At 43.6% G+C, this 72089-nt stretch overlaps 1 protein-coding gene across 2 annotated transcripts; it reads right to left on the reverse strand.

Moving 5' to 3' along the window:
• Positions 1 to 870: 870 nt before the first annotated feature.
• Positions 871 to 52280, reverse strand: RBBP6 (RB binding protein 6, ubiquitin ligase). 2 transcript variants are annotated; one of them, XM_056537168.1, is made up of 17 exons: positions 51554 to 52280; positions 42146 to 42245; positions 40127 to 40163; positions 26844 to 26888; positions 19805 to 19893; positions 19597 to 19693; positions 18153 to 18292; positions 17632 to 17804; positions 11734 to 11837; positions 10092 to 10546; positions 9248 to 9350; positions 9103 to 9163; positions 8392 to 8455; positions 7549 to 7917; positions 6606 to 6707; positions 4520 to 6274; positions 871 to 3142 (listed from the first exon to the last, which is right to left on the reverse strand). In XM_056537168.1, exons 1-17 carry the CDS (start codon positions 51717 to 51719, stop codon positions 1387 to 1389), a joined length of 5616 nt encoding a protein of 1871 aa, XP_056393143.1. In that variant the 5' UTR covers positions 51720 to 52280; the 3' UTR covers positions 871 to 1386. The 2 variants fall into 2 exon arrangements, with proteins under 2 accessions (XP_056393143.1, XP_056393144.1); XM_056537169.1 differs by lacking the exon at positions 6606 to 6707.
• Positions 52281 to 72089: the final 19809 nt, after the last annotated feature.

Genomic DNA, 72089 nt, shown 5'->3' on the forward strand with positions numbered 1-72089 from the left:
TGTGCACTTCTCACGTCTCTGAGCCTGCAGCGCTTCCATCTACAGGGTCACCTACAAGAAGTCTTGTAATACATTCTGTTACTCATTCATAACCTATGCTGGGGATACTAGTTAGTTCCCCAATATTATACTGATAACAGTAGTAGGGTGGGGTGCAGGGTTGCTGGTCCCATACAGTGCATATGTGCCATAAAGCAACCTTTTTGTAGTAAAAATGGCCAATTTCAATGGACACGCTAAATAAATCACAATGATGACATTTTTGCATAACCTGTTTACCGAAGGTTTGCGTTTACTTATTTCGTGCCGCATTCTAGTTTTCTTTCTATACATCCAAAGCATCGTTCACAATATACCTCTGGGTGCATTGTGGGTGCACATATGTGGCACAAAATATGTAAAGTCTGTGTAAAAATTAAATAATAATTTATATGGTTTGAAATTAGAGGTAAAAAAATTAGGCAAACAAGTTCCTCTATACTGAATGGGTTCAAGACACGGGTGGCATGGTTGAAAAAAAATAAAAATAAAATAAAATTTAAAAAGAATAAAAAATAAAATAAAAAAAATCATCACTTATTAATTAGCATGTATATTGAGGAAATTCTGTAATGAGTCTATAAATGCAGTGTTACCCCCAACCTGTGGCTGTAGAGATGTTGGAGCGTGACTGGAGTTGTAGTTTTGCGACAGCTCTAGAGCCGAAGGCTTGGTACCACTGATAGACCGTATGGATTTAGGGACATGTCAATTTGTTTAGGCCAGTGTTTCCCAACCAGGGTGCCTCCAGCTGTTGCAAAACTACAACTCCCAGCATGCCCGGACAGCCTTCGGCTGTCCGGGCATGCTGGGAGTTGTAGTTTTGCAACAGCTGGAGGCACCCTGGTTGGGAAACACTGGTTTAGGCTCAGACATTGGAACTGAGAGTAGTCCTTGCTTCCTAATAAACTGTATTACCATACGATTTAGGCAGCATTCAGGAAACTAGTGCCTATAGTTGTTTGCCATGGCAGGCAAGTGGTATAAGAGGGGGTCGGGTAAATTCCAAACAACTGTGGCGTCACAAATATTGCCGCTCAGGCTACGTTGGCACAGTCTGCCCTATCTATGGCCCTAACTCGCAGTACCCTACGTTTCCATTCTAATCCACGGCTAAAGGCCTAGTAGATAAATTAAAAAGAAACAAAAGTATTTGCAATGTGGTCACAACACAAAGGTTTCTGTACAAATATTTCCTTTATAAAGCTCTGATGTAAAAGTTGAAGAATCAATATATTAGGTGTGGCACAGTTTTCCGTTATTTACACAGTAAGATTGCTTTACATTACATGGAAAATACAAATGCATCCAGGAGATGGGAGGGCGAGCCCTTTGCCCCGTCGCACGTTACATGGTGGCCGGAGGTTTGGCTTTGGCCTCCTCCTTCTCAGTCTCTTTGTCTTTACTTTTCTTGGATTTCTTTTTTTTGTGTTTGTGTTTCTGGCCCTTCTCAGTCTCTGATTCGTTGCCTGTGTGCTTCTTATGTTTCTTGTGTTTCTTATGCTTCTTGTGTTTCTTCTTCTCCTTCTTCCGTTTTTTTCTGTCTGGGCTGCCTGTGGAGCTAACACTGCTGCTGCGGCTGCCAGAATCGCCCGGGCTGTGGCTACGGCTGCCGGCTGGACTGCTTTGGCCTGTGGCAGGCAAGTTACTACTAGCGATATCGGTAGCATCCATGTGGTCATCGTCCTTGTTTTTGGATTCCTGAGAGTCATCTTGTTTGACAGAGGCCTCGCTATCACTTTCATTATAATCAGGCACAAATGCGGCTTCATCAGTCTCTCTGGTTAAGTCCGTGGAGAGCCGTGTTGAACGGCTTTGAGGAACCTTGGTCTTCACAGAGTCCTTCTCAGATGGTTCCTTGTCTGTTTTTAGCCCTGGCGAGGAACGTTTAGAATGCGATGACCTTTTATCACTTGTGTCTTCTGAAAGTTTAGATTTAGATGGCAATTTCTCTTTCCCTCTTTCACTACTTCTATCGGATGACGCATGATCATTACTGGTTTGCCGCTTAGAGTCCGATGATTTTTGTTCGGCCCTTGACTTGCGCTCTAGACCGGGACTGTGGCTGCCACTCTTAGAATCTCTTGGAGCTTTCTTAGGTTCTCTAGAGTCATCTCTCGGTCTTACTTTTTGGGAGCTGGATGATGAATCTTTGTTCCTGAGAGGAGATTCCTTTCTCCGCTCATCTTTTTTCCGGGAGCTGCTGTGCTCCCGACTATCATAATCAGACTTTTTTTCCTTGCTCTCATTGTCTGGCTTCTTTTCTTTTACTTTGCTATCGTGCTCAGGTCTTCTTTCTCTCTCTCTGCTTTCATGCTCTTGTTTCCTATCCCGTTCTTTGCTGTCATGTTCTTGCCTCCTTTCCCGATCCTTGCTGTCATGTTCTGCCTTCCTGTCCCGGGAATCATGGTCTTGTCGCTTGTCTTGCTCGTTCTTTTTGTCTTTGTCTCTACTGTCGTGTTCAGCCTTTCGGTCTCGCTCGTGTTCTTTCTTCTCCCTCTCTCTGCTCTCATATTCTTGTTTTCTGTCTTTGCTGTCCCCATGTTCAGATTTCTTGTCACGAGTGGGAGTGAAGTCTTTGCTGGCGCTGCCATGTCCCGTTTCCTGTTTTTCAGATGACCGATCTTTCGAGGACTGAGGGTTGCGGTCAGAACTGCTATCATTTTGGGAACTTCCTTTTCTTTTATCAGAAGGTTCCTTTTCAGTTGCAGGGCTATCTTTATCTTTCGATCTGTTCTTGGTCTGCGAAACAGAGGTTTCCTTGGTGGATCTGGGATCTTGAGGTGTACCATCACTTCCCTGCTTGGGCTTATCTGAAGAAATAGTGTCTTTTTCTGGCAGAATGACAGTAGATGCTGGTTTGGATACAACACTCACAGGCTTTCCAGTATTGGATGTTCCCCGTGTCTCTTTAGACTCATCATCATCAGACTCAAATTCATCCTTGTCCCATTTTGACTGTGGAACCTGAATCATTATGATGACATCTTCTGGAAGTGCCGTACTATCATTGTTATACTCTTCCAGGGTCTTTATAACCGTTCTTTTAGTGTCTTGTTTCTCTTCTGCTTTCCGGACAGGACTTCCTCCTGTGGAGCTTGTGCTGTTGAACAAAAATGTAATTACTATAAGTGAAGAAAAATAAATCCTATGACAACCTTTAAACCATGATATCACCACCAAATAAACTGTGCCCACAAACAATGGCAGAAACAGAATCCAAACAAATAAGTCTTAAGGTCTATTCACACGTTCAGTATTCTGCGCAGATTTGAAGCTGTGTTCAGTTATTTAGTTTATATATATATATATATATATATATATATATATATATATATATATACACACACACACACAATGTAAACTAAATGACTGAAAACTGCTTCAAATCTTGCGCATCAAATCTGCGCAGAATACTGTGCTTGTAAATAGACAATTAAAGCATAGGGGATAAGATGTCTGATAGCGGGGGTCCCGCCGCTGGGGACCCCCGCAATATAGCATGCGGCACCCACCTGTTTCTTGTCCGGAAGCGGCCGTCACGCCCCCTCCCATAGACTTGCATTGAGGGGACAGGGCGTGACGTCACACGGGGGCGGAGTCATGACGTTACGAACTTCCGTTCCTGTGGACGGGACCCAGACCCTCCAGCGCTTCAGGTCAAGAAACAGGTGGGTGCTGCATGCTATATTGCGGGTGTCCCCAGCGGTGGGACCCCCGCGATCAGACATCTTATCCCCTATCCTTTGGAGATGTCTAGGGGTGGAGTTCCCCTTTAAGGGGTTAAACAATTCCTTCCTATATCATGTGTCAAAAAATATTTAAAGGAATACACCGGGATATGAAAACGTATCCCCTTATCTTTGCTGAAATGGCGTGTGTCGACCACCGCATGACACGGCGGCCGACATACCCCCTCAATACATCTCTATGGCAGAGCTGGAGACTGCCGAATGCAGCGCACCGGCTATCCCATAGAGATGTATTGAGGGGACGTGTTGGCCGGTAACCCACTAGCCAACTGTGTACACTCAGTATACTGCTTGTGGCACGAATAACACTTGGTAATGGGTAATCTGTGTAGATCACCTGAGCTATCTATTTCACATACACTAGAGGCTCTCATACACACAGTATTTACCAAGATGGACATACATTAATAGGAGCTGTATACACATTTTTACACTACCCACACCACTTCTAAGGTGTGGGCCAAACCTGATTGTTAACGTACTAAAGGAGACTGAGGAAACTACTAATAAAAAGGTACATTTGTAACACTCAGACATGTTTCACCACATACATTGCAGCTTTTTCAACACGAGAATTGCTATTAGTTGCCTCATTGAAAATGCCACAATAGATACATATGAGATATACATACTAGATAGATATGAAATAGATATTAAAAAGATAGATATGAGATAGATGAGATATAAATACTATATAGATAGATAAAAGATTCAAGAATGATTCATACCTGGTATAGTCAACCAAGGTGGACCCAGATCCATCAGGAGCAGGAATCTTCTTCCTTACTTTTCCCTTCACACGTTCCGTCTTTGGTTTGGCAGGGGGCGCTGGCTCAGTTTTGTCTTGTGCTTCTTCTGTTCCACCAACCGTTTCAGCATTTGCTATTTTCTTTCCAGTCTCCCGGTTGAGTTTAATCTTTTTTACAGCCGTTGTTGTCGATGTGGTAGTTTTTTCTTTCTCAGGAATCTTCTCGGGTTTGACAATCTCTGCCTCAGATTTCAGCTTAGGGGGAGCAGGTTTTGGAGCCTCTGTGGTCTCCACTTTTGCATTCTTAGCAGCTTTTTCTGGTTCCTTTTCTGTAGATTTGTCATCGTTTTTTCTTTTGCGTTTTTCAGGTTTGGACTCTGCTGTTTTGGGCTTTTCTGCAACTTTTTTGGGCTTTTCTTCCTTAACGGGTGGCTTCTCCAACTTTGGGTCTTTTGTGTGGTCCTTCTTATTCTTTTCATCTTTAGGCTGTTTATTTTCCTGACTGTCTTTTATTACCTTAAGATGGACTTTACGAGGCAACATGGTTTTATCGTCTTTTTGACTTGTGATGTGTTTCGAATTTTCGTTCTTCTGAGATTCCTCTTTGATCTTCTTTACTGGCGACTCAATACTCGCTGGTTTAACTTTCTCTCCATCTCCTGTTTTTTCAACCTTGACTACCTTGGAAGAAGTTTCTTTCTTGGGCTGGTTTACATCTGCTCTACGTTTTGTCTTATCGACTTTCACTCTTGGTTTTTCCCGTTTGTCCTTGTCAGAGAGAGGCTTAAGAGCAATGGACTCTGCATCCATGGGCTCATCTCTAACTGGAGTGGCATCATCTTTGCTGGTGGGCGCATACACGTGTTCATTTCTTTTACCGTCATCCCCATGCGGGGGTCTGTGTTTTCTAGATCCTTCAGTTGCAGTCTTGGAAATACCTTCACTTTCATCTTTCCGTCTCTTGCGGTGTTTTTTGTGTTTGTTTCCCCGTGAATCACCAGATTGGATAAAAGGCTCTCTTTCTTTTGATTTTCTAGGTTCCTTCATCACATGTGTATCACGTGGTAGCAGCTTTTCCTGATAACCACCACCACCACCAATAGGGCGCAGCCGGGGTAGTAAAGGTGGAGGATAATTGTCTCTATGGCCTCGATTATAAGGCGAGTGATCTCTCCGATTCTGAGGTGGAAGGAGAAATCTGTTGTCAGGGAAGTTTTCCCTACCGATAGGTGACCTCTGTCTTGGAATAGCATTCATTGGAGCTACTTTATAATACTTTTCATACCAGTCCCTGTAACTACGTTCCCACTCTCTATATACTTCCTTGTCATAAGCATCTCTAAGATCAGGCTGTCGACCATACATAGCTTTAACATCATAAGGTGGGAATTCCCGATACCGATTAGCGTAATCTCGTTCCCCTTCAATTTGTTGAAGTAGTCTCTTATTGGCAGGAGAAGGTGGTCTATATGGTGGGGATCTAGATCGAGAGTGGAATCTCCTATATGGTGATCTTGACCTGGACCGAGGATACCCATGAGACCGCGACCTGGAACGGTAAGTACGCCCTTTTCCATGGGCTTTCCTCTGGTAGGATGGAGATCTTGAAAAAGATCGAGAGCGGGATCGACTGAAAGACCGAGAATAAGAACGTGACCTAGAAGAGCCAGATCTTGACTTAGAGTAAGAATAGGAACTTTTAGAGTACGATGATCCAGAGTAAGGAGATTTGGACCTATCAAAGACAAACAAATGTAATAAATTAAGAGCATATATTTCCTGTGATAATTCACTGTGAAAATTTCATAGATGGCAATGTAGAAATGACATCACTAGAGCATGCATGTGTGGTATTTGCCCCAACCTGAAAAAGATCAGGAACGAGCATATGGAGTTGGGGTATGGATTATTGATGTTTTTACCAGTGATAGACAAAATCCTGAAAATGTACACATAAAATGCAAGGGATGACAAATTTTCAATACACCCCAAAAAAAAAAAAAAGAAGAAGAAAAAAAACAAAAAAAAAACTGATCATGCTTCAGAGTTTCTTATTCTTTTCTCACCTGGAGTAGGAACGCTTCCGCTCTTTTTGAATTTTCTTGTATTCCAGCAGTTCTTTCGCAAAATCATTTGCAAATTCTTCAAGTTTTGATTTCTTCTTCTCTCTGAAGGATAATGCAAATTTACAAAAAAAAAAAAGGGAAAAAAAGAAAGAAAAAAAGAAAAAAAAGAAAAAAAAAAAAAGAATGTCAACATGCAAGTTGCTGTCTTTATGAGATAAAAGAGAGCTATATGCATAGTTGCCTTAAGTGTTCGGTTTCAGGATCTTGTCTTATCACAGAATCAACTGGTAACTTAATACACAATGGGGCATATTTACTTTTGAAAATACACCAGAATTCTGGTGTAATTTGCATTTAAAAGAAAAAAAAAAAACTCGCTTACATAACCTACATGTTGCACTTTAGACATTTTTCTGCTGCATTCGACATATATGGATTAGATGCAACACACAACAAACCGTGCTAGAATTCTAGTGCAAGATTCTGGGGCAGTTCAAGGCAACCCAAGGTACATTTACGGTAGACAAAATCTGCCCTGAAAGGGTGAGGGTTATCCAGGATGATAAAGACAGAGCTCATTCCTTCAAACAGGTTGTGTGTGGTATTGCAGGTTAGTTTCAACGAAGTGAATGGAGCCAAGTTGTAACACCACACACAGCCAGAGAACAGTTGGGGTGCTGTTTCTGGAAAAAAATAGCTCTCTATGGCTGGACATCAACCCTTAGGTTAACCAATGTGAAAATAAAGAATTAAAAATTTCCCAATGGGAAGATCTAAAACCTTTTGCAGTAAATGTATCAAGTTAGTAAAAAAAAATAAAATGGAGGTGGACTTAGCTTTTAACCACAAAATGTATTAGTTTAACCAGTCTTTACACTTCGTGTTTTTTTGACAATTTTTAAAGCAAAAATTATTTGATTTGAAGTTTAAAAACCATACTTACTCCTCCTTTAGTCGTCTCTGTTCTCTATAGAACTCTTCTTTAGATAGAGGCGGAGCCAGGGACTGTGATGGGATAGCATTTGCATGTGCTGCCTGAACTGCTGGATTGACCCAGGGGGCAGACACTGTAGAAGGTGCTGATGGGAAGCCTGGGGGCGGAACGTTGTAGCCAGCAGCAGGAGGCTGTCCAGGTGGGAACTGTGGTGGAAACTGAGGTGGCGGCACACCAGGAGGCAACTGGAGACCATGGGGTGGCGGTGGAGGAAAGAGGGGTGTTGGTGGTGGAACATATACAGGACCCGAGGATGTCAAGGATGGTACTTGGTTTCTTGGTGGACGATCACTGTGGGGGTGACGGCCACGGCTATGTCTAGGCAGAAAAAATGAAGACTTTTAAAAATGGAAATCACAAGTCACGTGACTGAAAAGCTCTAGCAATATTTTTCTTATAATTTTTTTTTATGTATCCCCAGCCAGAAATTGTGTGGTTAAGAACAAAGCTGTACATTTTTAAGCAAATCAAGGAGAGGCCACTTATTGGTGCTGCGTCAAAACCCTCAGAACAGTGTTTCCTAAATAGGGTTCCTCCAGGTGTTGCAAAACTACAACTACCAGCATGCCTGGACAGTCAAAGGCTGTCCAGGCATGTTGGGAGTCTTAGTTTTGCCACATCTGGAGGCACCCTGGTTGGGAAACACTGCCTCAGAATGACAGGACGAGGACAGCAAGTAAATAGAATGGATTGAGAATAAAGCTGGTCATTCTGGGGAGGGGGGGCTGCAGAGCACTGCCAACCTTGCAGATGTCTGCTTTTCGTGTTAAATTATGGAATTCTAATACTAACCCATCCCATCCTAGGTGCGGCCTTGGTCCAGAAGGTCTGGGTATATTGGCTCTCATCAGTGGAGCTGTAAAATAAAAAATAAAAGCATATGGTAGGGATGAAAAACCGGGATAACAGCAGTAACATGCATACTTGCCCAGGAAATACAAGCAGGCATCCTTTATGTTCACAAAAAAACCCAAACTGCTAGCTTAATTTTGGAAGTCTGATTCATATGGCATCAAAAAATAGCTGGCACTAAAATACTAAGACACTTTGGCATATGTATTTTGCTACATACCATTCATTTAATGAGGATAGGGGGTACTACTATACTAAGAAAACCCCCCTCAAAGCAGGACTAATAGTGGTACTGAGAGGAATGCAGAAGGTGTTGTGATAATGGATCATTCTAGAAAACTTAGCCCCATTCCTCTACCTAGGGCAGTGTTTCCCAACCAGGGTGCCTCCAGCTGTTGCAAAACTACAACTCCCAGCATTCCCGGACAGCCATGCTGAAAGTTGTAGTTTAGCAACACCTGGAGGTGCCCTGGTTAGGAAACACTGACCTAGGGTATGATTTTTAATCTTTGAAACAACTCTTTATAATAAACACAGAACCTAACCCCATTCTATTACATCCACAATGGCTAGACCCACTAAAGTTTTTAGTTCCAAAGGGGGTCAGGGCACTTCCATATTAGGCAATATGCACAGGAGACCAGTACGTACTTGGAGGAGGGAGGCAGTGACTAGAAGGTGGCATCTGTCCAAGCACTGGAACATGGAAGCTCTAAACAAAAAAAGGAGAAAGCTTAGTGCTATTTTTGACATTTCAGGTTAAACAAAACCCAGTGCACTGAATAGAAAGACTCACTTTGTCACCCAGGAGGAGGTTGTTGGGCAATGGTAAGCTGCTGGACGTGACTGGAGCAGAAGGTGCAGACGTAGCACGAGAGCCTTCACTTCGCTTTTCATGACTAGATAAAGACAATTAGAAAAATACTTAATCACATGAATAAAACAGACTTCAAAGCTGAAGAAGCCACAATCTGGAGAATACTGGTCTAAGGGATATGCAAATTGGTGTCTTTTAGTATTAACTAGGAATTAATGACTGCCGATACATACATCTCTATACAGGGGGTGTTCTGTGCCACCCTGGCTGGGATCATTTTTTTTTTTTTTGAAAACTTTGTTTATTAAAGATTTTCATTTTATAAGTGGCAAATAGGTAATAAAAAATGTACAATCAACAACACGAGCAGATAAAAGCGAGTAAACATCACTCACCAAAATAGCAATCACTGTAGTACAGTTAGAAGAACATGACTGTCAAGCAAAAAAAACCTTGCAACAGAGCCCAATTGGGATAGATAAAGATAATCAAGTAACCAGAAAACAATCAAAGTATTATGTTAGAATGTAAAAGCGCTAACAATATCAGGTAAAGGCTAGTAATCGGCACTCTCAGAAGCGACCATCTCAGACGCCCAGCAAGAGCGACATGAGCCAATCAGAACATGGGTCATTCTGACGTCACTCGAGTATGAAAGCCTACCGATCATTCACTCAAACGGACTCACATGTATACACGGAAGAGAGAAAAAAAAAAAACAAAAAAAAAAAAAAAAGAAGTGTAAAAGAGAAAAAGGGAGAGGAAAAGGCTGGGATCATTTTATATACGTTTTTAATATGAACGCCCACTTGCAGACACTTACTGAAAGGACTCTGGCTTCTCTCGTTCTCTTTCTCGTTCTCTTTCTCGCTCTCTTTCGCGTTCTCTATCTCGTTCTCGCTCTCTTTCGCGTTCTCGGTCTCTTTCTCGCTCTCTTTCTCGTTCTCTATCCCTCTCTCGCTCCCTCTCCTTTTGGATAGGTACAGACAGTGCAGGCTCTGCAGGGGGCACCACAGGCTGAGGCTGTGAGTTGGCTTGTGCGGTGCTGGGTGCGGCAGAAGTGGTAGGAGCAGTGCTTTGTGGTGTAGAATTTGGAGCAGTAGTTACAGTAGTGGGTGCTATAAGAGGATCTTGCTGGCGAGACTGCACTGGACGTGATGGCTGTTGAGTGTTTCGTGCTGGTTGAGCTGCTTGCTGTTGTTGCCGCTGCTGGGAAGATGCCTGTTGCTTACGAATTCTCTTTGTATAACCAGTCTCATTCTTAAAGTTATTCACAGCCTAAAAATCAGTAAAACAGGGAATGAGTAATGGAAGAATATGTCATCAAACACAGCAAGGCTTAGCAAACAAAAAACATGATAATATCCTGACTGTTCCTAAGTGAATAATCCAACAATGAACACAACAGCCTCCAGTATTAGTGACCTGGCTGCACAGCGCACACAGTCAAATACAACATACTTATATAACGCTTGTGTGGATCACAGACGTCCGGTTACTTTACAAAGCCACATCATTTAACACATCGATTTTTGTTTCATTTTTATTTCAAAAATTTTAGGGGCATTATTTTTATGGGTTAGTACTTAAATACAAAATAATTACATGTATGTTTATGAAAGAGCACTGACCCCCAAAACCACCATATAAACCAACATACATTAAACCAAAACAATTTATGTAGTGTGTTTACTATAGTCACTATAGACAAGTACTGTACAGCGTGGTGTGTCTAACCTGAGCAACACTCTTTTAGGCTGCTCAGACTTTTCATTGATAGACCAACACTTTCTGATTGGTGGGAGTCCAATACCTGGAACCCCTGTCAGTAACCTGTTTGCCAGAGATGTGGCCACTGCATTTATAGTAAAAAAGGGACAGAATCATGCGGCTTCATATATTGTGTAGTGGCCATGCTAGGATCCTGCAGCTCAGCTCTCATTTACTTCAAGAGGAGCTGCAGTAACCCAGCATGACCACTACATAATGTATAGTGATGTCTGCTCACCACTCCACTTATTGTGTATGCAGGCAACAAGGTGCTGGCTGTTATGACATCCGCTGATCAGAAATTGATGGCCTATGACTTTCAATGAAAGTCACGGAAAACCCCTTTAAAGGGGTACTGTAGCGAAAAGTAACTAATCCCCTATCCACAGGATAGGGTATAAGTGTCTGATTGCAGAGGCCCGACTAGGCCCCGGCTCTCTGAGAGGAGCGCATGCTGGGGTTGTAACACGCTTCATTCATTTCTATGGGAGGGCTGGAGATGCCAGAGTACAGCATTCAGGTCTCTTCAGGGTTCCCAAATGAATGAATGGAGCGTGTGTCAACTCCACAGAGACCCCGTGGCCCGTGCAGGAGATCCAGTGGTAGGACCCCCCCACAATCAGACACACTCCACAGGATAGGGGATAAGTTACTGCAGCACCCCTTTAGTTATAATTTAGGTACTTCTGCCATACCTGACGTAGGAATTTATTGGCAATTAAGTTATCTGGAGAGACGTCCGACTGATGACAAGTAGGGCATGTGTGCTCCTCTGATTCCAGTAGTGAAGTGCGAATACCTGGAAGAGGGGGAAAAAAAATAGATTAAAGTCATTATCAAAGGTCATTTTATATATATATATATATATATATATATATATATATATATATATATATATATAATACACACACACATAAAATAAGAGAATATACTTAAAGCGCAACTGTCATGGTTATTGTACCCCCCAGACTAATACCATGATAGCATAGATGATAAAACTTGTAATGCAGCTATACCTTTGGCTGCTCTTTATCCCACTTTGTCAGCCAGAAAAGCAGATTTTTTTTTTTAATGCTTACCGTAAAATCTCTTTCTCAGAGGATCCATTGGGGGACACAGAGACCGTGGGTATATGCTGCTACCACTATGCAAAGAAAAAATCAGCCCCTCCTGGAAGGATATAACCAGCCTGACTGAGCTATCAGTTTAGTCCCAAAGCAGTAGGAGAGGACCGACAGAGAAGGAAAAACAGCAACTGTCCGAGGGAGACGAGACAAAAAATAACCGAACCAACCCCTAGGTAGACCTCTAGGTGCCGTGTCCCTCCAATGGATCCTCCGAGAGAGATTTTACGGTAAGCATAAAAATCTACTTTTCTCTTTCGGCTCCATTGGGGGACACAGACCGTGGGACGTACCAAAGCAGTCCCTGGGGTGGGAGAGAACCCAAGCAAATCAGGTGGAAGGCTGGGCCAAAGCCGCCTGCAACACCTTGCCACCCAAGCTGACGTCAGCTCGGAGACCGCCTTACAGATCTGTAAGGCCGAAGCCCTGTTGCTGAGAGCCCAGGAGGCTCAGACGGAACAAGTGGAATGAGCTGAGACCTTGAAGGGCGGAGTCTTCCCTTTGCAGCAGTAAGCTTCCAAGATGGCAGGACGAATCCACCGCGAAATGGTCAGCTTGGAAGCAGGAAGTCTCTTACGACGACCCTCCGGAAGTACAAAGGCGGCGTCACACTGACGTAAAGAGGAAGTGACCGAAAGGTAGATCCGGACAGCCCGAACCGCATCAAGACAATGAAGCAAGCATTCCCTGGGATGGGACGGAGAGGGGCAAAAGGAAGGGAGGACGATATCCTCATTAAGGTGAGAGACCATCTTAGGTAAAAAGGTGGGGATGGTCCGGAAAACAACTTTGCCCTGATGCAGGACCAAATAGGGGAAATGGCAGAAGAGAGCCGTCAGCTCAAGAGACCCTCCGGATGGAAATGACTGCAATGAGGAAAGCCACCTTCCAGGAAAGGACAGGAACAGACACATCCGAGACGTTCAAATGGAGCACCCTGTAAACACCAAGAACCAGATTCAGATCCCACGGAGGAGTGGGGGATCTTTATGGCGGAGCCGCATAAGCCACACCCTGTAGAAAGGTGCGGATGTGAGGACGCCAGAGGGTGCTGAAAAAGGATGGCGAGAGTAGACACCTGACCCTCAGGAGAACTGAGGGCCAAGCGTTGCTCCAGACCAGACTGTAGAAAGGACAGCAGGCACGGAAGGGAGAAGACGACCAGTGAGATGGATTGAGACTCACACCATCGGAAATAAGACCTCCAAGTGCGGTGATAAATCTTTGACCGAGAAAGGCTTGCAAGCCTTAATCATTGTGCGGATCACCTGGGGAGAGAACCCCCAGGCCCTCAGAACCACAGTTTCAACCGCCACGTCGTCAAATGCAGCAACAGTAAATTGGGGTGGAAAAGGGGACCCTGAGTAAGCAGGTTGGGACGAACTGGGAGACGCAGTGGTACGTCGGCTACAAGGCGAACAACATCGGCGTACCATGTGCCTGGGCCAGTCCGGAGCCACGAGAATGGTGGAGATGCCTACTGCCTTGAGCTTCCTCAGGAACCTGGGAAGGAGAATGACAGGAGGGAAGAGAAAGGGGAGGACGAAGTGCGACCAGCGGATCACTAGGGTGTCCACGGCCAGAGCCAGGGACTTTGCGACCAAGTGAGGAACTTTCCAATTGTGGCGAGACACAAAGAGGTCCATGACCGGAGTCCACCAGAGGTTGAAAAAAATGCTGCAAACACCTCCGGGTGAAGATACCACTTGTCAGGGTCAGGAGAGGAGTGGCTGAGGAAGTCCGCCTCTCAATTTTCCACCCCTGGGACATGAATCCCTGAGATGGAGGGAACTCCAGAGCAGAATCCTGGAGACCTTCGGCAATCACCGTGGGTGCCACCCTTGCGATTCACATACGTTACCGCCGTGGCGTTGTTGGATTGAACCCAAACAGGGCGGTCCTGGAGAAGCCACTCCCAATTAAGAATGCAAAGGTAAATTGCCCTGAGTTCCAGAATGTTGATGGGGAGGAGAGCTTCTTGAGAGGACCAACGGCCCTGGACCGTCCGATCCTGGAAGACTTCCCCCACAACCGCTGAGACTGGCATCCGTTGTAATGACCTGCCAGTGAGTAGGCAGGAAGGACCGTCCCTGCCAAATAAGGGGAGACTGGAGCCACAATAGGAGAGACCGGTGGATCCTGAAGGGAACAAGAATCCTGCAATCGAGGGAAAGCGGGGACTTGTCCCAACTGGACAGAAGGGTCAGCTGAAGAGGGAAACAATGAAACTGGGCGAAGCGAAGAGAACTTGCATGGCCGCCACCATCCGACCCAGGACTTCCATGCAGAAGCGAATGGAAACTGGAACAGGACGACGGAGAAGACGAACGAACTGTTGACAGAGTGGCGCTTGTCCAGCAGAAGCCGAACCCGGGCAGTCGCCGTGTCGAACTGAATTCCCAACAAGATCAGGGACTGGGTGGGGGACCAGGTTGTATTTTTCCTGGTTGATCACCCAGCCGAAATGGCACTGTCTGTAGAGTGAGAAGAAGATTCTCCTGATTCTGGTCCCTGGTCGGAGCCTTGATCAGGAGTTCGTCCAGGTAAGGGATCACGCACACACCCCAGGCTCAAAGAATGGCGATCACTGCCGCCAGGACCTTGTTGAAGACCCTTAGGGCCGTGGCCAGGCAAACGGGAAGGGCCACAAACTGAAAATGGCCCTCCAGAACAGCAAAGCGGAGATATCACTGATGAGCCGGAAAAATTGGGATGTGAAGATGTGTGTCCCGGTTATCCACCGATGAAAAACTCTCCTTGATCGGCGGACGCCACCACAGAATGGAGAGACGCCATACGGAAATGATACAGGAGTAGGTGGCGGTTGAGGAGCTTCAGATCTAGAATAGGGTGGACAGCGCCCCCATTCTTGGGGACAACCAAAAGATTTGAGTAGAACCCCGAAAAACGCTCCTCGGGAGGAACTGGGATGTTCACTCCCTGAGCGAGAAGGGTTCAAAGTGCGACCCGAAAAGCCGCTGCCAAGTAAGGAGAACGAGTAGGAAGAGAACAAAAAAAGCGGCCCTTGGAAAGGAAAAAAATCGATCAGATAGCTGTCGAAAACGACATCTTGGACCCAAGAGTCTTGCACCTGAGTAAGCCAAACGTCCCGGAATAGGGCTAAATGACCACCCACCCAAAAATAATTTCCGGGTGGGGGCGCCCTTCCGGCGGAGGGAGGCTTACGGTGCCTGACTTGGCTGCAAAGCGGCCTGTGCGGTTATCAGACTTCCTAGAAAGAGCCTTCCTATCCTGTGAAGGCGCCGGCCTGGCTGCTCGACCGAAAGGGCAAAAAGGTGGTAGACTTCCGGCAGGAAACGGTACGGCGCGACTTGTTCTGCAGTAGTAAGAAACTCTTACCTCCAGTATCCTCGAAGATAATCTCGTCCAGGCGTTTTACAAAGAGCTGGGTCCCAGAGAAAGGAAGTATTAAGTGACTGTCTGGGGTCAGACATAGGAGTAAGAAAATGGAGAGAGTCAGCAGAAAAAAATTGAAGCAATCTCACCCAGGTCCTGTGTCCCACGATGGAGAGGCAAGGAACAGCTGAGAAGAGCAATCACTCGGTTCAGTCAGGAGAAGCAGGCTGCAGCTGATAGGAGGAGCAGCTACTCTGTCCAGGCAGGTAGAGTAGGAGATGAGAGGTGCTGCAGTAGCACGTTCAGGAAGCCCATTGGAGGAGAGAAGGGAGGTGCCTGGAAAATGACCCTATCACCTTCCAGGCCAGCGGGGAAAAGGAGGGGCAGGAGTCCCGTCGGGAGCACTGACAGACAAAGTGGGCGGAGCTATAATCAGTGAGGCCGCGGCCTAAATTAATCACCCTCCCCGTGGTTCCTGCCAGTAGCAGAGACGGCCGAAAACTGAAAATACCGGCCATTCGCGCGCAGTGCGGCCGCCAGTGCTCCCATGTGGGGAAAAAAGATGTGCGAACCGCCCGCATCACTAATATGCCGGCCGTGCGCGCGCAGCCCGGTGAGAAAAACTGGCGCATAATAGCAACGACTAGAAGGACCAGCCAGTGGAGAATTTAGTATGACCGAGCGGGGGAAAAACCTGGACTCCAGATAGGACAATCCCCCACCTAGTAGGAATATGAGCCCCCAATAAAATAAGACACCACAGAAGAATAGATAGTAAAGGAGGGGGAGAAAGAGATACTCACCCAGTGATCCCAACTACTCACCTAGAGATGTCTTCAGCCAGCTAGGTAACGCCTGCATCATGCCGGGCTGAAACAGCGAGACGAGCAGGTAAATAATGGGACCCGGAACCAAGGTACAACCCCAGGTGCTGGCTGGTGGCGAGAAGGGGTTAACAGTGCATACTCTATGCCTGTGACCCTTCATGACATATGGGGGAACAGTGAGCGCCATCCTCCTGAACCCCCACCTGAAGAAAAACAAAAAGGCTGAAAAAAAAACTACATATACGTCCCTGAGAAAATAAAAAAGCAAAAAGACCAGGTTTGGAGAACTCCAGACCTGTGTCTGCCTCCTACTGACACTAAGCTAAAACTGATTAGCTCAGAGTCTGCGGGCGGGGTATATCCTGCCAGGAGGGGCAGACTTACTTTTTTTGCCTAATGTCAGCAAGATCTAGCCATGGTCTCTGTGTTCCCAATGGAGCCGACCGAGAATATAGTTTTATTGTGCAGTCCGCAACAGTTGGATAGGTGTGACCGGGGTTCGCAATGCCCCACCTCCGCCACGCCTATCCCCTGTAATTGAGCACTGGGACCGCTGTGTGATTGACACACAGATCCCCAGCGCAAGCGCCCGATGTTCACAATGTGAAGGCCATGACTCTAGCAGAGAGAAAGCGCTCACTACCGTTGTCTGCCACCAGCTCTGTGCGCCTGTGCAGGGAGCGTGGCGTAGGCGTGGCGGAGGTGGGGCATTGCGAACTCCGGCCACGCCAATCCAACTATTGCTGACAGCATGATAAAACTGCATAGCTGCATTAAAAGTTTTATCATCTATACCAGTGTTTCGCAAGCGCAGTCCTCAAGACCCCCCAACAGGTCATGTTTTCTGGATTTCCTCAGTCTTTCACAGGTGATATAATTATGGTCAGTGAATCAGACATCACCACAGATATATCACCTGTGAAAGACTAAGGAAATCCAGAAAACATGACCTGTTGGGGGGACTTGAGGACCGCGTTTGGGGACGCTGATCTATTCTATTATAGTATTCGTCTGGGGGTACAATATCCATGACAGTTCCGCTTTAACCTTGTTTATTTATAAATCCCATTATAACAATAACCACCACCAAGACTGGTTGTATCAGGCAGCTTAGGGCTGTCTGGTCATGCTTGGAGTTGTAGTTTTGAAACAGCTGGAGGCACCCTGGTTGGGAAACACTGCTCTAGATATATAACACTTAAAATTTGCATTGTCAAAATTATTTATCTCCCTACCCTGTATAAAAAAAAGCAAAGATGAGCCTAAAATACACATCTGTACTCACATTCATCACAATAGCTGTTTCCACAGCAAGGAATAACAACGGCATCGCTCATCATATCTTTACAGATCATGCAGAGCAGCTCGTCGGGGATGGGATCTTCCTCCTCAGAAGAGGACGACTGGGTGTCAGGAAGAAACGGAGGCTTTTCTTTCTTGCCCATAGCATACGCCACACTGCAATAAAACAACAGTTTAGTATTAACAAACCCCGGTTTAGACCCTCTCACTACCACCAGATTTGGCAGTAAATATGTAATTTTTTTCAACTCCGCTTTTCAAAAGCAATAACTTTATTTTTCCAGTGTATTGGATGGGATGAACTGGCTCATCTAATCAATTTGTAAAGGAGTTGGGTGAAGGCAACTCTTTCACTAAGCAGCACCTCTCTCGTTTACAGGCTGTGTTTGGTACTGCAGTGTTAAGGTGATGGGGTCTGTGCTGCAATCCCAGATATGGCCAATGAACAAAAGTGGCACTGTTCCTGCAGTCTGTTACATTTCAATCCTATACAGGGACACTTACGCATCAATGGTTGGTATGGCATATGTTCCAGTGTTTGTAAGCATAGCCCCCTTCATATTGGGATCTTCCACCTCCACCATAAAACTGCGCGGAATCCCAGTGCTCTTCTTTATCCTGGGAGCAGACTCAAAACTTTTGTCCTGAAGAAAAGAAATATCAAGGATTCAGTAAGGGCAATAAAAGGATCAATACAACAAGGCACTTAACTGGTTATACAGATTTGTAAATTACTTCTATTTAGAATTCTTAATCCTTCCAGTACTCAGCTGCTGTATGCTCCAGAGGAAGTTGTGCATTTCTTTCCAGTCTGACCACAGTGCTCTCTGTTGCAAACTCTGTCCGTTTCAGGAACTGTCTGGAGCAGGAGAGGTTTGCTATTGGGATTTGCTCCTGCTCTGGACAGTTCCTGACATGGACAGAGGTGGTAGCAGAGAGCACTGTGGACAGACTAGAAAGAACTACACAACTTCTTCTGGAGCATACAGCAGCTGATAAGTACTGGAAGGATTAAGATTTTTATATAAAAATTTACACATCTGTATAACTTCCTGGCACCAGCTGATTTGAAAACATTTTTCCTTCTTTAAGTAAAGAACAGCATTTATACATTGGGGGGTAAAAGTGCAGGCTGTTCAGTCATGCTGGGAGTTGAAGCGCAGCAACATTTGCAGAGTTCCAGGTTTGGAAACACTGATTAAATGCATAGATGAAACACTATGGGGGGAATGTATTAAGTGGCTATGCCCGCTTTGAGGTGTAGAAAAGTCACAAATTTTGTGCAATAAAAAAAATAAAAAATAAAATGGGCGTGGTTTTGTGTGAAAGGAGACTTGACCTAAACCCCACATCTAACCTATTAGGGTCAGTTCACACATGCGTATTTTTGCAGCAGATTTGCTGCAGATTTTGTTGCCCTTTGACTTCAATGGCTAGCAAAATCTGCTGAAGCAAATCTGCAGCAGAAAATACACGTGTGAACTGACCCTTTACAATATACGTAGCTTTAGCTGAAATCTATACCAGCTCTGAGCTGGTGTAGATTTCAAAGTGTGGCACATAGGACAGGTGCAGCAATGTCCGACTCTCTTAAACAGGTTGTTCAGGATTAGAAAAACAAAGCTGATTTCTTTAAAAACAAAAAACACAACTATAAAAAAATAAAATAAAACTAACAGCACTTCACCTGTCTTCAGGTTGTGTGTGTGTTATTGCAGCTCAGTGCCATTGAAACAAATGGAGCCAAGTTGTAATACCACACACAACCAGAGGACAGGAGTGGTGCTGGTTTTGAAAAATAAAAAAAGAATGTTTTATGTTTTTCTATTCCTGATTAACCCCTTTAATGAATCATCCAGCCACCAGAGTATTGCTAAAGGCATTTGAGACACCAGCCTTCTTAAATCACCCCCTATTTTGTTGAGTGATCCCCACAGTATAGACTTACCCCATTTGTAGGGCAGTTCTTGATGTAATGACCGGGCTTTAAACATCGAAAGCAAGTGTATGTCGGAGGCGGCGGCCCCAGAGGCTTCTTCATGTAGCTAAGATTAAAAAAAAATAATAAGAGAAGGAAAAACCAATGGTTAACTCATCCCCGGAGCAGATTGGTAAGAATGGAGATGTGTGGGCGAGCGTGGCTTCTGTCCACTTACTTGCTTGGGTCATAGTCATGGCCAGACTGAGACATCATTGCTCTGATTTTATCCTCTTCCGAAGCATTGGCTTCAGCCAGATTGGCGGTCTGTTTAACAGGCAATTGTTTGGGGGAGGAAAAAAAATTAGTCAAAGGAGAAAGGAGGACACAGAAGGCCCAAACACAACCAAGCACGCACACATTCAATTCTGTTGTAAACTCCTCAGTCCTAAGTGACCCCTACACTCTATTGGATAGGGTGGGGTGACAGATTAACCCCTACAATGCTGAAGACCATCAGCATTGGAAAGATTAAAATGTATTTAGCCCATGTTTATACCCGATTAGGAGAAGTTATTCAATACCTAAACCAGTGTTTCCTAACCAGGACGCCTCCAGCTGTTCCAAAACTACAACTCCCAGCATGCCCGGACAGCCTTTGGCTGTCCGGGCATGCTGGGAGTTGTAGTTTTGCAACAGCTTGAGGCACCATGGTTGGGAAACACTCACCTAAACATTTTACATGGCCCCACAGAATGGCATGCAGAGTTTAACATGAAAAATAAAATGGTTCTCTGCCAGTGTTTGCCGCATAGGAAGTCTATGCAGACCTTGACTGACAGATTGTAAGCAGAAGAGATTAACCAGGTGCCTGGTGTACGTCTTATAGCAAACCAGTGATTACATGTGGGCCACTGTCTCCATAGACAGGCTGCTAATGTGATTACTGTCCAAGGGATATCACAGCAGCCAGACATCAAAATGAGATCCAATACAATAGATGTTCCCCCAAAACACCACCCAGCCACCCTTCAAGGAGTACTGTGGTGCAGGAACACTTCTCCCCTATCCAAAAGGACAAGCGTGTCAACCAACGCCGAGAGCAGCAGCCGACACGTCCTCTCCATACATCTCTATAGGAGAGCCGCATATATAGCATTCTGTTATCTTCAGCTCTCCCATAGAGATACATGAAGGTGCGTGACGGTCACCGCTTTTTGGAGGTGGGGTCGACATACTCTATTTTTGGGAAGAGCAAGGGTGCCATGTGGGAGATCATGGGGAGTCCCAGCAGTCAGACCCCTGCAATCAGACACTTATCCCCTATCCTTTGGATAGGGGTAAGTGTTCCTGCACCAAAGTAATCCTTTATAGGGGTACTCCACTGGAAAACCTTTTTTTTTTTTTTATTTATTTTTATCAACTGGTACCAGAAAGTTAAACAGATTTGTAAATGACTTCTATTAAAAAAATCTTAATCCTTCCAGTACTTATAAGCTGCTGCATGCTCCACGGGAAGTTCTTTTCTTTTTGAATTTCTTTTCGGGCTGACCACAGTGCTCTCTGCTGACACCTCTGTCCATATCATGAACTGTCCAGAGTAGGAGAGGTTTTCTCTGGACAGTTTCTGACATGGACAGAGGTGGCAGCAGAGAGCACTGTGGTCAGACAGAAAGGAAATTCAAATAGAAAAGAACTTCCCGTGGTGCATATAACAGCTGATAAGTACTGGAAGGATTAAGATTTTTAAATAGAAGTAATTTACAAACCTGCCACCAGCTGATTTATAATTTTTTTTTGTTCCCAGTGGAGTACCCCTTTAATGCAAACAATGCCAAAATTCACCAAAAAGGTCCTTGTCGCTACTGCATAAAGTAACAATAGAAATAAATAGGTATGGCATAGAAGATACTGCAGGTAATGCTTAAAGGGGTTAACCAGGAAAAACTTTTATATATATATAAATCAACTGGCTCCAGAAAGTTAAACAGATTTGTAAATTACTTCTATTAAAAAATCTTAATCCTTCCAATAATTATCAGCTGCTGAAGTTGAGTTGTTCTTATCTGACAACAGTGCTCTCTGCTGACATCTCTGACTCGGGAACTGCACAGAGTAGAAGAGGTTTGCTATGGGGATTTGCTTCTACTCTGGACAGTTCCAGAGACAGGAGTCATCAGAGAGCACTTAAGACAGAAAAACAACAACTCAACTTCAGCAGCTCATAAGTACTGAAAGGATTAATATTTTTAATAGAAGTAATTTACAAATCTGTTTAACTTTCTGTAGCCAGTTGATATATATAAAAAAAGTTTTTTTTTCCCTAGATAACCCCTTTAATTTACTTCGGTATGCAAATGGAAACACGAGTATTAAAAAGGTGCAAACTGAACTGTAAACTTTCTGTACATTATAAGCCATGCCAGTCATTCTGATACACTGCAAACTTAACTTGATATATCATTATAGCGTACAGCAGTGCTTCCCAACCAGGTGGCCTCCAGCTGGGAGTTATAATTTTGCAACAGCTGGAGGCACCCTGGTTGGGATGCATTGGCATACGGCTTATACACTGAATGTAATAGGAAAATAGCTGCGGGTGGATAAGTCGGATAAATGCAGCTCTGCCAGCGATAATGATATAGTAAGGAAGTCAACACGGACATGGTGTGGATAGGTGGAGATTCACAATCTAGAAATCAAGTTAAAATGAACATGCTATGAAATATAAAAAAAAAAATATAAAAAAAATATAAGTGTAGGTTCACCTTTGAAGATCATTTTTAATACAATACTATAACTTTACTCCAATGGCATTCAGGTTTCTGTAGGATTGATCTCCGCATTGATCTATTTCCCAACAAATGCAGGTCTTCTATTTTATACAGAGCACATTCTGGTATCAGGCACTGGAGCAGTGTTTCCCAACCATTGAGCCTCCAGCTGTTGCAAAACTACAGCTCCCAGCATGCTGGGAGTTGTAGTTTTGCATCAGCTGGAGGCACCCTGGTTGGGAAACACTGCACTGGAGAGTAATCTGATATTGGAGCATCTCCCAGAATGCAATGCAACTTAAGTCTGTGCAATAAATCTGTCATTTGAATTAAGGGAGTAGTCCAGAATGCAAAAACTTATACCTTAAAGGGGTACTCCGGTGGAAAACTTTTTATTTTTTTTGTTTTTTTAATCAACTGGTACCAGAAAGTTAAACAGATTTGTAAATTACTGGTATTAAAAAAATCTTAATTCCAGTACTTATTAGCTGCTGAATACTACACAGGAAATTATTTTCTTTTTGGAACACAGTGCTCTCTGCTGACATCACGAGCACAGTGCTCTCTGATGACATCTCTGTCCATTTTAAGAACTGTCCAGAGTAGGAGAAAATCCCCATAGCAAACATATGCTGCTCTGGACAGTTCCTAAAATGGACAGAGATGTCAGCTGAGAGCACTGTTTTCTAAAAAGAAAAAAAATTCCTCTGTAGTATTCAGCAGCTAATATGTATAAATATTTTTAATAGAAGTAATTTACAAATCTAACTTTCTGGCACCAGTTGATTTTAAAAACTCCAGAGAAACTTTTTTTTTTAATAAACTGGTGCCAGAAAGTTAAACAGATTCGTAAATTACTTCTATTAAAAAATATTTATCCTTCCAGCACTTATTAGCAGTTGTATGCTACAGAGGAAATTATTTTCTTTTTAAATTTCATTTTTTTTGTCTTGACCACAGTGCTCTCTGATGACACCTCTGTCTGTGTCAGGAACTGTCCAGAGAAGCATAGGTTTGCTATGAGGATTTTCTCCTGCTCTGGAAAGTTCTTGACACGGGCATCAGCAGAGAGCACTGTGGTTAGACAAAAAAAGAAATTCAAAAAGCAGAGAATTCCCTCTGTAGCATACAGTTGCTAAAAAGTAATGGAAGGATTAAGATGTTTAATAGAAGTAATTTACAAATCTGTTTAACTTTCTGGCACCAGTTGATAAAAAAAAAAAAAAAAAAAAATAAGCAAAGTTTTCCACCGGAGTACTCCTTTAAGTATAAGGTCTCCCATAGTGCGGTCTCCCACAGAGATACATGGAGGGGGCGTGACGGCCATAGCTTTGTGCGGTGGTTGACACGTCTCCATTCATGATAAGCCGGGGCGCTGTAAGGGACATTGCAGGGGGTCCCAGTGGTCAGACCCCCTCCACGATCTGCGGATAGGGGATACGTTTTATTATACTGTATAACCTATATACAACATGCCAAACATTTATTCAAATGACAGTAACACTTCAAGTCTAGGAATTCTGGACACATCATTGAAATAAAATGGAGCATAATTTAATCATAAATCAAACCATTGTACTGCAGTTTAACATTTTAGGCCCCGTTCACATCTGGTTTACGTCAGGATACCAGCATAAAATGATGCCGATGTATAGCACGGCCTCCATTAAAAATCTGAATGCAGTCAACTAGTAACTATGTTCACCAATGGGCCTACGGATGTGTCACGGTACGCATTAGCATGGACAACATATATCGAAGACGTACACTTCCACAGAGATGTGAATGGGGCCTTATATGGATAAGAGCAATAAGACTATCAAAAATGATGTTCAAAGGTAATCTGCAAAATGACACATTTCATGAGCCGCTGCAGAGACTACAAAAGGGCCCCATGTGATCAGTCTTCAATGAAAAATACAATTTAGAGCCACTTTGTAGAAGACTTTAGTGAGGTATCTAAATAGCCATTCTAGCTGTTTTAGTTGAATTCCTCCTGCACGATCCATTAAGGACTTGCAAAGCTTCAGAATAGAAGTCACACTAGTCATTTTAAGTAATTTTTGTTTTACCTATGTACATAACATTTTTAGGTGCATTTATTTTTTAACCTCTCTCAGTAGTGGTTAGAGCTCCAAGTCCCTTTATGTAGTCAGAGATGACGACATGTCAAAACCTTTTCAAAGGGTTTTCTCACATGTACAGTATCCTGCGCGTATTTGATGCTCAGGATTTGAAGCTGCAGATATCACTGTAGACTAAATGACTGAGCACACCTATAAAGCCTGCACAGGATTCTGTATGTGTGAATAGACCCTTAAAGTTAAAAGTTTTGATTGGTGGGCGTCCGGGTACAGAAGTGCTTAACTGGAGTGCTGTGCCTCTCTTTCCTGACCAGAGTATGGTGTCCATATAAAGTCTATTAGTCTGCACATCACGTGCTCGTGTCTGCAATCAGAAATAAAGGGGCACAGCTCAGCTGAGGAATTCTACCCTTTATTTTAGTGATCAGTGGAGCCTCAAAAGCCAGCTAAGGGGTACTCCGGCGCTTAGACATCAAAGGATAGGGGATAAGATGCTGATCGCGGGGGTCCCACAGCTGTATTGAGGGGGCGGGGTGTGACTTCACACGGGGGCGGAGCCGTGACGTCACAATGCTCCGGCCCAGTGATCGACAGTACACGCTCCAGGGTCTGATTATAACGGGGTGCGGCGTGCAAGATCACGGGGGTCCCCAGCGGCGGGACCCCCGTGATCAGGCATCTTATCCCCTATCCTTTGGAAAGGGGATAAGATGTCTAAGTGCCGGAGTACCCCTTTAAGCTTCTGACATCCAACTTCAATACTTTTTAAAAAGTATACAATTTGGACTTGGACTTCAATAACCAATAGAGCGTAATTACTGTGTACTGTTTATACATTGAACTCAATGCAACAGTAATGCAATAGTAAGCTCTAGTGGTGCTTAGTGGGAGCCAAATTTTTGAGGGTCATTTTTCAAAAAGACATTACAGGTACACTAATTCCACAGGGGACCTAAAAAAATTAAGTAAACAAACCATTCCTATCATGAGAAATAAATTAGGAAAAAAAAAAAACTGTTTAAGGGTGCACATTCATTTTAAAAGCATCATGAAAAAGTAAAAAAGTGTTCCTGTCGTTTAAAAAATAATAAAAAAAATTTAATATAAAATAAAATTCTTGACATCACGGAGACATGTCAAAAGTTTTGATCTGTCAGGGTCTCAGAGTGCTGAGAATCCCACCGATCAGTGGAACTAACACAGAAGAACATTATTCCCCAGTTCTCAGGGATCTTTCTCTTGCTGCTATATAGACTTATAACTGAGCAGTCAGACAAGGATCATCAAGAAGCGGGGAGTAAAGCATCGTGTTTATTCTCCTAATCTGTAGGTGTCTCCGCATTAAGACCCTGATCGATAATGACAGGGACATTTTAAACACTGGATGCAGAATCCAAATTAAAATCTGCCTCCTGATATAATCTGCCTCCGGACATATTGAGGACTTGCTATTTAAGCAAAACAATACATTCTGCAAAGTAGCTCTAAAGATATCAGGAGGACAATTCTTTTTGTAGTCAGTGCAGACACTTAATCCTTGCAGCACCCACCTCATATTATAAATGGTTGAACCAACTTTTTGTATTATTATTTAGCCTTTTTAATTCCCCTTTTTAAGCAGGTATAAACATGGACTAGTTCACAGCAACACGGGTCTCTCTTTAGTCATCTCTCTGATCAAGGAGGACGAGGACCGTGGCTACAGAACAGACGGGTAAGTACAGCTTGTGCCATTGGCAGCTCCAGATATTTCCCAGCACACACTGGACGGGCTCTGCACTCACTCACAAAACAAGCAAACTGTTCAATTTTTTTATTATAATAAATAAAATGTTACATTTATGGATCTAAACTTTTAACATTAGGCCATTTTTATGCATCAACATAGACATTTACCATGTGAAAAATCGTAGGCAGAAATGTTAAGTGCATAATACATGTATCACAGAATTAGTGCAAATGAAATACAAAAAAAGATAGCAGCCAATTTCCTTCGCCAGGGAAAAATAAAGTGGAGATTGATGGCACGGTGTTTTCTCCAGGGTTGAAAAGTATAACACTCCACAGTAAACGGTATTACGATGGCAAGTGTCCATCAAAACTCATCTCAAGGGTTAAAGTCCGTCAATGACAACGCTAAACCGTATTCTCTTCTGTAGTTTAAAGTCTTCAAAGCTTTGAAAAAAAATATAAGATTTCAAAAAATACGAGCCAAAAAACCAAATGTCTTCTTGTGAAGAACATCTCAGTTTCTTCTTCTTGAGAACTGGTTGGTATAGCATTGAGGCAGAGAGTATTTTGTTTATAAAGGAAAAACCCTGCACCGTTCACATGTGAAGAAACTTCATAGAACACAAAAAATACTAGCATGGCAGAAGGCTGTAAAATCAAAACAACAGTAATATGTATATACATATACCTTAGCAAGCTGGGCCAGAGATATAGATGCAGAAGCGTCATCAATCTGTTCATGGAAAATTAAAACGTTCAAGTATTAAAAACAAAAAAAATAAAAAAATTCAATAAAACAAACTTTGTACAGTAAGGACAATCTATGGTCAGCAAGTGTCTAAACATTTTCATAGAAAAAGGACATACAGTTTTCATATACATCAGTAAAAGATTACAGATACTGTAGAAATAAGCAATTAAAATAATGCGAGACAGTTTTGAATCGTTTGCAAAACTTTGCATAGAAAATTAACTCCATTATATTTATACAAAATGACACAGAAAACGCCACCTGTATGTGTGTGTGTGATATGTATAATGGGCAAACTGGTGGTCACATAGCAGCAGAAATTAAAGAATAAAAAAAGTGATTTGTATGTTGAGCAAAATTTACATGTAAATGGGGAGAAAGGTAAAGGACAGTGGTCTTTAACCTATGGCTCTCCAGCATTTACAAAACCAAAACTCCAAGCATGTTGAGAGTTATAGTTTTGCAGCCACTAGAGAGACGCAGGTTGGGGGGACACTGAGGGATGTAACCACTGATCCTATATTAGTTACATTCTGCCAACATGTCTCAAAAGGAGAAAAAAATTGGCAAAAACCACAAGAGATACAAAAAGTATACCATGTTTATATGGAGGTCCAGTGTGCAGACTATATTAGGGTAGTGATATAGCCAATACAAGTGTCCTCTATCTGCAGTAAAGAGGGCAGATCATCAGGGCACAGCTCATGTACAGTCACGTTTTACCATCAGTTCAATCATTTTTATTGAGAGATGTTCCAGGAACTGACATTTATGCAACTCCCCCCCAATATAGTCAGCAGTGGTCTTAAGGGATTTTCCCTAAAAATAACCACATATTAGTGACCAAGAAAGTAAAATTTGCCCAGTTTTCTATTAACAGATATATTGTTATTTTTCAGTTTTGTTGTGGCAGCCAGTCATCATTCTTACATCATCTTTCTATGAACTACCATATGTCATCCATGCTTTTATTAAATTCTGAAATACTGACATCAAATGACAATTTTCTATTGCCAACTGTGCACAAATGGCCACCGCAACCTAAAAGGAAAAATAAAGCCAAGATACCATGGGGGAAAAAAAAGCCAAAATCTTAAAACATATAAAGCTTTGGCTGCTGCTCTATAACATTTGGTTCACTAATACATGGCCAATTTTTGAAAATCCTCCAAGAGATCACAACAAAAGGCTTCTATTGATCCGATCATTCTATCTGCCAAAATTTTATGTAAAATTGCCAAAATGAGTGGGCAGTGGCTACCAAGGAGGACCATGTGGTCTGTTAAGTAATCCTAAATTTATGGATATTTAAAAAAATTTATAAAATTGTGGGAGTCAAAATATGGAAAACTTTGAAATTTAAATTTTAGCTGCAATACATCAATGTTCTGGAGCCAAGATGGTCGCCAATGGAAGGGACCGCACATCCGAAGACAGGATAAACCGTGCATGATCCGGATTTAGGAAATTCAGGGCCTAGTAAGGTTTTGTTTTTTACCTGTGGAGTCAACATATATGCCTAGGTGACAGATGCTGATACTGTGGGACTACTCCAGATTTATTAAATGATACCCTAACAGTGTTAATCTACATGTGTTCAGAGAAGTGGTTAAAAAGGAGCTATCCAGAAAAAAGCAGAGGGGATTTATTCCAAACACAGCACCACTCCTTTCCTAGGGTTGTGTGTCGTATTACAACTTGGCTCCATTCACTTCCGAGCTGCAATATCACACACAACCAGAGGACAGGGGTGGGGCTGTTTTTGCAAGAAATCAGCTTTAATTCTAATCCTGGGTATACTATATAACAGACTAAGAGAAGTGCACAATTTCCCCTGCTGCTAGCTAGTGCATGAGGCCATAGCAAATTCCCCAATTCACTAGACTTGCGGCTGGAGCAATTCTGCTAATGTACGCATGTTATGACACTGCTTCTGCACATGGCCATATTACAGCCCCATCCACATCTCTCTAGTGCCAAGGATGGGTTCCTGTTCAGTGGGGAAAGGGAATGTATCTCCTGATGTCTGCTGCCTGCACTTTCTACTCAAGCATTGTAAGGATCTGTTCACATCTACATATGTAACAGAGGCCACAAAATGCTCTGACAGGTCACACAGTAAATAACAATGCCCCACAGACTTATAACAGTCAGGTCAGATACAGGGACGGGAAATATAGTATTACATGCAGTATAACGACAATCTGTAACAAATGTGAACAAAGCTTAAAAGCAGCTTCATTGTAGCAGTTGTAGTACATGTGGATTACGTTTTATAGCCAATTGAACATTGATCTTGTGTAGGAAGTGCAGTGAACATGTTTCATTCTTAGGGTTGGCAGGGACAAGTGAAATAGCCTGGTTCTAGAGATAAGTCAGTCACCAACATGACTGAAATCTGCTGTAAGGTTGGTAACGCACACGGCAGATTTGCTGCAGAAATTTCTGCAACCAAGGATATTTCAGATGAATAAGACCATTGTAGAAAATTCTGCAACAACTGCCAAGTGATTTATTAAAGGGTTACGGTCATTAAAAAAAAAAAAAAAATAATAATTTTTTTTTTTAAATGACATATTGCCCCGACATATCTTACATATTGATCTCTGCAATTAGTAGTTATAAGGCAGGGATGTGCAAAGCATTGCACTCGACTCGCAGCATAGACTTATGTAGCAAAAAAAAAGGTCAGACTTGACTGACAGCCGGGAGTAAGGCGCACACATACAAATTTCCCTGGTTTATAACTAGCGATCAGTGTTTCTCAGCAGTGAGAGGTGATGAAAACGTAACATTTCTTGGCAATAGATCAATTTATTTATAAAATCTTTTCAATTACCGTAACCCTTTAAATGTTAATCGGGCACAAAAATCATGCTTGATTAAAGCTTTTAGCAACAAGCCCCTGTGCACATAGCTGTATGTTACTGTAATATGACACCCATAGAGGATTATGGGTCAATACTGAATTTCTATGTGCTTCTCATTTCATATGAAGGTTTCTCTCCTGGTGGATCCTTATGAAATGGAAAAGAAAAAAAAAAAAAAAGTGCCCCGTTTCATTGGATGAGATATTACAGACTTGCCCAAAAGGAAAAATACCTTCATAATACTGTGCTGTACAGGGGCACTATATGGCAGCACCTGATGTCTAGTATGAAGCAATAGGGATTACATACAGAATCTGTGCACAGAGGCCTGAGCAGTAATACATACAATCACAATGTTTACCTACAAGCGACTATAAAAAAAAAAAAATAATTGTAAACCTGCCTGTAAACAAGTGAATGTCCTGTTACCTGTAGAGTAGTCAGTCTGCTGTTCATATTAAAATGTAGACTGGCGATGGACCCAGTTTGGTTGTGATTAAATAGCAGAAATGGTTTTATAATATACATAGATAGCTGCAGGAGTTACCCTCAAATGCAAGACATTCCAAGGAACACAAATGGCTAAAAAAATTGTAATTTTATTTTGTAAAAACATGTGACTCATATTATACACATGCTAACAAAAATAAAACTCAAAGTAAAAGGTAGGGAACAGAACTGCATAGGAACCATCATATACTTGCACAGTGAATGCAAATACAATAGCCACTTAGGTCAACAGGTTAAAATCAATGTTAAAATTGGGACAAATAGATACAGATAACTTTTCTTAATAATCATAAAAAGCAATACAAAGCTGTATTGTGTGGACATGAGGCAGTAAGTCTTCTAGCATTAGGACTATACATACACAAGAGGTATTAATTGTAAATTAAAAAAAATTATGGATAATGAACACTAGGAAGTTATCAAAACCATCCAGAGATGTAGAGACGCAGGAGCAGTAATGTAGGTGTACTACAAAGAAATATAGTGCGGTGTATTATATATGGATGTGAGGGGCCGGGCCTGACATGACGTGTACAGGTAGGGGTTCTGTTGTGGAATCCAAGTCACTGTCAAAACACTTGACTAGAGGCACCCAATAAATAGGGCAGCAGCACTAGTCATGTAGCCACAAGCCGGGGCCACTCCTGACTAAAACCATCCCTAGGTTTATGGCTACATAAGGCGGAGTTCACACTTGCGTTAGAAGCTCCATTCAACGCCTCAGTCAGTATTTCCATTAGAAATGCTGGACAAAATGGCACAGCCTTCTGCGGTAACAATCAGAAGCCAGACAGACCCAGGTAAAGTCAATGGGGTCAGCTGGGCAATTTGTGTCCAGCATTAAATGGATCCTCCAGCGCCATTTTTGTTGTTGTTCTGCTTCAATGATAGACGAGAATAGAAAACGCAATGCAGGTAAGCAGATGTGTTGCTTTTTGTTCTGCTTGTGAATGATGGGCGACAAGGAAGTCTGTGGAAAGGAAAGAGGAACACGTTTCCTCTGACATGCAGATTTTACAGTATTAGGTTAGGATCGTATTTCACATTGCTGATGCCAGTCACTAGAGACTCTCGTCAGCACATCCGCAGCGTGAAATGCGTGTGACCCCTACCCTTATGGGTTCACACTGCGCATGTGTTTACATTTAGGGTATGTTCACACTACGGAATTCCGCGGTGTGAACTTAGTGTGAATGGGTCTTCCGCGAGACCCGTTCACACTGTGGAATTTCAGCGGCAGACAATTCCGCCGCTGAAATTGTTCCGCGCAAAGAAAGAACATGTTCATTCTTTGCGCAGAAGTCCGTGAGCACTGCATAGCCGTCAATGGTGATGGTGCAGTGCCGCGCGGTCCTACCGCTGCCGCCTGCCAGTCTGTGAGCGGAGATTCCGTTCACACACTAGTGTGAACATACCCTTAAAGGGGTACTCCGCTGAAAACCTCTCTTTTAAATCAACTGGTGGCAGAAAGTTAAACATATTTGAAAATTACTTCTATTAAAAAATCTTAATACTTCCTGTACTTATTAGCTGCTGAATACTACAGAGGAAATTCTTTTCTTTTTTGAATGCTCTCTGATGACATCACGAGCACAGTGCTCTCTGCTGACGTTATTATAATAATAACACTTAATTTATTGTTGTCCTTAGTGGGATTTGAACCCAAGTCCCCAGCACTGCAAGACAGTAGTGCTAACCACTGAGCCACCATGCTGCCCTTAGCATGCATCTGCTATGCATGGTTGCTAAAATGGACGGAGATGTCAGCAGAGAGCACTGTGCTCGTGATGTCATCAGTGTTCCAAAAAGAAAGGAATTTCCTCTGTAGCATTCAGCAGCTAATAAGTACTGGAAGGATTAAGGTTTTTTAATAGAAGTAATTTACAAATATGTTTAACTTTCTGCCACGTTTATTTAAAAGAAGGTTTTCACCGGAGTACCCCTTTAATGTATACATTTTACACTCTTGAAAAGGATATTCTGCACACATATATATATATATATATATACACACACACACACACACACACACACACATACACACACACACAATCTGCTTACCACAGCCTGCCACTGCTCTATTCACACATCAGAACTTTGACAAGGAATTACATTCTGGAGGAAGATTTATTATGTTCCATCTTCTGGCAGAATGAGCCAGAGAAGTCCAGTCAGTCAATGGAGCGGAGCACAAGTCTGTGGCAGATTGCAGTGGACATAAGCACCTAATCCAGATAATTTTTGTGCCATACAGAGAGGAATTTTCTCAGTGTAAACTGACCCTTATACTGGTTTCCTACTGACAAAAAAAAAAAAAAAAAAAACGCATTGCAATGTATACTTTACTTTGCTGTATACAATAGTGTAGTAGACAACACTTTTGTCCACAACCAAATCTAAATAGACAGTAAAATGTAAACACAAAATGCAGTGTAAACCTAGCCTAGGAGAATCCCTGCCAATATGGGGTTTGCCCCCACTAGTCATACATTGACAGTCTGATACATTGTTTAGTGCATGACCCTCCCATTAGTCAACATTAGAACTAGTAAGCATTACAGACCTACAGGCAACCACATCTCACTTTAGAGAATGGAAGTTGTAAGGCTGGTTCACAACTTTTGCACACATCAAGTGTCAAAACAAGTGCAGCAAAAATAAATTAAAGGGGTACTCCGCCCCTGGCATCTTATCCCCTATCCAAAGGATAGGGGATAAGATGCTAGATCGCCGCTGTCCCGCTGCTGGGGACCCCTGGGATCGCCGCTGCAGCACCCCGCTATCATTACCGCTCAGAGCGAGATTGCTCTGCACGTAATGATGGGCGATACAGGGGCCGGAGCAGCGTGACGTCATGGCTCCACCCCTCATGACATCACGGCCCGTCCCCTTAATGCAAGTCTATGGCAGGGGGCGTGACGACTGCCACGCCCCCTCCCATAGACTTGTATTGACAGGGTGGGCCGTGATGTAACTAGGGGCGGAGCCGTGACGCAACGATGCTCCGGCCCCTGTATTGCCCGTCATTACGTGCAGAGCGATCTCGCTCTGCGCAGTAATGATAGCGGGGTGCTGCAGCAGCGATCCCAGTGGGTCCCCAGCAGCGGGACCCCGGCGATCTGACATCTTATCCCCTATCCTTCGGATAGGGGATAAGATGTCTAGGGGCGGAGTACCCCTTTAAAATTCTATTCATGCCCCGTTTTAAATGGGAATCACAGTGCATATAAAAAAAAATTAGCATTTTGTGGATGGACAATTAAAATACACTAGAATAACTGAAGTGTCACTTATACCAGGTGTATTACACAAGAAAGACCTGGCTGCCAATTATGTTCACTGAATGTGGCCAATCTGCATCTATTGCAGCTGGTAAAATATGGAACAGAAGTCCAAGGATCCCCTTACATTTTTTGTAATGTATTGCACAGTGTATTTGCAAAAAATATGGGATTTGGAGATGGAAAGTCAATTCTAGGTACCAAGCCAGTGACCCATTACAGCAGCAGTAAGGTATAGATGAACCACTCTGGCCCATATTTATCGGTCTATGCCAAAGTGTGGTCATTTAATTTGGTAAATTGAATGCTGAGCTGTGATTGGATGCTATAGGCAAGGCAGACATTTTTGTCAGATTGATAAATCTGGGTCTCCGGTTGTCCATATAAATTTTTTTACATAAATGTTATTAGGCAAGTAAAATTCAGCAAGGAAATTCTTCACTGAATTCTATCAGCAGATCCTTGCTGCCCAGACTCCGGGTTCAATTTTGCACAAGAAATTTGCCACAAAAAATAAATAAATAAATAAACCCATTGACCATGAACTTTTCTGGGTGGAATTCCACCAAAAGAATAAACATGTTCATTCTTTTAGCAGAAACCGGATCCACATCTCTAGTTCCACAGTTTGCACTGAGCTGGATTGAGATGAATGGGATTCTGCTGCAAGCAGATTCCACTCTGCATTAAAGCGTAAGGGTCCGTTCATACTGGGCAATTCCCACATGATTCCCTATACAGAATTACATGCAGTGAACATTATCAATGTGACTGGGTCTTCTGCTAGACCTGTTCACACAGAGGAATTTCAGAGGTAGACAACTCCGCCCTGCATCGCCTTCTTCAGGGACAGTGAAGGGCCGCGCAGTCCTACTACCGAAGTATTTCGGCAGCGACCACCAGATGGAATCGCCACTCGCGGAATTCTGTTCACATTAATAAGTGTGAACATATCCTTATAGTCATTGAAAACAACTTTTGTTGACGTGTCAATATTAAAGGGGTACTGTGGTGGAATTTTTATTTTTTTATAAATCAACTGGTGCCAGAAAGTTAAACAGATTTGTAAATTACTTATGTTTAAAAATCTTTATCCTTCCAGTACTTAGCTGCTGTATGCTCCACAGGAAGTTCTTTTCTTTTTGAATTTATTTCTGTCTGACCACAGTGCTCTCTGAGACACCTCTGTCCATGTCAGGAACTGTCCGGAGTAGGAGCAAAATCGTTACAGCAAACCTCTCTTGCTCTGGACAGTTCCTGACATGGACAGAGGTGTCAGCAGAGAGCACTGTGGTCAGACAAAGGAAATTCAAAAAGAAAAGAACATGTGGAGCATACAGCAGCTGAAAGTACTGGAAGGATAAAGATTTTTAAATAGTAGTAATTTACAAATCTGTTTAACTTTCTGGCACCAGTTGACTTACATTTTTTCTACAGGAGTACTCCTTTAACCCCTTAAGGACCCGGGGTTTTTCCATTTAAATTTTTCCCTCCTTAAAAAAATATCATAACTCAATTTTGCACCTAAAAATCCATACGATGGCTTATTTTTTGCACCACCATTTCTACTTTGTAATGAAGTCAGTCATTTTACCCAAAAATCTACGGCAAAACGGGAAAATTAAAAAAATCCTTGTGAGGCAAAATTAACAAAAACAAACCATTTTGTAAATTTAAGGGGCTTCCGTTTCTACGCAGTACATTTTTTTGGTAAAAATGACACCTTTATTCTGTAGGTCCATACGATTAAAATGATCCCCTACTTATATAGGTTTGATTTTGTCATACTTCTGGAAAAAAATCATAACTACATTGTATACGTTTAAAATCGTCATCTTCTGACCCCTATAACTTTTATTTTTCCGTGTACGGGGCGGTATGAGGGCTCATTTTTTGTGCCGTGATCTGAAATTTTTAGCGGCACCATTTTTGTATTGATCGGTCTTCTTGATCGCTTTTTATTCATTTTTCATGATATAAAAAAAATGACCAAAAATACACTATTTTGGACTTTGGAATTTTTTGCATGTACGCCATTGACCAAGCGGTTTAATTAACGATATATTTTTGTAATTCGGACATTTCCGCACACGGCGATATCACATATGTTTATTTTTATTTACACTTTTTTTTTTTTTAAATGTGAAAAGGGGGGCGATTCAAACTTTTATTAGGGAAGGGGTTAAATTATCTTTATTCACTTTTTTTTTTTGCAATGTTATAGCTCCCATAGGGACCTATAACACTGCACACACTGATCTTTTACATCGTTCAATGGTTTCTCATAGGAAACCAGTGATCAATGATGCTGCCGCTTGACTGCTCATGCTTGGATCTCAGGCACTGAGCAGTCATTTGACGATCGGACACCAGGAGGCAAGGCAAGAGACCCTTCTGCTGTGTCACAGCTGTTCAGGATGCTGCGATTTCGCAGCGGACATCCCGAACAGCCCCCTGAGCTAACCGGCAACGTTTTACTTTCACTTTAAACGCGGCGTTCAACTTTGAACGCCACGTCTAAAGGGTTAATAGCACGCGGCACCGCAATCAGTGCTGCGCGCTACTAGCCACGGCCTGGCCCAACCTGCTCTGACACAGGGCCACGCCGTGGCCCCGTTCTAGAACGAGAGCGGACCTCAAGGCGTACAGGTATGTCATGTGTCCTTAAGGGGTTAAGCACTATGCTGACAGGAAAGAAGAAAAGAAAAGTGACTGGCAGAAACCAAACTTCTTCCTAATCCAGTCTATGTAGAATGTAATTCTATATTTTTAAGATACATTTAGATAGCAATATAAGATTTTGTACTTCAATTTGTAATATTCGGTTTATAGAGTAATTTAAAAGGGAATCTGTCATCACCAGCACTAACCTGTTTGCACAGGGTTATAGTGCAGGTGACCCTGATGAAAGCCATACTTACCGCTCTTCTGGATATGGTCATGAGGAGCTTGGAGCACAGTAAGGGGACATCCGGTGTTCTGAAGACCTGTGCATGCTGGCTTCTTCATTGTCACACCTTCTCCCCCTGTGCGGAGCCTGCTATGCTGTAGAATGGAGCTCCACTCTGCAGCTTAAAAAGTACCTGTCACCAAATAAACTTCTCAACTACCTCAGGAGTAGTTAGGGAACATAGCTAGCCTAACACCCCTCCTGTCCTTAAAAATATTTCAGAGCTTTAAAAAGCTGTGTATCATACCTTTATTCTTGCTCACATAGTGCAATTTCCCAGCAGGGGAAAGTGGGTGTTTCCCAGCAGACATGAAATCACTGAAGCCTGCTGGGGGATCACTTCTGCCCTCACATTGTTGCAGCATTGTGATGAATAGAAGACCTCAAACTCTGTGCATGTTTCAGTATGTGCATATTTCAGTGAGGCTCTCCTGCAGCTATCAGTCTGTGCAGCTTTCTGAGACAATCTGTGGAGCTTTCACTTTCTGTGCAGATGTCAATCAAGCTCAGTGCAGAGAAGCACTTCCTGGGTTTGGACTCCTGCCAGGCCGGGAAGAGACCTAACTCACTGTATTACTTGTGGCAGTGAATAGAACAGAGCCACCTAGTAGCCTTTTTTATATTACATTTTAAACATTTATGTTGATAATTTTAAAAGCAAGTGAATGGGTAAGTGTCTGCTAATTACACAAGGAAAACTATATTAAAAAGTTATTTGGCGACAGGTACTCCTTAACGGCTGTGGCTATTGCAGATACGGAGGAGCAGAGTGTGTGTAGAGTGGGGTGGGTGTGCGCTTTGGAATGTGCACCCCCCGTGCTCCCAGCTGCTCATTACCATATCCAAATGACAGGATTACAGAAGAATGGAACCATGGACAGAAGAAAGGTAAACATGATTTCCATCAGTGTCACCCACACTATAACCTTGTAACAGGTTAGTGGGGGTGACACCAATGAGATTCCCTATAAACTGACTTAAGTTCTGATTTTACTCCTCACCACCAACCCAAATGAGTTGAGGCAAACTCAAGATTGTGCATTATGGCCGACATTTATCCTTGACTGTTGTGTGTCTACAAAAGGCGCAAAAAAAGGCGCAAGCAGGGTTTTTTTTGCGCCTTTTTGTTTACACATTTCTGCTGATTTTGAGTTGCAATCCACTGATTTTTGCAATACACATGATATGGAAGGGTTTTATGAACTGCGCCTTTTTGTGAAAAAGGCACAAAGCCGCTGAAAAGTCTCTAAAACTAGTGAAATTTCAGAAAGTGTGACCTGCACAAAATTTATCAAATGCTCTGCGACCATTTAATACATTTCGTGCGCCTACATATTATCAGCACACAAAAAAAAAAAAGGTGTAGAAAAATGCTTCATTTACACCTACGATAAATGCCGGCCTATATGTTTAGTGAGTGTCCCTGACTTTTATTTTACTTTGGACAGTAAGTATCTATAATGGCAAATTTCTCTTTAACGTGAAGCTCCAGCTCAGAAACTTGTTTTTACCTTTAACATACAAGGAATGATAACCTAAACATGTAAACCTAGTTAGATCAAACTAGCTCTTAATTCCATTATATTATGTTCTGGCTCCAAAGCAAGGAAAGGGGAGTATATGTAGGTTGGCAGAAGAACCTACAATGCTAACTCAGTACTTAATTAAAAAGTCATGAAAAATGTGTTCTCTTAAACACCAATATAGGGGTATTCTAACTTACAACACTTATACCCTCCAATGTGGAAAGGAAGTGTCTAATTGCAATGGGTCCAACCATTGGCACCTCTTATGATCTTGAGAACGGGGTCCCCAGTCACCCATTGTAGTGAAGCTAGCACTTTATAGATGGTGGAGAATAAATTGTACCTCCATTGTTGTTGGTACTTTCATGAAAATTAACACATTGCACAATAGTAATTTTTCAAAATCCCTTATATTTAGAATTCAGCGCTGAAATACCTTCACAGAGCATCCATGCTTGTAACTGTGCATTAGGAGATGGAGCTTCCTGCTGTCTCCTATTGCACAAGCAGGGGGGAAAATGGGCACTATGAAGGTATTCCTGCGCCAAATATCTGGGGGGAAACCCGGCAGAAGCTTTCAATTTCCCTGCAGCGCCACCACAGGGTAAATGAAGCACTAAATAGTGACTATTCACATCAATGTGTTGTCTGTGTAATGCAGAGGGGGGAAGGGACGATCCTCCTAAAGGACAGACGCTCTTCATGGCCACTTTTCAATCTGACTAAGAAATAAGAGTCAAAGGGGTTATCTAGGATAACAACAAACCTAATTTCCTCAAAAAACAGCACCATACATGTCCTCATGGTAATAGAACCAATCAGTAATACCATAGACAATCTGAGGACATATGTGGTGCTTTTTTGGGGAAATAAATTTGCCGTTTTATTATTCATGGATAACTCCTTTAAACGAGGACCCACTTTACTTTAGAATTCACAAATAGGGCATTCTAAAAATGGTTATCCAAGCTGGATCACCTAAATTTGCAGAAACTGGAAAGTTCTACCAACACAAAGGAAGCAATACATGAAAGATTGCTCTCCTGCCTATGGTCTGTGCCTGTTCAGAATACTGATCAGATATGCAGCATAACAACAACGCCAACTAGACATAAAAGATATTCCCAAGGTTTTGTGAAACTTTGGGACGTGACATGGCAGGGGTAGCTCCTCCATAGGGTGTTCAATATAAATCAGGTCAGACGTTGACCTGCATAGCCATGGATTGGTTTAACCAACTCCAAGAGCCTAACTAAAACAGACTGCTGTGTTCTACGACTCTAAATACAATTAACCCGACCATCACGTCTCCACTACTGTACATGGGCTGTGGGTGGAAGTGGTTCTGTCCTTGGAAGCAGAAAAGTTTAGCCTACTCACACGAGTTTAAGTTCTCTCTCCTTGTGCAGATTATGAAAAAAAAATTGAAATAAAGTTACATTTGTCAGGCTGGGCCTTAAGGATTTAGTCATATGTATGTGTATGTAGTAAATGGTTTATGACATGTCACATGTGACAAACACTAGAACAACGCTGCAATCTAGTGTAGGAAAGGTGCAATGAAATAGCTTAATGTTATACAAGAAACTGCAACAGGAACATTTCATTAAGAAAAGGCAATTTCATAGTATTAACCATTTAAAAAACAATACAAATGTAAAACACACAATGTCAGGTAGAAGCATAAACATTCCTTTGCAAAAATGTAAATTTTTATACTCTGCAGAAAACTACAAAATGGCATGGAATACTTTTATTGCAGTAAACAGTACAATTATTGTATTAAAAAAAACACAACAGAACATGACACCATGTTCACAAAAGTGACCGACCATACAGACGGTACAAGGTCCTGTGTAACAGGAATGAACTGAGCATTCAATATGAAATACAGTGGCAGAAAGAGCACGCACACAAAGTGCTCATCATTGGCAATGAGTAAAATACACAGTATTCACAATTTGCAAGTTGAACAGAACCACAATGGGGGGAAAAAATATAAAAAAGCAGGTCAGTGCCTGCAGTTTAAAAAGGCTGGAGAAAAAGAGGTATAAGGAAAAAGAGGGATTGTGGGGTTACATACTGATTTCGATGTTCCACTCACTGGCTCAGCGCGACTTCTGAAAAGCAAATAGAAAGAACAGAGAAATTAGTATTTCGGTATGACTGCAGTGCATGACATCAAGAGCTGGTATGAAAAATCTATGACCAAACAAGAAAAGTCCTAAAAAGAACTATTCTTCCATATCTCATCAAGGGGCCTGCACTGGCTGAAATTAGGATTATTGGGAACAAAAAGAACAAAATAAAAAAATCTAATCTGAGTGAGGCACCTGATAGTTTCACTTTTTTTTTTTCTACAATCTGGTCAGTCATTCACATTTTTCTGATGCATATTTTCTAACCCATTGGAGACAACAGGGGAGATTTATCAAAACCTGTCCAGAGGAAACGTTGCCGAGTTGCCCATAGGAACCAATCAGATCGCTTCTTTCATTTTCAGAGGTCTTTAAAAAAAAAAAAATGAAAGAAGAATCTGATTGGTTGCTATGGGCAAATGGGCAACTTTTCCTCTGGACAGGTTTTGATAAATCTCCCCGAATGGGTAGGAAAATCAGCTGTATATTCTGCCGCCCATTGACTTCAATGGGTAGGAAAACACGCAGCAGCAAAATACGGTATGCGTGACACTATCCCAAAGGGGTATCATTATGCTAGGATATACCATCACTTCCTAATTAAAAACGACAAAAAACAAAGCGCTCCATGGTGTAATAAAAGAGTAAAAGGAGTAAAAGAGGAGGATGCAATGCGTTTCACTGCAACAGCAGCTTCATCAGGCCTGATGAAGCTGCTGTTGCAGTGAAACGCGTTGCATGCTGGGAGAACTACCCTTGCTTTTACCTATCCATGCTTCTTCTGTGACCTGCGCCATTGAAAGCCGGCACCTCTGTCTGAAGTCTGCCTCCATATCACTTCCTAATTGGTAGGGATCTGATCCCCCACTAACCTATGAATTAGGGGGATCGACTTTCTATTTCAGAATGAATGGTAAAGAGACCTTGTTCCCTTTCTTTACTGATCAGTAGCTTTTACGGATGTTTCCATCCTTAGTGGATCTGTGCCATTAAAAAAATGGCCTTGAAACATCTCGGTAGTGTGAACAAGCCCTTAAAGGAGTACTCTAGTGCAGAGTATTCCTGCTCCGTCCTGCCCGGGCTGCAAAATAAATGAAAATGAACCATCACTCACCTCCCTGGGTTCCCGCGGAGCGTCACTACAGCTGATCGGTCCTCCGGTCCATCTCCTTCATACTTTCGGGTGAAACGAAGCGTCACATGGCGCTCAGCCCATCGCCGGCCGCTGCGATGTTCCGCCTCGGCCGGCGATAGGCTGAGCGCCATGTGACGCTTCGTTACACCAGGAAGTATGAAGGAGATGGACCGGAGGACCGATCAGCTGTAGTGACGCTCCGCGGGAACCCAGGGAGGTGAGTGATGGTTCATTTTCATTTATTTTGCAGCCCGGGCAGGACGGAGCAGGAATACTCTGCACTAGAGTACTCCTTTAATGTTTACAGTTTTCCAGCAATATTTTATAATATTACAAAGATATTCTACCAACCTAGGGAATCTGTGCTAATCTAAAGAACAAAACAAGTAAAGCAAGCGGTGTGTGGACTATTAAGGTCTCTACATAGTCTGCAAACCTCAGGGGTCCTAGCTGCAATATACAAACTAGTGGCAGAATTGTGGCTGTGTTCACAACCACCTCCTGCCCTATTCATTTCTACGAGAAGAATAAAGGTTAACAAAGTACCAATTTGGTCATAAGTTGCACAACACACCCTACTGACAAAATGTGGTCCATCAAAGGTTCCTGCCCTTTTGATTGAACACGAATAGTGCAAAATGCTATGCAACCCTTGCCTCAAAGTGAGGGAAACCTGGACAGAACTCTTATCCCAGATGTAAATAGAGCCTAATACCCATCCTAAACAATGGAACAGACAATATATGAATAATTCTGTCGTAGTTGAAAATTGCAAAAAGTCAATACCAAACGACTACAGATCAGTACAATGACATGTTACAGAACTTACATGACATATGTCTTGGTTGCAGTTTTCACTCCTCCAATAGGGATTCTCCGAACAATGACAGATGAATTCTTGGGAATAAGAGCAGTTTCATCCGTGTACTCTACAGTGGGCGGATAAGAGATGTCAGGATTGACCAATAAAACATTCATAAACCTTTTAATGCTAACAGGACGGCAGTTCATGGAGATATACAGTATAGGAATCTTTGAAGGTGCAACAAAAAACCTAAATATGTAGTAGTAGTGTCTAGCAAAAAAGCCTCATCACAACAGTCACAAAGCACAATGATAGCTACAGTCATGGCTGTAAATGTTAGCACCCGTGATTTGTTTTAAGAAAATGAAGTATTTCTCACAGAAAAGGATTGCAGTAACAAATGTTTTGTTATACACGATTATTTCCTTTGTGTGTATTGCAACTAAACAAAAAAAGGGAAGGACATAATGTCACACCAAACTCCAAAAATGGTCTGGACAAAATTAATGGCACCCTTAACTTAAATATTTGGTTGCACACCCTTTGGAAAAAGTAACTGAAATCAGTTGTATAACCCTAACTTCCTATAACCATCAATAAGCTTCTTACACCTCACAGCCGGAGTGTTGGACCACTCTTGCTTTGCAAACTGCTCCAGGTCTCTTATAGGAAGGCGCCTTTTCCCAACAGCAATTTTAAGATCTCTCCACAGGTGTTCAATGGGATTTAGATCTGGACTCATTGCTGCCACTTCAGAACTCTCCAGCGCTTTGTTGCCATCCATTTCTGGGAGCTTTCTGACATATGTTTGGGGTCATTGTTCTGCTGGAAGACCCAAGATATCGGACGCAAACCCAGCTTTCTGACACTGGGCTGTACAGTGCGACCCAAAATCCATTGGTAATCCTCAGATTTCATGATGTCTTGTACACATTCAAGACCCCTAGTGCCAGAGGCAGCAAAACAACCCAAAAACATCATTGACCCTCCACCATATTTCACTGTAGGTACTGTGTTCTTTTCTTTGTAGGCCTCATTCCATTTCCGGTAAACAGTAGAATGATGTGCTTTACCAAAAAGCTCTCTCTTGGTCTCCTCTGTCCACAAGACGTTTTCCCAGAAGGATTTTGGCTTACTCAAGTTCATTTTGGCAAAATGTAGTCTTGCTATTTTATGTCTCTGCCAGCAGTGGGGTCCTCCTGGGTCTCCTGCCATAGAGTTTTATTTCATTTAAATGTCGATGGTTCGCGCTGACACTGATGCTTCCTGAGCCTGCAGGACAGCTTGAATATCTTTGGAACTTGTTTGGGGCTGCTTATCCACCATCCTGCATTGACACCTTTGATCAATTTTTCTATTCCGCCAATACCTAGGGAGATTGGCTACAGTGCCATGGGTTGCAAACTTTGTGATAATGTTGTGGCCAAAGGCAAATCTAGATCTCTGGAGATGGACTTTTAACCTTGAGATTGTTGATATTGTTCCACAATTTTGGTTCAAGTCCTCAGACAGTTCTCTTTCTCAAAATTCAAAGACTAAGTGAACTCCTTTTTATTTGCTTTCAGATGTGATTCTTATATTACCGACACCTGTTACTTGCCTTAGGTAGGTTTAAAAGGGGAATCACATGCTTAAAACAATCTTATTTATCCACAATTTTGAGAGGGTGCTAATAATTTTGTCCAGCCCATTTTTGGAGTTTGGTGACATGTCCAATTAGATTTTTTTCCTCCTTTTTTGGTCTAGTTCCAACACACACAAAGGGAATAAACATGTGTATAGCAAAAAATGTGTTCCTAAAATACATTTCTGTGAGAAATACTTCATTTTCTTTAATTTCAGGGGGTGCCAACATTTGCGGCCATGACTGTATTCATGTTTTCCATGTAAAAAGACAGCAGGAACAGAATTCAGCCAAACCTGCTAATTTTTTGTCGGATCAAGTGATGTTATGTATTGGGGGGAGGGGGGGGGGGGGGAGAGATCTGGAGACCCCTGTAATGGCATAGGCTCCCCAGGAAATGAGCCACAAAACAATTACTTATTCCCCTTTCCCAATCAAAATAAACAAAACTCTGTTGGGTTGAGATTTATAACTGGCAATCTAAGTGCATAGCTGGCTTACAGTAAAAGAATGACCCATTGTTCTAAAACACAGCCCCCAATCCCCAGTGTAGACAGCCAAATAAAAGTTTAGCAAGCTAAAGCTTCCTCTGGGACAGTGTTCCAAACATTTGGCTTTCCAGCAAAAACTACAACTCGAGTCGGAGTGTAGTTCTGCAACAGCTGCACAGCCCATAGGCTGGGGAACATTGCCCTAGGGGGAAGTCACAGCATGTACTTTTACTATGAAGTCAAGTGTTGAATTAGAATTTCCCCTAGTAATGTTCAGAGGCCCGATTATCCACCTCAGCTGATAGGTCATTGATACATGTAGCCTGGTTTGGCCATATCAGCCACTCCCTTGAGATAAAGGAAATAGCTGCAGTTATCTATCAGAGGACATGGAAAGCACATTCACTCCCTATTTGTCTATAATGCACATATATGCTGTATTTGTATTCTGAACTCTATAGAAATTCCACTAGATGAGTCCAGAAAAGGATAGCAGAGGAGGCGAGCATCACAGGAGCTCAAGCTAAACAATAGCATTTCAATTGTAAAACAGGCCTAAACCAGCCAGGGCTGTAGGCACAAGGAGGTGGATCCTGATCATCAATAACCATTCAATAGCCATTGACAACACACCCCAGGGGTGTCCAAATGCAATTAAACCTATACGAGTGATCTCCAACCTGTGGGTGCTGCATGCATTTGTCAGAATGCCAGGTACTGTAGTCTGCCAACAGCTGGAGATCAAGGACCTACACTAGAATAGAGGACTCCCTGTGGTGGGGCATAGGCCCGCAGGTCTATTATCTCCACTGAACATCTTTACATAAAATATATATATATATATATATATATATATATATATATATATATATATATATATATATATATATATATATATATATATATATAAAAATACTCAGAACCCACGTGTGCATTATATGAACAGAACTAGACTAAGCTGTCCATATAAATGGTGCCTCAAAATATAAATTGGGAAAGATCATAGTCTCTACTGTAGTGTTTCTCAACCTGTAGCATAACTACAACTGCCAGTCCTTCAGCTGTAGAGACTTTTACTACCCCTGTATTCTAGTGATTGTCAGGAATCAAAGCACTGGAGTCCCCACAGATCGGGCTCGGTAGCTGCCCAGTTTAGTAACATCCACCAATGTCTACCCCAGCACAACCTCCATGTACTTTAGGAAACCCAACAACTGTTCAGGAGTAAGAAACACATTCTCTGACTAATGCCCAGATTACCACACCTCACCTTCTACACTATTACAAAACAAGCCCACATGGTATAAACTTCCCTGTCAGACACGTGAATTCATCATTCTGAACCATCAGGTTTATAAAATGTCACCGAGATGAATCACAGCACAAGCAGAGACTAGAATAAGAACTTCCGCAATGCTGCCCGCACACGTCACATAGCCAGCAGCTAAACACTCATTGGGCTGGAAGCTATTCCTCCCCGCTCTCCATACACGTGAAAGTGCACATGTATTTTTTATGGGAATACTGTAATAAGTCACTGCCAGACACCTCTGGTGGTGGCTTATTTCTGGTGGAAAGAACCAAGCATGATGAAATCCAACATGTTCACTGTTTCTCCCTGTCACACTACCCCACCCCTGGGAGAGAGTTGGGACACCATCAAACATACTGGTTTTGACCAACATAGGCCTCATTCATATTTGTATCACAGACTATATATTGGGGGACAGAAAATGGAGCCAGGCCGTCTGTTGTACAACAGACACCGATGGATTCCATTGACTAATTGGGTCCGTCTGGCTTCCATTTAGCAGAATCTAACCAGACCACAAAGGCTACTGCTTGCAGCGGGTTTCTGTCTGCTCAGGTCTTACTAATTAAATGGATTCCGATACCGATAATCTGTGACCTTTCAGACCGATAACTTATACCGATATTCTGGTATAAGTTGTTGGCTAAACCGGGGGCCCCGCAGAAGCCGCTGCATATCAATGATTTGAAGCGGGCGCTTTAAATCAATGAACTGCAGCGGCTTTTGCGGGGCCAGAGACTACTGCTGCCGCCGTCCGCTTCTCTCCCCCTGCCTGTCCTGGGGTACTCCCTAGTCCAACCGCTGCCCCATTGCCTCCCCCATCCCCGGTTTTATAATTACCTGCTCCTGGGTCCGTGCTACTTCTGGCTCCGGTGGCATCCTGAGCTGTCACTGTGTGCACTGACTGATGTCGCGTTGAGGACGTCACTCATCATTGCGCGGCGCAGGACGCCACAGGAGCCAGAAGTAGCGCGAACCCTGGGAACAGGTAATTATAAAACCGGGGATGGGGGAGGCAATGGGGAAGCGGCCGCGGTCTCTGACCGGGGCGGGGCATTATTGGCAAGGTAATTGCTGATACAGATAGTGGCCAAAATCGTGAATATCGGTTGATAATATCGGCCGATCCCTAATTCTGTGAACAGAGCCTTAAATGGAGTACTGCAGCCATAGACAACTTATCCCCTATCTGCAGGATAGTGAATAAGTGTCTGATCGCAGGGGTTCGACCGCTGGACCGCAATCTGCCGTACAGGGACACGGCACCGCCATGGCTCTGCGGGGCTAATGCTCGTGTCCACAACCTCACTAAGGTCAACAGACAGGCCCCCTCCATTTAGCTCAATAGGAGAGGCAGGGATGCACGAACGCTGCATCTCCGCCTATCCTATAGACATACATGCTAGCCCACCCTCACTTACTGGACTTTGTCCATGCCTGTGCTTCAGCTTGGACAAAGCCATGCTTTCTATAAAAAGGACAATATGAATTATATTAGAAAAGTTAATGTTTTGCCAAGATGGACAACATAAGAAGTTTTTGTATCCAACAGTCACTATTTAAATAGACTATAGAGGACGTGTTAAACATTTACATAAGTCTTAAACAGCAGCAGAAGAGAATTGAGATGTGCATATCCCACCAAGGGCAGAATGTGGTCTAAGCCATAGAACAGTATTTCCCAACTAGTCAGCCTCCATCTGTTGCAAAACTACAACTCCCAGCATGCCTGGACAGCCAAAGGCATGATGGGAGTTGTGGTTTCACGACAGCTGGAGGAACACTAGTTGGTAAACAATGCCATAGAGCCTGTGCCAGACTTTAAAACAAGAACGAAATAGAGGATTTACATATTTCGGGTTGCATTTAGAAGCGAAAGCAGCAATGTTAGGGGTACGGTCACATGACATGCTGGAAACAAAGGGTCATGGAATCCATGGCAGAAATCCAAGGTATCTCATGTATCTCTTGCAATGAGCCGCTGCTTTTGTTGGCATGGCACAATAAAGCAGCCTCTACATATAGAGCACAAAGTAGAAAAAGACTCCGCTCACCACCAGCAGGGTAGAAGACTGGAAATTCACTTCTGATATGGAGAGCAGGGCAGGCAAGCAGCAGGCCGTTTCCCTGAGAAGAGCATCAAAAAAGGGCAAAAAAAGCAGGGTCCTCCAGCAACTCCAAACAATGACGGTGGAAAAAATAGGTTAAAACTTCACTTTTACTTCATATCGTTAAAACCAAAGGATACGACTAAGCCATTTATGGCTCAAAACGCGCCGGTGTATCGTGTGTGTCTTTAATTCACATGGATATCCTTTGGTTTTAACGATATGAAGTAAAAGTGAAGTTTTAACCTATTTTTTCACCGTCATTGTTTGGAGTAGCTGGAGGACCCTGCTTTCCGACTGCTGGATAGGGGATACATTTTTTTGCATGATACTTCTCCTGTAAGTATTACATTTGTGGAAGGAACCAGGAAACTCTGACCACATTAATAACTTCTGTTAACACCTCAAAAATAAAGAGAATCATCAGATTGAAAAACATCCCAGTTACCATCAACCAACCATATGAGAATATTTTCCGAATGTAAAAAGGTATTGTCCTATTATAAGCACCCCTCAAGGATGAAGAGGTCTTCACACATATTGCTGCTCCATTCATTGTCCACACGACCTTCGCAAATAGCTGAGCTCTGTATTTAACTACATTCAGCGGTCCCAAGAGCAGCACTGAATATTCCACCGCATTCCATTCTAGTAGCAGACTCAGGACTCCCCATTCTTGAGGGTGTCCTCCTAATATCCACTATGTATGACCATGGGGGGCATATGAACTAAGTTAAAGGTAAATGCAGCAATAAAAATAAATGGTATTATTTAAGAAGGTTGTTCCCTATCTACAAGATCGGTGATAGCTAGTGGACGGTGCGTCAATGGCCACCACCTTATTTTGGGGGGGGGGGGGGGGGGGGGGGGCAGATAGAGAATGAAAAGAACTTTGGCCATGCATGTGCGCTGCTGCTGCTACATTTTATTCAGAGGACATTCTTAGGCACAGCAGGGTATATATAAGTTTGTCTGACTGGTGGGGACCAATGGTAAATTAAAGTAAAGCCCCATTCAAGCCCATTCAGTAGAAATTACTGTGGTATACACCAGGAGAACGGGATTCTGATGTATGCCACAGCAAGACCCTATCGAACTACACTTGGCACATCAAGCATAGACTATCAGACCCAAAAGTCATTTCAGTCCCACACAAAAACAGTATATGCGCTCGCAAATGTACCAAACGCAGTCACTTTAAAAACTTTGTGGGGGGCACATAGAAAGGAACGGGTCTCATGAGGTCTAGCTATGGTATACATCGGCACTCGTTCTCCTGGGCTGCCAATGTATACCACGGTAAATTGCACTGGATAGTTGTGAGTGGGACCTATGGTATACTTCCCAAAAGAAAAAAAAATTGCCATTACTAGAAATAAGTGGCGACTATGGTAACACCATGGGTAATGTAAGCAAACAGGACCACGTGGAGGTGGGCGATCACACCAGGTTTTTTCCTTTCCATTTAAAGCTATATTCACACCACGTTTTGGGGACTGGAAAACGGTCCACTGCCATGTCCTTTATTGCCAGATCGAACCCACGGCAGACCACGGTTTTCAGTCAGGCAACAGTCTAAAAAGAAGCTGACCGGAGTCACTAGCTTCCTCCGTCTAGACCATTCAAGTGAATGGTATAAGACAGCAGACGGTTTTTAAGTTCTCCCACCAGATCCCTTAAACATCACGTGAACGTGCCCCAACGTATACGTTTTACAGTTTAAAAAATATATAATTATACATTAAAAGGGGTACTCTGAGGGAAAACAATATTTTTCAAATCTACTGGTTCCAGAAAGTTAAACAGATTTGTAAATTACTTATATTAAAAAAATCTTAATCCTTCCGCTACTTGTGAATTTCAATGCAAGGCATACAGCAGCATCTGTTAAAGAGGTACTCCGATGGCAAAAAAAATTCTTACAAAAATCTTAATTCTTACAGTACTTAGCTGCTTTTTTTTTTTTTTAAACACAAGGAAAGGGTAAAATGATATCTGGCACCCCAAACCAGTCCAATAATGATGTCCCTTGGTGAAAAACCAAAATGTTATATATATATATATATAAATAATCATAGTCAATAAGGCTCAGATTTTACTCAAAATGATAGTGTACAAAACAATGCTAGGATGGGGGAATGAGGGTACAGGTGAGTGCCTACACTGGAGTCCATACCTATTAGGGATCGACCGATTATCGGTTTGGCCAATATCATAAGCCGATATTCACGATTTTGAAAATTATCGGTATAAGCAATTACCTTGCCGATAATGCCACGCCCTGGCCAGAGACCACCGCCACCCCGGTTTTATAATTACCTGTTCCGGGGCCCACGCTACTTCTGGCTCCTGCGGCATCTTGCGCAGCACAATGACGTCCTCAATGCAAAATCACTGTCTGTGCGCACAGTGACAACTCAGGATGCCGCCTGCGCCAGAAATAGCGCGTACCCCGGGAACAGGCAATTATAAAACCGGGGATGGGGGAGGCAATGGGGCAGCGTGTGTGGCGGTTGGACTAGGGAGGTCCTCAGGACAGGCAGGGGGAGAGAAGCGGGCGGCGGTCTCTGGACCCGCAATGGGGGGGGGGGGAATAGCCGATAACTTATACCAGAATATCAGTATAAGTTACCGGCTATCGGCCTGAAAGGGCAGATACCGATAATCTGCGACCTAAAAAACAAACAAACACGATATAGGTCTATCCCTACTACCTATCTAGGTGGGAATCTCCTGATTCTAAGTGTGGATAGGGTAGGAAGAAAACACAAAAATACAATTATATACAAGTTTAGCGGACCTCTCAGGCAAGAGAGGTCCACTAAACTTGTATTTTTGTACTTCGTTTTTACATTACGGGTGCCAGATCTGGCTGGGGGAGGGGGAAACTGGGCACTCCCGTACCCCAGCCGGACCAGCGCTGAAATCCATTGACTTTAATGAGCCGACCGAAGTCAAACGGTGACTCCGGTCGGCTCATTTTTGACCCGTATCTGGTTTTGTGACCGGACCTAAAACCGTAGTATACTACAGTTTTAGGTCCGGTCAGGAAACCGCATCCGGCAACCGTAATGTAAACAAAGTATGAATGCAGCCTAAGAACAAACATAAAACCGTATCAGTTTTTTTTCCCTTCAAAAAATAAAATAAAAATAACTTTATTAGGCTGCATTCACATGTCTTTTTGTACATACGGGTGCCGGATCCGGCTGGTGGAGGGGAAAACCGGGCGCTCCCGTACCCCAGCCGGATCAGCCCGTAACTCCATTTACTTTAATGAGCCGACCAAAGTCAAACGGTGACTCCGGTCGGCTCAGTTTTGACCCGTATCTGGTTTTATGACCAGACCTAAAACGGTAGTATACTACGGTTTTAGGTCCGGTCAGGAAACCGCATGCGGGTCAAAAACAAGCCGACCGGAGTCACCGTTTGACTCTGGTCGGCTCATTAAAGTAAATGGAGTTACGGTTATGGGCTGATCCGGCTGGGGTACGGAAGCGCCCGGTTTTCCCCTCCCCCAGCCGGATCCGGCACCCGTATGTACAAAATGAGGTGTGAATGCAGCCTTAAACCGTATGCAACCGGACATCCGTTTAAAACCGCACAGAGGTATATATGGTTCGGTCTTGAGACATACATTTGTTTTTATTACAAAAAACCTGATACGGAAACCGTATTGCAGTGGTCTCCAAACTGCGGCCCTCCAGATGTTGCAAAACTACAGCTCCCAGCATGCCCGGACAGCCAACGGCTGTCCGGGCATGCTGGGAGTTGTAGTTTTGCAACATCTGGAGGGCCGCAGTTTGGAGACCACTGCAGATGTGAATGCAGCCTAATCCCTGCAGTTCAGACTTTTAGACATATTTGGCCTGGTTCACACAGTGCGTTTTCATTTACCTTCCTGCGTCTGCGCGTTGGTGATCTGCAGGTCGCAGTCGGCCGCCTTCAGCCTCTCCCGGCCCATGATCTGCTTCTTCAGGTCGGCCAGGGAGATGTGCAGCCCGTCGAAGGTGACCGTGTCATAGTTGAGTTTGGAGGAGAACTTATAGTGCACACACGACATGTTACTACACCACTATAGTGATACAGACACACACACCTCACACCACACACACAGCTCAGCACCACACCGGGGAGGCCGGGGACACACGAGCCATGGGCCCGAGACCCCCCTCTCTACCCGGCCACAGTCCTCCACAACAACAGCGCCCTGAGCGGGCACTACAGTCCGTGCGCCCCCTGCAGGTAGTCCGGTGGAATCAGTCCGCCAGTCCTCACAGTCCGTACAAGTCCCTTTCCAGGCGATGAGTCCCTCCGGGGGCCGCGGATACAATAGAAGGGGGGGGGGGGGGGCTGCGGCCTATAATGCGGCTCCGGCTGCAGGTCCGCTCCGGGGTGTGGGTGGAGAGCCCGCGTCTCCGGAGATAACGACAATCCCGGTCCCGAGTCCTGCGGTCACCGTCCCCGCTCCGCGTCGTCGTCTCCTTCGTCTTCTCCCTCACGAATTTTCCCTCTTCCTCCTCCTCACGGCACCTAATGGCGGAATGACCGTGTCTCTCACACACACACACACCTCACGGGGTTTCCAGGCAGCTCAGCGAGGGCGACGCTCCTGCGTCAGGAGACGGATGGGCGGGGACGTGACGTAGCACGTGGGTCTGGCGTGAAGCCTCGTAGCGGCCATTTTGAGCTTTGGCAGTTACAGACCTTTTTTTTGTTGTTGGACATATTCAAATAGTCCGGTGTGAGCACGTGGTGCCTGCTATATGTGTGTGTGTGTGTGTGTGTGTGCAGACGGGGCAGTCCCCATAGAAACTTGGTAGGTACCAATGGGGGGGATATAATAGACGTGTGCCTACAAGTGCAAGAATAAGACCCTGAGCACATGGTAATCTGTCTGAAGTGGACCCCATAACACTAAGCAGTCAGGACCCCATAATACTAAGCAATCAGGACCCCATAATACTGAGCAGTCAGGACCCCATAATACTAATCAGCAAGGACCCCATTACACTGAGCAGTCAGGACCCCATAACACGAAGAAGTGAGGACCCCAGAATATTAAGTAGTCAGAATCCCATAACACTGAGCAGTGAGGACCCCATAACACTAAGCAGTCAGGACCCCATAACACAGAGCAGTCAGGACTGCATAATACTAAGTAATCAGGACCCCATAACATTAAGTAATCAGGACTCCATAACACTAAGCAGTGAGGACCCCATAACACTAAGCAGTCAGGACCCCATAACACAGAGCAGTCAGGACTGTATAATACTAAGTAATCAGGACCCCATAACACTAAGCAGTCAGGACCCCATAACACTAAGCAGTGAGGACTCCATAACACTGAGCAGTCAGGACCCCATAACACTGAGCAGTCAGGACCCCATAACACTGAGCAGTCAGGACCCCATAATACTAAGCAGTCAGGACCCCATAACACAGAGCAGTCAGGACCGCATAATACTAAGTAATCAGGACCCCATAACACTAAGCAGTCAGGACCCCATAACACTAAGCAGTGAGGACTCCATAACACTGAGCAGTCAGGACCCCATAACACTGAGCAGTCAGGACCCCATAACACAGAGCAGTCAGGACCGCATAATACTAAGCAGTCAGGACCCCATAACACAGAGCAGTCAGGACCGCATAATACTAAGTAATCAGGACCCCATAACACTAAGCAGTCAGGACCCCATAACACTAAGCAGTGAGGACTCCATAACACTGAGCAGTCAGGACCCCATAACACAGAGCAGTCAGGACCGCATAATACTAAGTAATCAGGACCCCATAACACTAAGCAGTCAGGACCCCATAACACTAAGCAGTGAGGACTCCATAACACTGAGCAGTCAGGACCCCATAACACTAAGCAGTCAGGACCCCATAACACAGAGCAGTCAGGACCGCATAATACTAAGTAATCAGGACCCCATAACACTAAGCAGTCAGGACCCCATAACACTAAGCAGTGAGGACCCCATAACACTAAGCAGTCAGGATCCCATAACACTAAGCAGTCAGGACCCCATAACACTAAGCAGTCAGGACCCCATAACACTAAGCAGTGAGGACTCCATAACACTGAGCAGTCAGGACCCCATAACACTGAGCAGTCAGGACCCCATAACACTAAGCAGTCAGAATTCCATAACACTGAGCAGTGAGGACCCCATAACACTGAGCAGTCAGGACCCCATAACACTAAGCAGTCAGGACCCCATAACACTAAGCAGTCAGGACCCCATAACATAGAGCAGTCAGGACCGCATAATACTAAGTAATCAGGACCCCATAACATTAAGTAATCAGGACTCCATAACACTAAGCAGTCAGGACCGCATAATACTAAGTAATCAGGACCCCATAACACTAAGCAGTCAGGACCCCATAACACTAAACAATCAGGACCCCATAACAATAAACACTGAAAATCTTGGCCGTAACCCTTCTGAAAGTTGTTGGCTGTCCGGGCATGGAGCTGGAGGCACCCTGGTTGGGAAACCCTGAACTATATGATTGTCATGGCTCTGCTCCCTGCATGTGATGTTCTAGATGGCTGACTATTTGACTGTTTCAGTCCTTTCTGTCCCTGTGGACCGACGATCATTGGCTGATTACAACCTGTATGTTCTCCCTGAAGACATATGAACCCAGCCTATAATCAGCAGCTGGTTATAATAACAGGGTCTGTTCTGTATATACAAGCAGATTATTGCTTTGCTTTTCCAAAGATACATTAGAATAGAATTGTTATGGTGTTAGCAAGGATAAATGTGAGGACCTTTTCAGGGGGCTGCTTGACACTATCACAGACCAATCTACCTACCACAGTAGATCCTAATGGCCCTGACTTTATACAGACCACAACCCTGTGCAGGATCTCATCAACCATTAAACCAGTGTTTCCCAACCAGGGTGCCTCCAGCTGTTGCAGAAGTACAACTTCCAGCATGCCAACAGCTGTCTGGGCATGCTGAGAGTTGTAGTTTTGCAACAGCTGGAGGCACCCTGGTTGGGAAACACTGCATTCAACTACGGATTACACAATGATATCACATCACACAGTTCCTCCATATGGACATGATGACATCACACAGTTCCTCCATATGGACATGATGACATCACACAGTTCCTCCATATAGACATGAGGCAAGTCAACCCCAAGATGGCGTGACACTGCCGTATCCGGGATGTGGAATAGCACCTGGGGAGCTGGGGGGTGCCGGTGATGTGGAGCAAGACGCAGCAGTGGAAGAGGACTCGGCCGAGGATGTTATGGAAGAGGATGGAGTAGGAGGAGTAGAGGAGGTGGCAGCAGGCCTGCCTGCAAGTCGTGACACCAACTCCTCTGCAGAGCCACGCATTCCATGCTTGGCAGCCGTCACCAGGTTTACCCAATGCGCAGTGTAGGTGATATACCTGCCCTGACCATGCTTTGCAGACCAGGTATCAGTGGTCAGATGCACCCTTGCCCCCACACTGTGTGCCAGACATGCCATAATTTCCTTTTGCACAATGGAGTAAAGGTTGGGGATTGCCTTTTGTGCAAAAAAATTTCGTCCGGGTACCTTCCACTGCGGTGTCCCAATGGCTACAAATTTTTTTAAAGGCCTCAGACTCCACCAGCTTGTATGGTGAAAGCTGGCGGGCTTGCAGTTCCGACAAGCCAGCTGTCAGACGCCGGGCTAGGGGGTGACTTTGAGACATTGTCTTCTTGCGCTCAAACATCTCCTTGACAGACACCTGACTGTGGGCAGTTGAGCAGGAACTGCTCAAGGCGAGAGACAGAGAGGCGGATGGTTGAGAGGGGGCAAGGAGGGCAGCAGTGGTTGACCTGGCTGAAGATGCTGGACCAGGAGGAGGATGGTGGCTTTGACTTTGTTTGCTGCCTGTACTGACGTGTTGATCCCATAGGCGTTTGTGATGGGACATCATGTGCCTTCGCAAAGCAGTTGTGCCTAGGTGGGTGTTGGACTTCCCACGACTCAGTTTCTTCTGGCACAGGTTGCAAATGGCCTCGCTGTTGTCAGAGGCAGACACACAAAAAAAATGCCACACTGCTGAGCTCTGCGATGACGGCATTCTGGTGGTGGCAACAGCATGCGTTGATTGGCGTCCCATCTGGCTGACCCCGGGTGCCGATGCATGCTGTCTGACTGTGCCACTAGCTCCTTGCGACGACCTCCCCCTGCTTCCAACTCGTCTCCTCCTCTGTCTCCCCATCTGAACTTTCCCCCTCTTCTTCTCTTCTAGCGGGCACCAACGTGGCATCCACGGACACATTGTCATCATCAACATCTTCACCGCTTTCTGACACCTCAAGAAAGGAAGCAGCAGCGGGTACAACATCATCATCACACCGTACGTCCATGTGTGTAATGCTGCCTGACTGAGACATATCCCTGTTAACTACATACTCTGGCAATAATGGTTGTGCATCACTCATGTCTTCAAACTGATGTGTAAATAACTCCTCTGACGGATCAAGTAAAGCTGCTGTGGTGCTAGTGTTGGTGGTGGCGGCAGGTGGGCAAGTGGTAGCATGAGAGGTGCCCGAAGCTAAGCTAGAGGAGGAGAAGGATGGTGCGTCAAGGTTCCGAGCGGAAGCTGTAGTAGATTGGGTGTCTTGTGATAGCCAGTCAACTAAGTCCTCAGAACTTTGGGGGTTCAGGGTATGTGGCCTCTGAACACTGGCCATTCTAGGGCCAAAGGGAATCCCAGCACCACGACGGCCCCTGCGGGGTAGCCTTCCTCTGCCTGTCATTTTTTTGGTTAAATTTGCACAAGTGTCACACCAAATGTGATTTGCACTAGGGTGACACAATTTGCCCTGCAGGCAAAAAAACTGGCAACTGAGACGTGAACTGACAGTGACGACTGGTTTTATTTAACAGCCAAAAAAGGTATTTTTTTTTAAATTTGCACAACTGTCACACCTAATGTGATTTGCACTAGGGTGACACAATTTGCCCTGCAGGCAAAAAAACTGGCAACTGTGATATGAACTGACAGTGATGACTGGTTTTATTTAACAGCCAAAAAAGGTATTATTTTTTTAATTTGCACAACTGTCACACCTAATGTGATTTGCACTAGGGTGACACAATTTGCCCTGCAGGCAAAAAAAACTGGCAACTGTGACGTGAACTGACAGTAACGACTGGTTTTATTTAACAGCCAAAAAAGTTTTTTGTTTTTTTTTAATTTGCACAACTGTCACACCTAATGTGATTTGCACTAGGGTGACACAATTTGCCCTGCAGCCAAAAAATAGGGAAAAAAAAGCAGAAAGTGATAGCACACCAAAAATATATATATCAAAGTAATTCTTTATTGCACAAAAAATAGCCATATAATGTTAAAAACATTTAAAAAGGAGGTCCACAAAACATCTCGGACCAACCTAAAGCCATAGGGAAGGATCCCAGACTTACTCTGGTACTCCCCCCACAAACAAAGACACCCGTCTAATATCTGTATGTCTAAAGAATAAGGTGCAATAATCCCCCTGTGACTTCTGGCCCCAACACAATATATTCTAGGGTACACAAATGGCAGCTCTTATGGGTAAAAAATGTATACAGTCTTGCTGCAAAAAGTGCAGTTTCTACATCAACCAAGCTTAACAATCCATACACTACTGCTGCAATAATAAATAAATCAAATAACCAAGTCACATGATAAGATCAAGGGAGCAAATACATATACATCACACTGTCATGTAGAGAACGGGTGTCTCACAAAATCCCTAAGTCCCCACGCGTTCCGTCACTCTTGGTGACTTCCTCAGGGGCACTTTATTCTTTTATTGCACCTTATTCTTTAGACATACAGATATTAGACGGGTGTCTTTGTTTGTGGGGGGAGTACCAGAGTAAGTCTGGGATCCTTCCCTATGGCTTTAGGTTGGTCCGAGATGTTTTGTGGACCTCCTTTTTAAATGTTTAAATATTATATGGCTAATTTTTGTGCAATAAAGAATTACTCTGATATATATTTTTTTTTGGTGTGCTATCACTTTCTGCTTTTTTTTTCTTCTATTTTTTGGCTGTACATTTTGCTTTGAAGCAGGGATAAGCACCCATTATTAATAATAGTCTTTGTGGTTGAGCCCACTTATTTATTAATACAATTTGCCCTGCAGGCAAAAAAACTGGCAACTGTGACGTGAACTGACAGTGACGACTGGTTTGATTTAACAGCCAAAAAAGGTATTTTTTTTTTAAATTTGCACAACTGTCACACCAAATGTGATTTGCACTAGTGTGACAATGAGCAAAAAAGCTTGCCAGCGGAGTTCCCCTTTTAATCAGTGGTCCCCAACCAGGGTGCCTCCAGCTGTTGCAAAACACATGGACTGATATATTTCAGCCCTTTGAATACTGTAGTAGTTAGTTGCTTTAAAGAAAAAAAGCTTGCCAGCGGAGTTCCCCTTTTATGCAGTGGTCCCCAACCAGGGTGCCTCCAGCTGTTGCAAAACACACGGACTGATATATTTCAGCCCTTTGAATACTGTAGTAGTTAGTTGCTTTAAAGAAAAAAAGCTTGCCAGCGGAGTTCCCCTTTTATGCAGTGGTCCCCAACCAGGGTGCCTCCAGCTGTTGCAAAACACACGGACTGATATATTTCAGCCCTTTGAATACTGTAGTAGTTAGTTGCTTTACAGAAAAAAAGCTTGCCAGCGGAGTTCCCCTTTTATGCAGTGGTCCCCAACCAGGGTGCCTCCAGCTGTTGCAAAACACATGGACTGATATATTTCAGCCCTTTGAATACTGTAGTAGTTAGTTGCTTTAATGAAAAAAAGCTTGCCAGCGGAGTTCCCCTTTTATGCAGTGGTCCCCAACCAGGGTGCCTCTAGCTGTTGCAAAACACATGGACTGATATATTTCAGCCCTTTGAATACTGTAGTAGTTAGTTGCTTTAAAGAAAAAAAGCTTGCCAGCGGAGTTCCCCTTTTAAGCAGTGGTCCCCAACCAGAGTGCCTCCAGCTGTTGCAAAACACACGGACTGATATCTTTCAGCCCTTTGAATACTGTAGTAGTTAGTTGCTTGAAGGAACTTAAGTTTGATTCTGGAGTACCCATTTTAACCAGCGGTTCCCTCCCAACCAGGGTGCCTCCAGCTGTTGCAAGACACATGGACTGATATCTTTCAGCCCTAAAAAGGGCTTTTTTGGGTGCTGTCCTTAAAGCAGATGTTAGACTAGTGCTTTAGAAGTAAACTGGACCCTGTATACACCACCTAGCAGCAACCTAGCTATTGCTTTCCCTATACAGCAGGAGCAGCTTCTCTGTCCCTCCACTTTCTAAGCCTGCAGCATGCTGAATGAGGGTAAAATGGCGTCCGTGCAAGAGGTAGGAGGGTCTGGAAGGGAGGGACTGCTGCTGATTGGCTGTAATGTGTCTGCTGAATCTGACTCACAGTGTCAAAGTTTACTGCAATGTTAAAGTATAGGGGGCGGATCGAACTTCACATATGTTTGCCCGGCGATGAGAACGCGAACATGCTAAATTCGCCAGGAACTGTACGCCAGCGAACAATTCGCGACATCTCTAATGATGACATCACACATTTCCTCCATATAGACATGATGACATCACACAGTTTCTCCATATAGACATGATGACATCACACAGTTCCTCCATATGGACATGATGACATCACACAGTTCCTCCATATGGACATGATGACATCACACAGTTCCTCCACATGGACATGATGACATCACACAGTTCCTCCATATGGACATGATGACATCACACAGTTCTTTCATATGGACATGATGACATTACACAGTTCTCCATATAGACATGATGACATCACACAGTTCTCCATATAGACATGATGACATCACACAGTTCCCCCATATAGACATGATGACATCACACAGTTCCTCCATATAGACATGATGACATCACACAGTTCCTCCATATGGACATGATGACATCACACAGTTCCTTCATATGGACATGATGACATCACACAGTTCCTCCATATGGACATGGTGACATCACACAGTTCCTCCATATGGACATGATGACATCACACAGTTCCTCCATATGGACATGATGACATCACACAGTTCCTTCATATGGACATGATGACATCACACAGTTCCTCCATATGGACATGGTGACATCACACAGTTCCTTCATATGGACATGATGACATCACACAGTTCCTTCATATGGACATGATGACATCACACAGTTCCCCCATATGGACATGATGACATCACACAGTTCCCCCATATGGACATGATGACATCACACAGTTCCTTCATATGGACATGATGACATCACACAGTTCCTCCATATAGACATGATGACATCACACAGTTCCTCCATATGGACATGATGACATTACACAGTTCTCCATATAGACATGATGACATCACACAGTTCTCCATATAGACATGATGACATCACACAGTTCCCCCATATAGACATGATGACATCACACAGTTCCTCCATATGGACATTATGACATCACACAGTTCCCCCATATAGACACGATGACATCACACAGTTCCTCCATATGGACATGATGACATCACACAGTTCCTCCATATGGACATGATGACATCACACAGTTCCTCCATATGGACATGATGACATTACACAGTTCTCCATATAGACATGATGAAATCACACAGTTCTCCATATAGACATGATGACATCACACAGTTCCCCCATATGGACATTATGACATCACACAGTTCCCCCATATAGACACGATGACATCACACAGTTCCTCCATATGGACATGATGACATCACACAGTTCCTCCATATAGACATGATGACATCACACAGTTCCTCCATATGGACATGATGACATCACACCGTTCCTTCATATGGACATGATGACATCACACAGTCCCTCCATATGGACATGATGACATCACACAGTTCCTCCATATAGACATGATGACATCACACAGTTCCTTCATATGGACATGATGACATCACACAGTTCCTCCATATGGACATGATGACATCACACAGTTCCTCCATATAGACATGATGACATCACACAGTTCCTCCATATGGACATGATGACATCACACAGTTCCTCCATATAGACATGATGACATCACACAGTTCCTCCATATGGACATGATGACATCACACAGTTCCTCCATATGGACATGATGACATCACACAGTTCCTTCATATGGACATGATGACATCACACAGTTCCTCCATATGGACATGATGACATTACACAGTTCTCCATATAGACATGATGACATCACACAGTTCCCCCATATAGACATGATGACATCACACAGTTCCTCCATATGGACATTATGACATCACACAGTTCCCCCATATAGACACGATGACATCACACAGTTCCTCCATATGGACATGATGACATCACACAGTTCCTCCATATAGACATGATGACATCACACAGTTCCTCCATATAGACATGATGACATCACACAGTTCCTTCATATGGACATGATGACATCACACAGTTCCTCCATATGGACATGGTGACATCACACAGTTCCTCCATATGGACATGATGACATCACACAGTTGCTGCAGATTTGTCAGATCCATGATGAGAATCTCCGGTTCCACCACATCCCAGCGGGGATCTATTGGATGAGATCTGGTGACTGTGGAGGCCATTGGAGTCATGTGACCTCATTGTCCTGTATGAGATGATGTCATGTGACCTCATTGTCCTGTATGAGATGATGTCATGTGACCTCATTGTCCTGTATGAGATGATGTCATGTGACCTCATTGTCCTGTATGAGATGATGTCATGTGACCTCATTGTCCTGTATGAGATGATGTCATGTGACATGTGACATTATCCTGCTGGAAGTATCATCAGAAGATGGGTCCACTGTGGTCATTAAGGGATGGACATGGTCAGTAACAATACTCAGGTCGGCTGTGGTGTTTATACCACGATCAATTGGTACTAAGGGGCCCAAAGTGCCCAGAAAATGTCCCCCCCATCATTACACCCCCACCAGCCTGATCCTGATACAAGGCAGGAGGGATCCAGGCTTTATGTTGTTTACACCAAATTCTGACCCTGTCATCTGATGTCACCGCTGGAATGGAGACTCCTCAGACCAGACAACGTTCTTTCATTTTCCATTGTCCAGTTTTGGTTCCTGTGTGAATTGTAGCCTCAGTTTTCTGTTCTTAACTGACAGGAGTGGCCCCCGATGTGGTCTTCTGCTGCTGTAGCCCATCTGCTTCAAGGTTGGACGTGTTGTGGGGTCGGAGATGGTATTCTGTATACCTTGGTTATAACCAGTGGTTATTTGAGTCACTGTTAACATCAATTAAACTGCTCGGTCAATGGCGTAATTGTAAAAAAATACCAAAGTCCAGAATTGCAGATTTTTGGTCACTAAATATACCAGAAAAAAAATGAATAAAAAGTGATCAGAAAATCAAAAACAAAAATGGTACCGATTAAAACGTAAAAGATCATGGCGCAAAAAATGCCCCTCATACATCCTTGTATACAGAAAAATTAAAAAGATATAGGGGGAGATTTATCAAAACCTGTCCAGAGAAAAAGTTGCTGAGTTGCCCATAGCAACCAATCACATCGCTTCTTTCATTTTTCAGAGGCCTTTTCAGAAATGAAAGAAGCAATCTAATTGGCTTCTTTGGGCAACTAAGCAACTTTCCCTCTGGACACATTTTGATAAATCTCCCCCATAGGGTCAGAAGACCCTTTTTTTTATATATATCAACTGGGAACTGCACAGAGTAGAAGAGGAGTTTGCTATGGGGATTTGCTTCTAAACTGGGCAGTTCCCGAGACACGTCATCAGAGAGCACTTAGACAGAAAAGAACAACTCAACTTCAGCAGCTCATAAGTACTGAAAGGATTAAGATTTTTTAATAGAAGTAATTTACAAATCTGTTTAATTTTCTGGAGCCAGTTGATATATATAAAAAAGTTTTTTCCTGGATAACCCCTTTAAGCATGCTCATTTTCATACAAAAAGTTTAAAGTTTATTAAACTAGTAAAGTAGAATAAAACCTATATAAATTGGGTATCGCTGTAACCATATGGACCTACAGAATAAGCATAACATGATAATTTTATTATGAAGTTCACTGTGTAGAAACTAAACCCCCTAAAATTAGCATAATGTTTTTTTTTTTGTTTTTTTCAATTTAGCACCAAAAATATTTTTATTTTGGCTTCATCATACAATTTGTGGTGTGGTGACCAGGGGTGTTGCAATGGTGATGCAGGGTCTGGTGGTATTAACTCTTGATTTGTCGTGACGCCAGGGTGCGGTTTGCTTAGTATGGAAGGCCCTGCCGCCAACCGGCCCAAAAACGGCAAGATAATAAATGGCATGTCCACAGCAGGATTTATGAGATAACCGGAACTTTTACTGAACTTCGTATGAAAACAGTCTTTATAAACGTACAGTCTCTCTTGAGGTAACCGGGATGCAGGTTCCTCACAGGCTTTGCTGGGACTAATAGTTTTTAGCTTTAAGCAGGCCACTGTGCTACCAATTGTATGAGTTGAGTTGAATAGTAGTCACAAGGATTTAGTAAACAGAGCTTTATAACTCACAGTTCTAGTGGCTGCTGGTTCTTTAGGCTTTGGCCTAGTTGAGATGAATTGAGATATGCTGATTGTGCTTGGCTTAATGTCCAGCAGGAAGAGAACAGGAACAAGAGAGCGAATTTAGCGACTGCAGCCCCTTATATATTAAGGGGGGCTGGACTAATCCCATTGGCTGCAAAGTCTGTAGGTCCTGAACACAGAGAACTCTGGGTACATCACATGACATCATCACATGACCCAGAAAGGTCCTAAACATTTGTACAAACATTATAAGGTATCACGTGACCTAGGTAGGTCCTATACATTTGTACACTATACAGAAAAACATTTCTATGAGGCGACCAAGGGGCAAGCCCTGCAGGAGAGCCCTGTGGAATGGAGGGACTCTAGCTGAGGGGACTTTAGACAGGGACAGGACAAGGTCCTGTACCGGGACACCACAGTGGTAAAACGAGTGGTGTTTAAGTACAATAAGTCTCGCAAACGACAAGCCTTATAGATGGAAAATAGGAAGAGTTATGGATTTTAAAAGGCGAGGAAGGAAAAATTAAAACGGAAAAAAAATGAAAATCGCAGCGTCATTAAAGGGTTAATATAGGGGGAGCCTGCGGATCTGCTTTAATACAAACCTTTTTATACCATACATTTTATTATTCTCCGCATATTTCCATCTCTGTTACATTCTTTAAGTGGCGCCTTATAACACAGACAATATAAACGCGAGCGTGGAGAGGTCATACAGTAAACCAAGCAAAAACCTCCCAATCCATTATTCATAGACGTCCGCAGCTCCTCTGCCTCCGAGATGTGTTTATTGCTGATGCTGAAGGTTCCGTCGTCGCTCTCTTACTCCGCCTAATAGTAACATTAAACACCATTTAATCAGAAGGTTTCTGGTCTTGTCTCGCTCTTATGATGTTCACCGTGTAATGAAAGTCTGCCCGCTGGAATGTGCTGGAAATAGAATTCACTTCTCGCGGGCGACAGCTCACATTATAGCAAGTAATGGCAGCATTATTACTTTAAGCAGATGTGATGGCGGCGTCCTGTGCGGAGCAGATGAGCTGTCTATTTACAGGAGGTGATGGCAAGTATCGCTTCAAGAATTAGTGTCCTGCATTGTCCGTATAACAAGAAATGGGATATCTGATGGGAATATTAGAAGATAATCATCTGTGCGGGACACAGTAAAGAGATATTCACTAGTGTCATGTATACATATATACATTCACTATAGACCCGAGCAATGTTTATTGACTAATAATATTCCATGATATTCTAATTCATATTTATCTATCTCATATCTATCTTTCTCATACCTCTTTATCTATCTTATATATATATATATATATATATATATATATATATTATCTATCTATTTCATATCTCTTTCTCTATCTCATATATATGTTACGTTCTGCGCTCCGGCCAGACACACTGGCCATGAGCGCTTTCCTTCTCCTCCCTCCTCAGCCGGCGGGGGCCGGGATTCGCATCGTGGGACGTGCCTGCATGTGAATCCCAGCCCATCACTCACCTCCGCTCTCCACTGTCCCCTCTGTGCTTCCTCAGCGCCAGCGTGTGCCCCCGCGCAGCTTTGAGATTTAAAGGGCCAGTGCGCCCTTAATTAGTAATTACACCTGCACCTCAGTTAGAAGGTTCTTCACCTCCCATCACTTCTTGCCGGATCTTTGTTGCCTTGTGCCTGAGAGAAAGCTTTCCTTTGCCTTTCCTTTCCATGTTCCTGACTCCATTGTTCCGTGACCTGACCTTGTTCCTGTGCTGCCTGCCTATAGACCTCCTGCTACGTTTCTGACTTCGCTCCTGTGCCGCCAGCACTCACCTTCAGCTATCCTGACTAGGGCTGCAGCTAACGATTATTTCAATAATCGATTAGTTGTCGATTATTTTATCGATTAATCGGAAAAAAAACTTCAAAATGCCAAAATAAGGGTTCATCTGATTCTACTTGAAGAATTATGTACAATGGCCATATTGAAAGTATTCTAGCATGTGATGTCACCAAACAACAGGAATTTTTTACTTTTTATTTTTTTTACGTTTATGCCGGTTGCTATACAGGGTCATTATTAACCCCTTAAGGACCGGGGTTTTTTCGGTGTTTGCATTTTCGTTCTTTGCTCCTTGCCTTTAAAAAAATCATAACTCTTTCAATTTTGCACCTAAAAATCCATATGATGGCTTATTTTTTGCGGCACCAATTCTACTTTGTAATGACATCAGTAATTTTGGCCAAAAATCTATGGTGAAACGGAAAAAAAAATCATTGTGAGACAAAATTGAAAAAACCCAGCAGTTTTGTAACTTTTGGGGGCTTCCGTTTCTACGTAGTACATTTTTCGGTAAAAATGACACCTGATATTTATTCTGTAGGTCTATACGGTTAAAATGATCCCCTACTTATATAGGTTTGATTTTGTGGGACGTCTGGAAAAAATCATAACTTCATGCAAGAAATTTAATACGTTTAAAATTGTCATTTCTGACCCCTATAACTTTTTTATTTTTCCGTGTATGGGGCGGTATGAGGGCTCATTTTTTTGCGCCGTGATCTGAAGTTTTTAACGGTACCATTTTTGCATTGATAGGACTTATTGATATAAAAAGTGACCAAAAATGCACTATTTTGGACTTTGGAATTTTTTTGCGCGCACGCCATTGACCATGCGGTTTAATTAACGATATATTTTTATAATTTGGACATTTCCGCACACGGCGATACCATATATGTTTATTTTTATTTTTATTTATACTGTGTTTTTTTTTTATGGGAAAAGGGGGTGATTCAAACTTTTAATAGGGAAGGGGTTAAATGATATTTATTCACTTTTTTTTCCACTTTTTTTTTGCAGTGTTATAGCTCCCATAGGGACCTATAACACTGCACACACTGATCATTGTTATCCCATAGGGACCTATAACACTGCACACACTGATCTTTATCATTGATCACTGGTTTCTCATAGGAAACCAGTGATCGATGATTCTGCCGCATGACTGCTCATACCTGGATCTCAGGCACTGAGCAGTCATTTGGCGATCGGACAGCGAGGAGGCAGGTAGGGGCCCTCCCGCTGTCCTGTCAGCTGTTCGGGATGCCGCGATTTTGCCGCGGCTATCCTGAACAGCCCACTGAGCTAACCGGCATTGTTTCAGTTCCACTTTAGATGCGGCGTTCAACTTTGAGCGCCACGTCTAAAGGGTTAATAGCGCGCGGCACAGCGATCAATGCCGCGCGCTATTAGCCACGGGTCCCGGCCGTTGTTAGAGGCCGAGCCCGACCCGCTATGACGTTATAGATCGGGAGCGGACACATGACGTTCCAGTACGTCATGTGTCCTTAAGGGGTTAATGATCCTGTACAGAAACCAGCGTAAATTTGATACTGCTGCGTGGGTAACTGTCTGAAATGTTAATGATTCACTAACATTTAATTTTAATAGTTCAGACAATTTTCTTTTTACGATTTTTGTATAGCAATAGGAAAAGGTGGAGCTAATTTTTATTGGGGGGCGGTTTATTTACATTTAATTTGTTTTTACTTTACACTTTTTCTATAGCACTCCTATACACATGGGGGTATTTGCAGACTGCAGAGCATTGCACCCGACCCATGTCTGTAGTACTGACACTAGGATGCAATGCTTTGCACCCCCATCTGTATAGCAGTGTGTATGTACTACATACACACTGTTTTACCCATGGGGGTATGTGCAGAGCATTGCACCTTTGTGTCTGTACTACAGACACAAGGGTGGAATGCTCTGCACAAGCCCCCATGGATAAAGCAGTGTGCACTGCTTACTGATATACACATAGGGCTATATACAGAGCGTTGCACCCTTGTGTCTGTAGTACAGACACAAGGGTGCAATGCTCTGCAGATACCCCCATGTGTATAGTAGTGTAAGTGTGTACTACATGCACACTGCTATACACATGATAGTATGTGCAGAGCATTGCATCCTAGTGTCTGTACTACAGACACAGGGGTGCAATGCTCTGCACACACTGCTATACACATAGGGGTATATGCAGAGCATTGCACCCCTGTGTCTGTAGTAGAGACACTAGGATGCAATGCTCTGCACATACTACCATGTGTATAGCAGTGTGCAGTACACACTTAGACTATACACATGGGGGTATGTGCAGAGCATTGCATCCTAGTGTCTGTAGATGACACTAGGGTGCAATGCTCTGCAGATATCCCCCATGTGTAGCAGCCCCTCCATTAGACAGCAGCCCCCACCCTTGTAGACAGCGCTCACCTGCGGCTGTCCTCTGCCCCGTTCTCCCGTCCGCATCATGTTGTCCTATGGAGGAGCATATGACATACACGTCACTCTGCTTCCTCCGTAGCGTTACGCTGGGCGCGGGGAAGAAGGTGTCACATGCTCCTCCATGGGACAGGATGCGGACGGGAGAACGGGAGAAGCAGGTATCGGTTTTGGGATCGGGGACACTGAACGAGTCCCCGATACCATGCAAACTGCTAGTATTGGCCCGATACTTCCATTCTCTGCCGCTGCCCAACATGTCCCTGCTGCTTCTCTACTCCTAGCGCAATTAGCGCACCGCCGGGACATGTCTATTCTCTGCTGCTCATCTCTGTCGGGTACAGAGATGAGCAGCAGAGAATAGACATGTCCCAGCGGTATGCTAAGTGCACTAGGAGTAGAGCAGCAGCAGGGACATGTCGGGCGGTGGCGGTGAATGAATGAAGCCTACATGCGGGACATGTCAGCTTCATTCATTCAAACAGTTGATAGAAGATCAAGGAAAAAATGGCACTCACCAGAACTTCGTTTCTTCATGCTTTATTGCAGATAAAATACTCACATAAAACGGAAGGGAGACATACACTGTATGTCTCCCTTCCGTTTTATGTGAGTATGTTATCTGCAATAAAGCACGAAGAAATGAAGTTCTGGTGAGTGCCGTTTTTTCCTTGATCTTCTATCAACTGTTTATATGGAAATATTTTGAAACCTGAGCACCACCCACACTTCACTGCAGCTAACATCCAGCAGCAACCTGTCTTCACCGATCCAATATACCCGCAGTGCCGCTCGCACCTCTACATATTCAGTTTCATTCATTCACTGCCGCCACGGACAACGAATCGGGTGATTATTAGATAACGGGATTCGTTGACAACGAATTCCGTTATCGAATTTAATCGATTTTATCGATTAATCGCTGCAGCTCTAATCTTGACCACGACTTGCTGTATCCCTCCTGTGCCTCGCATTTCCTCAGCCGCCAGTGTGGCTGAGTCGTGCCAGGGGTAGCGACCTGGGTGCCGCCTGCCGCAGTAAGACCGTCACGCTTTGCGGCAGGCTCTGGTGAAAACCAGGCCCACCATAGACTCCGCTCCCCGGCACGGCCCGCGTCACCTGCCACACAGGTCCAACGGATGCACTACTACCCTGTGTGCTACTGTCAAGGATCGACCGAGGTGAGGCATTAAAATGTGAGTGACTGCTGCTGCATATGGCTGAGGGCCGGCGCAAGAGATTCACACCAGACAGGATGTTGGTATTAAAACTCTTTCCTCAGCAGGAAACCCAGAAAATGTTCCCAGAGAGTTTCTGTTTAATTCAGGAAGTACATTTGGTTTTTACATTCGAAAAAAGAGGAGGGTTAGTTATGACGTCAAAAATCAGCATGTTACATTTTGATTGGTTATTTGAGCTTTATCTCTGTATATATTAGCATATTTAGTATTTTATTTATTTCTTGGTCAAAGTTCATTTATGCAGCCCTCTCACTCTAATACTGGAGAATTCCAGTTCTCTGCCCTTCTTATACAATCTGCATCTTCCTCAAATGTTTTGACTTCCAACGTCTCATCTTGGGCCTTCTGGCGTTATTCCAAGATTAATAGTTGAAAGCAAATAGAAACTGTTTATGGGTTAAGGGTAGCTTAACAAATATTTTCCTCGAGCATCAGCAAAGGCATATTGGCATATTAGTATTAATATATTGATCAGTCATCAGAAACATAAGGGTAATCCCCATCACTACTGCCTACTGCCGTGAGTCTTACAATATATATATATATATATATAAATATATATATATACATATATATATATATGTATTATCTCATATCTCTTTATCTATCTATTTTATATATATATATATATATATATATATATATATATATATATATCTATTATCTATCTGATATCTATCTATTTATCTATATCACATCTATTTATTGATCAATGGTACTGTGAAAAGGAACTTGCCTTCTTTTTAATTTCTTCTTCTATATTTGCATATTTTTCACACTAGAGTTCTTCACATTATCCTACTACTTTTAATGTTAGACATGTAAAACCCAAGTAGTCACAAAATGTTCATTATAAATGATGAAAAAAAATGTTCTTCGGCTATACACCATAAAAAAGTAATTAACCCCTAAGCTACTAAATCAACCAGTTCACCAAATCCCTGGCTCTTCCCATGCACGAAGTGTAGGTCGACACACTACCTCCATGCATCTTTACGGTAGAGCTGGAGATACACAAGTACAGTGTTTTGGCTCCCATTGAGATGAATGGAGGGCACATGCCAACCTCTACTCCGTTAAGAGTCGGGGAGCCATATAGTAGATCACAGGGGCCCCCAGTGGACAGACCCCCCCCCCCCCCCTGTGATCAGACACTTACCCCCTTATCCTATAGATAGGAGATACATTTTACTAAACTAGAGCACCCTTTTAAGTTTCTTCAAACTTAAAGTAAACTTAGCAGTGGCTCTTCAGCTGAGCCACAGATTGGGGTAGAGTTTCACCCATCATCACCACAGAACTTACAAGTGACAGACAGACAGGATACACAATGATATCAGGTAAAGTCTTCTCCAACTTTCTGGTCCATATGCCAGGACTTCTTCCAGATACATCTTTCTCTGCAGTGTCTGACGCCCGGATATCATAGATTCCTCACTTTGTCAGCAAATCCACATTCTCTATATGATGACAGTAATCATTATAACTAGGGATGCACCGAAAGGGAAATTTAGGCTGTGCATGGCCGAAAACCAAAACCGAAAAAATACCTTTTTTAAACTTTTATTTAACTTATTATATATATATATATATATTTTTTTTTTTTCACACTTTATTGGTCCCTTAGTGGACTTTTAGGAGGAATCATTAGATTCCTCATACAGGTCAATGGAGTTCCATAGAACTCCATTGATCGGTGTGCTCTGCAATCATTTGGTTGAGCCTGCTTAGCCCAATGATGCAGAGATAAGCCCTCCGGCCACCTCCACAGTGGATTGCCCCCCCCCCCCGCGCAATCGCGCTGCAGGTGGGCGACCCACCCCACATGTCCCTTTAGATGCCGCTGTCAACTTTTTCTCAGCGGCGATCTAAAGGGTTAATAGCCGCCCGTGGCGATTGCCGCATGTCGGCTATTAGCGGCGGCTCCCCACTACAAGACTTAGCATGGGGCTGCGGGGTATGGTTGATGATTGACATTGGAGCAATCTCCGATGTCCGTCATTACAGGCAGATGTCAGTTGCTGATAGCAGCAGGCATCTCCCGTGTATGACGCAGACCTGACCTGGGGGACCGAGTCATGTCCTCACCCGACCCATGACGTTCATGAATGTCATGGGTCGGGAAGGGGTTTTCTGGGGAAATTTTCTGGGGAAAATTCAATCAGCCAAAAATGCCTAAAGAAGCATTTTCGACCGATAATTTTCGGCAGCCAAAATTTTAATGCATCCCTTATTATAACCCTGCCAGACACAGTGCCCCCCTGAATATAACCCAGGCAGACACTCTTCTCAGTTTGTCTGAATGCCACCCCTGTACTGTCCTTATCCAGACCACTCTGTCCCCTCCTTCAGACCCCTCTGCCCCCCCACCCCTAGACCCCTAAACCTCCCTAAGATCCTTATGTCCCCCGTGAACCTCTAAGTCCTCCTCCAGAGCTCTATGCCCCCCAGACCTCTCTGTCCTTCTACTCCAGACCCCTGTGTTCCCTCCAGAACCCTATGTAATCCAGACTCCTCTTTCCCCAAGTCTCCCACACACCCCATCTCCTTATTCAGACTCCCAGACTTATCTATCTTCCTCATCCAAACCCCTATGGCCCCCTAGACCTCTCTGTCCTCTTTCTTCACATCCTTATGTTCCTCCAAACCACTATGTTCCCCCCAGACCCTCTGTCATTCTTATCCAGACCCCTATTCTCTCCCCTAAACCCCTCTGTCCTCTTTATCCAGACCCTTATGCCTGCCTACACCCCTCTTTTGTCTCCTCCAGATGCCTTTGTTCTCATCCAGACCCTATGTCTCCCAGACCCCTTCTTATCAATAAACCTATGTCCCCCAATACCTCTCTGTTCTCCTCATCCAGACCTCTATGTTCCCCTTTCTCCTCTGTCCCCTCCTCCTCCAGTCTTCTTTATCCTCTTCCAGACCCCTAGGTCCCCCCCAGACCCCTCTGTCCTCCTCCTCATCCAGACTCCTATTTCCCCTCTAGACTTCTCTGTCCTCCTCATTCAGATCACCCTGTCCTTTTCATCCTGACCGTAAGACACGGTGGGCTACAGACCTTTACCGACGACAAGTGAATATCCCCTCTGGGTGACTCTTCTCTTCCTGCTTGGAGTCATGTAACTGAGGCAGGGACACGTCTGTGACGCCAAGCAAACATTAACACCTGGTATGGCCAGTCCGGGACTACTGGCTTAACAATAAGGGCCATAAAACTAATAGTGAGTAAACAGAGAGCTATTAATTTTTTTTGGGTGTTCCTGAGCCATAAAACAGCTTATATTGGGCCAATTTAC

This window comes from Hyla sarda, chromosome 8 (assembly GCF_029499605.1).
Source record: "Hyla sarda isolate aHylSar1 chromosome 8, aHylSar1.hap1, whole genome shotgun sequence".
NCBI classification, from domain to species: Eukaryota; Metazoa; Chordata; class Amphibia; order Anura; family Hylidae; genus Hyla; species Hyla sarda.

Coding starts and splice junctions, on each gene's coding strand:
- RBBP6 (XM_056537168.1), bottom strand. CDS start 51,719: ATGTCGTGTGTGCACTATAAGTTCTCCTCCAAACTCAACTATGACACG. Junction 19,894..26,843: donor CTCTGGCCCAGCTTGCTAAG/GTATATGTATAT, acceptor CCTGTTAAACAG/ACCGCCAATCTGGCTGAAGC. Junction 11,838..17,631: donor AAACAGCTATTGTGATGAAT/GTGAGTACAGAT, acceptor CCCCTCTTCCAG/GTATTCGCACTTCACTACTG.